Consider the following 72,089-nt stretch of genomic DNA (forward strand, 5'->3'; position numbering starts at 1 on the left):
ATTTTTTGGGGGGAGGGGGTGCTTTCTTAAATTTTTATGGTTTTTTTTTTCATTTTGTTTGCTTTAAAGTCAACAGAGAAGCAATTGAATCCCCCAAGCAGCCTGATCACTAACCTTCTCCCCACACTCTTCAGATATTATATTGTATATTGTAAGCTTTAGAGATGTCAAGTCATACCATCATAGGAGAGAGATAAAGTGGAAAGTGAGGTTCTGAATAATGAAGAGATGTGTTGTTTGTGAAAGGAATGTTCTTCCTTGATGTGCAGTGCTTGTTCGATGTACAAGGCAAGGAGTGCAGTGGGGATAAGACAGCATTGATTTCTTTCTTTTTCAGAAGAACAGTTATATTAGCCTTTCTAAACTTCTGTAGAACAGCCTCTGTAACTTCAGTATTTATATCTTCTTCTCAACTAAATGATATTATTGATATCTATTTTTACTTGAATTATCAATTTTCCTCATTGATTTCTACGGAGACAGCGTGCATCAGTATTTTAGAAACACTTCAGTTGAAACAGTGCGGTCATCTGACATATGAGCAAACGTCCCCAATGCTCTTAGCTTGAGCTGACTTCGTCATTGGATCATGCTCACCGTTTTGCATCCTCTGTTGGCGATGTCATAGGAGTGACTGCATGTATGGAAAGGGATAATGAGGCTCCTGCAAAATTTAATGAAGCTGATAATGCATTTATGCAGATCAGAGCAGCAGCCAGTTTAAAGATCTGGTCAAAGGGGGATGTACTTCGTTTTCTTGTAATGCAGGGGGTTCCTAAGCCCTGTTTCTGAAGATGGGATGTGATTATTTTTATTCACTTGAATTAGACAACTAGCTGTCTGCTGAAAAATTTTCCAAGTCCCATATTTGGGGTTCCTTTGTATTTAAAGCCTGGCATTTCTTTTGGCTACTCTAGCTTTACCTTTCCTGCTTGATGAAAAATCCTGGAGGCAGTTAATTCAGAAACAGGGCCTGATAGACTGTGCAGATATTCCTAGGGACACCGTTTGTAGAACAAATAAAGCTAATATCATGCTATATTGTGTTTTCCTTTCAGCCTCTGATGTTCCCGCTGCTCAAAAATGCTGGGGCAATTGCTCCCACTCCCCTCTGAAGCGATGTCCTTTAACCTCCATTAAAGATTTGGCATGACAGCAATGAGCTGAAATTGAATCCCACTCCTCTCAATGCAGCTAATTCTCCTTGTGTCCAAGGCAGCTGCACAGAATGAAAAACATGTCATTTGTATTCAGCTGCTCTCTCCTGAGACAACTCGCTGACTGTGTCTCTCACAAATCCAGCAGTAGACACAAGTAGCAAGGTATTGGCTTATTGAGTGATTTCTGGTAGAGAGCTGGAAGGCAGGCAGAGCCCACCCCTTTGCCCCATGCTCTGGCTGTCACAATGGCTTGAGGTAGCCCCTAACCTGCTGCAGCTGTCCTGCCCTAGGCTGTTCTGAAAAGATAGCATTACTTCCTTTCCCCACATAGTCTCATTTTTTTTTCAGACAGAAGACTGTTTATTGTTTTTAATTTTCTGTTTATTCACATTTTGCATTAATTCCAAGATAATACTTCAAGAAAAAAAAATCAGTGAAAATAGGAAAATACATTGTAGAAAAAATGAACAATGATCAAGAAATTTAATTATTATTCACAGTCAAAAGACCTTCAGAACAGAAAAAGGGGGAAGTCACAGAAAAAAGTAGAAATAAGGAAAACACCATGACAGACTGAGACTATATGATCCTTTAATTGCTTCATTATTAGGAAAATGCAAGAGTATAACATTGTAAGAATTAGCATCTTAATTATTCCCCTAAGGAAGGCAAATGCCCTGTATATATATCAAGGTTTACATCAACAGCAATCTTGGAAATACTCCAAATGAATTGGGTGAAAAAAAATGTTAACTATTCCGTGAAACTTCACAATATATTTATTTGGAAATCATGCAAGAAATAAAGGGGGTAATGTTAGCCATGGGAAGTCCAGCTAAATTAGCTAGATAAACCGATCCAGCTAACTTCCACTGGATAAGTGGTCCTAAAGTTAGATTTATTTATTTAAAATCTTTTCTATACCCTTGTTCAGTATACTACCGTCACAACGGTTTACATAGAGGCACATATAGTAAATTGTACATTGCACACAAAATTCACAATTTTTCCTTTGATCCCAAAGCACTGTTCACATATGTCTCAGAGCTCACAAAACCCACCTCACCAACTATCCCAGATGATCAAGCACAATCAAGATGCACAGAGCTTGCTCAATTTTTTGAAAACAAAATTCTCAAGCTAATGGCCCCTCTGGCAACCAGTAACACAGTACCTCCTTCTATCATCACTCCTTCACGCAACCAGAACATAAACCTTGATTCATTCGAACCTATCTCCTCACTTGAAATCGAAATGACTCTCAAAAAGATGAAACCCTCCACTCACCCGACAGATTCCATCCCTGCTAAACTCCTACTCACCATCCCGAACATCATAGCGAAGCCCTTAGCAGAGATAATTAATAGCTCGCTAACCCAAGGACTAGTACCAGACATCCTGAAACTAGCCACCCTCAAACCTCTCCTCAAAAAACCCAACTTGGACCCTACAGACCCAGCTAATTTTCGCCCCATAGCTAACCTTCCATTTGTAGCCAAACTTATGGAGAGGATAGTCAACAAACAGTTATCTGAATACCTAGAAGAGCATAAAATACTCACAACAGCCCAATTCGGATTCCGCAAATCCCTTAGTACGGAATCCCTCCTAACCTCTCTAACTGACAGAGTCCTCGTAGGTCTGGAGAAAAAGACCCCATACCTCCTGATTCTCCTCGACCTATCAGCTGCGTTTGATACCGTAAAACACTCTATCCTGATCGACCGGCTCTCAGACATAGGCATCTCAGGATCAGCCCTGGAATGGTTCAGATCCTTCCTACACAATAGGACTTTCAAGGTCAGAATCAGCAACAAGGATTCCCTCCCGGTCAAATCCTCTTTCGGAGTTCCCCAAGGATCCTCTCTCTCCCCCACCCTCTTTAACATCTATCTTCTCCCCCTATGTCATCTACTCTCAAGTCTTAAGGTCACACACTTCATATACGCAGACGATGTTCAGATTCTGCTGCCAATCACTGACTCCATCTCCAGCACCATCAACTTCTGGAACAATTGTCTACAGTCCATAAACTCACTCCTATCTAGCCTTAACCTAGTACTTAATACGTCAAAAACAGAACTTTTGCTTATCACTCCAGATGAGAACCTTCAGCCTACCAACAACCTAACCTCACCACCAATGATCAATTCCACTCAAGTAAGAGACCTGGGGGTCACCTTAGACAAAAGGCTGAACCTCAAAGAATTTGTCAAGAACACAACGAAAGAATGCTATTATAAACTACATATTCTGAAAAAGCTGAAACCTCTCCTGCATTTTCAGGACTTCAGAAAAGTCCTCCAAACAATACTATTTTCCAAGATCGATTACTGCAACTCTCTGCTTATAGACCTTCCAACCATAACCACAAAACCTCTACAAATGTTGCAGAACTCCGCCGCAAGGATTCTTACTAACACCAGCAGAAGTGAACACATAACACCCATACTAAAACACTTACACTGGCTCCCCATCAGATCCAGAATCATCTTCAAAGTGCTAACTATAACACACAAGAACATCCATTCACAAACGTCGCTAGATCTAAGCCTTCCACTTCGCCTACACGAGTCTTCAAGACCAATCAGAAACAGATACTTAGGCACCTTACACGTACCTTCAGCCAAGTCCTCACTCAAGAAACGTGCATTCTCGACTGCCAGCCCCCTTCATTGGAATGCCCTCCCCACGGACATTCGCCTCGAAACGTGTACTCGAACATTCAAAAAGAAACTCAAGACCTGGCTCTTTACAAAAGCCTACACTTAAAGGTCTAGCTCAGAACCACATCCCAGAACTTGAATCATTCTCGCTTTTATAATCATATCAAACAACTCCTAATTTTATCCTTGGTCTCACAATTCCAAATCATTAAATATTTGAGCATGCTACACCAATACCTCTTAATCCAGATGTAACCTCAGTTTTTGAAGTCTTCACTCCTATAGAAATAACCGCCAGTTCTTATTTACTTAACCCTATTCTGTAGACGTAAACTTTTCATGAAGACTGTAATCTGTAAACACCTGTATTTATTATAAGAATTTGTATTTACTATTTATATTTATTATTTAGCCATTTACATTGTTCTGTTACCACTTGGTACTATTTATCTCTTTTACCTCAAACTCTAAGTTCCTACTAAGTTAGCCATGTTATTTATACCCAATTGTTGGATGTAATTGTATATTTGTTTAATTGTTCAATCTGTTTGATGTAATTTTCTGTTCCTTGTTCTGTGTAAACCGAAGTGGTATGCACAAGTGCATGAACTCCGGTATATAAAAGCCTTTAAATAAATAAATAAATAAATAAATAAATAAATAAATAAATAAATGAATGAATGAATGTATATGTTCCTATTATAAGTAGAGGGGGTGCCTTGTAGTCTCGGTAACATAGGTTCATAATAATGGCTAGATGTTCCGTGTTGCTCAGTCTGACCTGTGACTATAATAAAGACTGTTAGTCTCTACATTCAATTAATGTTGTCGTGACAAACCATGACGTACTTACATAAAATGTGCTAGTGCTGTATAAGGATTTTGTGCTAGTGCTGTACAAGGATTTCAGCGTTTCTCTCTATCTCGCTCGCATTGTGAAAAGGCTTCTCTAAAGAGCCATGTCTTTAAGCTCATTTTGAAAGTCTTGAAGTCTCTCTGTAATCTTACCTCTGTGGGCATGGTGTTCCATAGTATCGGCCCAGCCAATGATAGTGCTCTTTCTCTGACTTGTGTTAGTTTTGCAGTTTTGACTGAGGGGATGGTTAGGAGGGCTTTGTTGGCAGATCTCAGGTTTCTGTGTGGGACATGGACGCAGAGCACTGTGTTTAGCCATTCAGCCTTCTCGTCGTGGATTAGCTTATGTATAGTGCAAAGGGTTTTATATTTTACCCTGTATTCAATTGGCAGCCAGTGTAGTTCAGCCAGTGTTTCAGTGATATGATCTGGATAACTTAGCCAGCTAACACGTGTCCAGATAAGGCCGGATAACTGTGCTCCACCCCAGATCGCCCCCAACCCATCCTTGATTTAATTGGCTAAGTTTTAGCTGGCTAACAACTTAGCTGGATAGGTCAGGGGCAATGAAAGGAGTGGCAATTTCAAATCCCTGGAGTTAGTTCAGCTAAGTCGTGACTTAATCAGACAAACCTCTTTTGAATATGGACATCTGTGGCATCGTGTACAGTCAGGATGGCCAGAGAATAGACACAGATTAAGCTTTGGCTGGTTATTCATGAACTTTTATTAATTCAGAACAAAAAAAATAACTCTGCAGCTCTTCGTAGCTTATAAACAAAAGTAGCAGTGTCTCAACTTACAATCTCTCAGTCTGGGCTTCCTAAGGTTCCTCCTGAATCCCTAGGGCCTCCTGTTCCTTCCTAGGTCTGGCTAGATATACACCTTCACAGGATCCTCCTCCCAGACCCAGGATTTCCTGCTGTCACAGGCTTAAGGTAGACTGATCTGATCTCTGGATATTGTACCTTAAGGTATTCTGGGGTTCTCTTTTGATTACCCCTTCACAACCTGATAATGCAGAAACTCAAACATTTCTTTCAATTGACTTGCATGGTTCTGAATACATCTGGGAAAACCTAACCCTTTGACCCCAAATGGCCATGCATAACCTTACCTAAACTTACTTTATTTCTTATAGAAAGCAACACATTCAGGCCAATATTAAGTAGGATGTTTAGTGGACAAGTTGTCCAGCTAAACTTAGGTGGATAACTTGTCCCATTTAATCAGCGGGATAAACATTCCACTGAATATACCTGCTTAAAGTTATGCAGCTACATGTAACCGGCTATCTTTAAAAGGTAATCGGCTGTATTTGAATATAGCTGGTTAGGTTTCCAGGTTACCTGGCTTTGTGTGGCTGGATAACTTTCTACTTAACCAACTATCTTCAAAGATATCCGGTTAAGTAGCGCTTTCATTCCCCCCCCCCCCCCCCAAAAAAAAAAACCCAATGTGCCTGCCATCCGATTGTGAGCCTATCCACATATATATATAATGGTCCCTGTTGGCCCTGTGCCCCTCAGCCATAAAAAAGCCCATAATCGTCTCTTACACCCCCTTACAGCAATCTTTCCCCAGTCTCATGTCAAAGGGACCAATGGTACCCCCACCTCCGCAGACGAAAAAGACCACAGATCACCCCCTGCCCAGACTCCCCCATCCCCCTCCCGATGGCAATATCACATCCCTGCTGGGTCTCACTCACCTGCTTTTGGTGGATCCAGCACTGCTCCAGCAGAGTGAGATGTTGGAAAAGGCCACATAGGACTACTGTGCCTAGGGATTGGGAGACACGCCAGAGAGGGAGCATTGTAGAGAGTCAATTTTTTATTCAATATGGGTCATCAAAACAGAATGGGTGTAGCCTCTGAAAAATCCAAATCCATTTTGACTCATTTTGTTTGGTACCATTAAAGTCAATGGGGGAAACAAACCCAGATAAAGTGGTGCCAGTTAGGGATGCTACAAGGAAGGAGCAGAAGTAATCATGCTTCAGCGCTTTTTTAACCAGCCTATCCCAGCTGGCAGCTGCATGGATTGACTTCATTATTATTATTATTATTATTATTATTATTAATAATATTATTATTAGGTAAAAGTGAAACAGAGTACTTTGAGCAGCCAGTGACCATTTTGTTCTCATTCATTCTTCTGTTAGATCTCATAGAGAGAAGAGATTTTAAAGCTTCAAAGAAAAGATTAGGAAAAAAGCTTTAGATTTGTAGGTGAAAATAAAATGTGTTCTTACAGTCACTGTCTCTGTGTTGCTAGCTGCAAGAGAAATTTTAATCTCTCTGTCAGAGAGTTAGAATATAACTGTTTTTAAGCAGAGTAGAACTGCACTTCTACAGTAGGTAGGTAGTATATGTCAGCATCTGAAAGAAACATGCAGAGAGAGAGAGATTTCTTTTTTCTTGCCAGTGGCCAGTAACTGACTGTGATAGGGGCAGCTTGCTTTTTCTGTGTAAAAGAGTCGGTGATACTGACCCTGTACTGATTCTTCTCTGTGTGACTCCAGCACTAAGTTATTAGGAAACTTTCAAAAGGATTTACATATATAAATATAACTACTATTGTAGTAATTTTCAAAAGCCATCTTACATGGTGAGATCAATATTCAAATCCTGGCTAACTAAGGCCTGGATTTATCAAAATGCACTAAATATTGCATATGAAAAGGGGCATGTTTTAAGGTAATAGGCGGTTTATCACAGTTTGCACTAATACCTATGTGAAGTGCTAAGATAGCACAAATTGTGATAATGTTTTTGTGCTTTGCAGGAGAGAGAGAGAGAGAGAGAGAGAGAGAGAGAGAGAGAGAGCACCTAGCCATAATGCCCTCATCCTAGGTAGGTATTTATATCTCTATAGGAGGCCCACCTAGTAACTCAAAGTGAGGTTTAGGTATTAGTGTAGGGGTTAGGGGCCACTTTGACATTCAAAGTGAGACGTACGAACAGAACAGTGCTCTCTTGTGAAGATTTGATAACCTTCGGAGTGAGGAAACTCACACAAAGATGAGATTTGTGCAATGTTCTCTCTCAACCTAGCTTGATGTTACCCAGGTAGAGAGTCTATGAATATCTGCATATATTTTGCAACTTAGCCAGATAAGTTATATTTATCTAAGTTTAGACCTACTATTGAGCAGGTCTCACTTAGATGGATAACTTATCTAGATAAATATCAATATCGCTACATAGTCAGATAACTTATCTGTCTAAGTAGCACCACCCCATTCTGTCCACTGCCCATCTACAAAGTTGTCTGCCTAATAGTTGGATAAGTGACTTATCTGGCTATCTAGTAGCTGCTGAACATGAATTGATATTCAACAGCTGCTAGATAGCTGGATAAGTCCTATCCGTCATCTGAATATTGGGCCCAATGTAGTGGAGTTAGGTATTAAGGAAAAAATGTTACAGAGGCTCAGGTGGATCCTGCTTAAAATGGATCACAATGAGTCATTGCCAAAGACCATGCTTATATACAATAAAATGTTACTGCTAATTGTTTTATTTAGTGAGAAACAGCAAGATTGAAGAAAGGAAAATGTTTGCATTAGAATTAAGACATTATATTTAGTATTAGATAAATAAAAATGCATTTTATTATCTTAAGATAATATGGAGGCATTTTCCCCGACAGAAAATGCAAGTCTGTCATTATCTTTGCTACCATCTCAGAACTCTTAGACTAGACACATTGGCATTAGAAGCAGATAACCGTGTGATGCCAAGAAGGTACCAAGCTTACAGTAGTGCATCTGCTTCTGTAAAATAAGTCTGTCTCAGGAAGCTTTATCTGTTACTTTAGATTAAGGAAGTAAATCATCCCTGGTTGTATACCCAAAACTGGAATACAGACCAGAACTGCTAAGGATTAAGGAAGTATACCATTCAGATTAGGGAAGTAGATCATCCCTGGCTGAACGCCCAGAATTGATGTTCAGCTCAAAACAGCTAAGCCTGCAGTTGAATACATGCCCAGAAAGACAGGAAGGGACCTTTCTGTAGCTTAAAATATACTGCCTTATAATATGTTCCGTTAAAAGACAGAAACTATTCTGAAATCAGACTTTATACTTAGGGAATGTAATTTTTAAACAGGCATATGGCCCGTACCCAGGGATGTGCCCATTTTATAACATACCCAAGTATATGCGCATATGTTATAAAATAGCCTGACTGCACACACATGTGCACACAATTTTAAGTGGACACATGCCTATGGGGCGGATTTTCAGAGCCCTGCTCGCGTAAATCCGCCCAAAACCGGGCGGATTTACGCGAGCAGGGCCCTGCGCGCCGGTGAGCCTATTTTACATAGGCTCACCGGCGCGCGCAGAACCCCGGGACTCGCGTAAGTCCCGGGGTTTTCGGAGTGGGCGTGTCGGGAGGCGTGTCGGGGGCGGGGCCGGAGCGCGCGGCGTTGCGGGGGCGTGTCGGCAGCGTTTTGGGGGCGGGTATGGGGGCGTGGCTACGGCCCGGGGGCGTGGCCGCGCCCTCCGTACCCGCCCCCAGGTCGCGGCCCGGCGCGCAGGAGGCCCGCTGGCGCGCGGGGATTTACGCCTCCCTCTGGGAGGCGTAAATCCCCCGACAAAGGTAGGATGGGGGTTTAGACAGGGCCGGGCGGGGTGGGTTAGGTAGGGGAAGGGAGGGGAAGGTGAGGGGAGGGCAAAGGAAAGTTCCCTTCTAGGCCGCTCCGATTTCGGAGCGGCCTAGGAGGGAACGGGGGTAGGCAGCGCGGCTCGGCGCGCGCAGGCTATACGAAATCGATAGCCTTGCGCGCGCCGATCCAGGATTTTAGCCGATACGCGCGACTACGCGCGTATCTACTAAAATCCAGCGTACTTTTGTTTGCGCCTGGAGCGCAAACAAAAGTAGGCTGTTTGCGCTCGTCTGAAAATCTACCCCTATATGCGCAAATGCCGCTTCTACCACATAAATGGATTTTAAAAGACATGTGTGCCGACACCATTAACTGCTTTATCAGTTCATTCCCAGTTCACCCAGGTAAGGAATACAGCTTCCAAAACCTCCCTTCTCCCTGTTAGCCTCAACCCTTAAAACCTCACCGATCTATTTGTCTTTATTTATAACTTACATGTCATCTATAGCAGAAGTAAAGTTACACAGCCCCAGCATGCATCAGTGTGCGTAAGCATTTAAGTGCAGATTTCAATGTAAAATGTAGGAACACCCATGCCCCACCCCTTTTTTGGATATTTTCATTTGTGCACATAGCGCCAAGTACGTGCATATGTGGGCGGCTTTTAAAATGTGCTTGGCACGTACCGGCCCAACTTATACATATATCTCTTGGTTTTGATGCACACTGGGCTTTTAAAATTCAACTTAAAATGCATTTATTTATTTAGGTGTTTTATATACCATCATTTCAAAAGAAGATCACAATGGTTTACACATCAATAATCATATCCTTGTTCAGTTTTCACAATCTGGTTATCATTCATATATTGGGCCAACAATACATCTTAAATGGATTCACGGTCATATTCATTCATTCATTTCATAGGTCAACATAATATTTTGTACAATTTTTAATTCTCCTTACATTACACTTTATATAGCTCTATACTATACCTATTGCTCATTATACTAATAATATCTCTGGTCCTAACAATGAATTTATCGGCTTATTGGTGTTTTATGTTAAGTCATAAGCATTTCTAAAAAGCCATGTTCCACAACTTAGGGCCTGCTATGGAAAACATTCGGTCTCTTATTTGTGTTAGATGTGTGTTCCGTGTTGTGGGTACTATTAGCAGTCCTTTATTTTGCGATCTTAGTGCTCTCTTCAGTGTTGTGTTTGTGGCATTGTGGACCCTTGGTCGCAATGGAGATGATTCCGCCCACAGGGAGGAGCCCCGTGGGGAACCACTGCGATAAGCTGAACTCAGATAGCAGACACAGTATGGATAGAGGCTTTATTGTACTACTGTAGATAGATGGTAAAAGCAGGAAGGTAAGGCACTGATCCACAAAGTGCCAGTACGTTCAACAGGCTTAGATGTATAGTCTCACCCAGATGTTCAGATAGGCGGGAGCCCACAGTGCGAGTAATGCCACAATGGGTGGATAGAGCTGGAGCACCGGATCGTAGAGGTACTCACAGGAATGAAGGCATCTTCCTGATGGTAGAATGGTGGAACCAAAGGTCCGTGGGGCAGGATATAATGGCTGGTAGGCCCCCAAGGAGCGAGTACCCGATAGTCCGATATCCTGAAATGTAGAGAAAGAGAAAGACCCCCAAGGAGCGGTTGTCTTAGTTAGTGAGGACCCCAAAGGGTAGTTGGAAGCGAGAGACCCCCGAGGAGCAGGTGTCTAGAGCTTCTACTGGAGCAAGGCCCTTGGAATGAACGCGGCATCTAAGCGTGCAGCTTACAGCGGTCAGAATAGCTAAACCGAAGTCTTTGCTAACTCAAAGTGGTAGCGGAAGCGGAGGCTTGTTATACCCGGAGGTACCTTCGTCATGCGGTGGGGCCGCCCCTGAGGTTCCCGCCAAGACGTGTATTTGAGCGTAAAAGATGTGAGCGCTTGCGCCCTAGGAGGCCACGGGAGTGAGCATGGTGGACTGGGACGCCCATGCTAGTTTGGAAACGCCAAGACCCTCGGCACTGGAGGTAGCCATCTTGCCCAAAGAAAGTGAAAGAGGAGAAAAAGAGGTAAGGCAGAGCGGTCGCAGCCATCTGCGACCAACGGACACAACATTCAGCATGTACAGTTGAAGTGTCACTCCTAATAAGCTTGGATTAATGTTGTTGATGATATTAAAGATTAGAGTTAATACTTTGTAATGAATTCTGGATTGTACCGGAAGCCAGTGCAGTGCTTTTAGTGAAGGGGTGATCAAATTTTCTTGTCCCTAGTAAAAGTCTCGCAGAAGTATTTTGTAATAATTGTAATGGTTTTAGTAATCCTGCAGGAAGTCCTAGTAAAAGTGAGTTGCAGTAATCCAAGTCTGAAAAGATTAGTGTTTGTAATACAGTGCGGAAGTCCTGAATTGTTAGTAGTGGTTTCAGCCAATGTAATATTCTTAGCTTGGAGTATCCTGCTTTCATTAATTTATTTATATGTTTTTTCATTGTGAAGTTCTCATTGATTTGTATTCCTAGGTCTCCAACTTGGTTTGAGAGAGTGATATTAAAAATTCCCAGGTCTATTATTGGCAGTTTGATTATTGTTGTATCTCTTCATAGCCACACAATTTTGGTTTTTTTTTGGGGGGGGGGGGGGGGGGGGGGTTAAGCATTAGTTTCAGCTGAGGCATTTTTGATGCATTGTCTTCATGTTGGTTGACAGGGTTGCCGCTGTTTTTTCTAGTGTTTTGTCAAAAGGGATATAGAATTGTATGTCGTCTGCATAAAGGAAGAAGTTGAGTCCAAGATTTGCTATCAGTGTACATAAGGGTAGCAAATAAATGTTGAATAGTGTGGCTGAGAGTGCGAAACTTTGGGGGACACCTGTATCTATTGTGAAAGTGTCAGAAATGTGATTTCCGATTTTGACTTGGAATGTTCTATCTTCTAGGAAAGAGGAGAATCATTTGTTAATATTTCCATCTATTCCGATTTTTCTCAGTTGATGGCACAGTAGGGTATGATCAACTGTATTGAAAGCTGCTGTTAGATCAATTAGTACCATTATAGAGGATAGATTTTTGCCAAACCCTTGCAGTACAGGGTCTGATAGTGAAATGAATAGGGTTTCTGTTGAGTGATTTTTTTCTGAAACCAAATTGGTTTGGGTATAGTATGTTATTGTCTTCTAGGTTGTTCTCTAATTGTGATAATACTGCTTTTTCTAGGATTTTAGCAATGAAGGGCAGGTTGGATATTGGTCTATAACTGTCCAAATCATTAATTTTACCAGTTTTATTTTTTATGATTGGTTTTATCACGGCTTATATAGCCTTTGCAGGGACCCAGCCTTCTGATAGCGATTGGTTTATTGTTGTTGTTATTGTTGGAGTGATTGCACAGTGTACTGTTTTTAGGGTAATTGCAGGAATTGCATCCAGTGGATGGTTTGCAGGTTGGATATTTGTTATGATTTGGTTTATTTGAAGTTTAGATACTGGATCGAATGTGTTCCATTTTGTTTGTCCAAGTTTTTCTTCAGGTTCTTTTGTTGTTAGACTGGTAGGAAATTGTGTTTTTAATTTTTTGATTTTGTTTAACACAGCAGTGGCATATTCATTGCCAGAGTTCTTTGAGAACTCGTGGTTGTTTGAGGTGAGGGAAGATGGGTGTTGTGCGTCCCAGCCGCGTGGGTGACGCAACCGGGCCTGCTCACCTGGCATTACTGTCCACTAGCGCAGGCTTACCCGCTGCCGTTAATCCCTGGCATCCCTGTCGCTCACTGCGGCCTCCCTCAGCGTCTCCATCGCTACAGGCCTCACAGCGGAGCTCATGTCGGGGCTCTGCGTCCCCGGCTGGCTCGGCCCCGCCCCTAGGCGCACGCGCCGCTGACCTCACCAGTCTTAAAGGGCCCAGCGCGGGAAACCCTCGAGAGGCGCGCCCCAATGACATCATCAGCCTTCTATATATAAGGCAGGGCTCAAATACCTGAACCCTGCCTTGGCAATCGGGTCGACACAGTTTTGTGTAGTGAGTTTGCTTTCGTGTTCCGTGTCTCCTGTTCCAGTGTCTCCTGTTCCAGTGTCTCCTGTTCCTGCGTCTCCTGTTCCAGTGTCTCCTGTTCCAACGTCTCCCGCTTCAGTGTCCTTCTCAGGTAGTACCTATCCGGACTGACTTCTTGGTACTGACCTCTGCCTGCCTGACCATTCTTCAGTCTGCCGCCTGGAACTGACCACTGCCTGCCTGACCATTCTTCTGCCTGCTGCCTAGAACTGACCACTGCCTGCCTGACCATTCTTCTGTCTGCTGCCGGGAACTGACCCTCGCTTGCCACGACTACGCACGGACTGAATCTGGTATTGTCCCCTGTTTTGGCTGACCTCTCTTGGACTGATATTCTGGCATTGACCCTTGTGCTTCACTCGGACACTCTCTTCCGGCCCCCCGGTGACCTTCGGGCCTACGCACTTGGATAACAACCACGGCTTCCGCGTAGCTGGACATGCAGGCGCTGCCTTCCTCTTCCGGAGGACCTCTCTGAACTGTTACCTTCCCGAGGTCTCTGGAGCTTCCGGTTCTGGTCTAGTCCACTCGCTCTGCATCAGCCGCGCACCCTTGCTCGTGGTGGGCACACCTCTCCGATAACTCTCTGGGAGACTACCGGAGGCTCACCTAAGTCCAGGCGATCCGGGTACCCAAGGGCTCAACCTGCAGAAACCCAGGACTGTTATTGGTGAAGCTCCAGCTAGCCTCTGTCTCCTCGTCTACTCCGCCTCCTGGTGGCAGGCGCTCTCTGGGTCCGAACAGAGGGTTGTACCAATCCTGCACCAGGCCAAGGGTCCACCTCCAGTGCAACAATGGGTCCTTGATTAAGTTTTTAATGTTTCAAAGAATAGTTTGCGGTTAAATATTACATCATGAATCTGTTTTGTATAGTAATCCTTTTTTGCTTTATTGATTTGTTCACGGTATTGTTTTAATAGGGATTTGTATTTTTCTAGGGATTCTTAGTTTGCTTTTTCCTCCATTGCTTTTCTGATTTTTTCAGGGTCTTTTTAGAGTATCCTGGATCTTCACTGTACCAAGGTTTCTTTTGTTTAGCATAATTGCCTTCATTCTGGAATGTTTTTTCCTGTATTGGGTATAGGGTATCTGCTATTTCATTGATGATTTTATCCCAGGCATCAAAAGATGAGGAGGCATTATCATAGGCAAAGTCTGTTGTTTTAATCTTAAGTGTTTCTTCAAGTAATTTTGATTCTATATTTTTTCTGTATGTGAAAAATTGATTATTGTGTAAGTTTGTTTGCTAGAGATGTGAATTGGAACCGGAATCGGTTTGGATTCTGGTTCCGATTCACATCGTGTTGTTTTTTCCGTCCGGCCTGATCGCGGTTTTGTTTATCGGCTGCGCCCGAGCGGATAAACAAAAAACCCACCCCGACCCTTTAAAACTAATCCCTTAGCTTCCCCCACCCTCCTGACCCCCCCAAAAACATTTTACAGGTACCTGGTGGTCCAGTGGGGGTCCCGGGAGCGATCTCCCGCTCTTGGGCCGTCGGCTGCCACTATAAAAATGGCGCCGATGGCCTTTGCCCTTACCATGTGACAGGGTATCCATGCCATTGGCCGGCCCCTGTCACATGGAGGGAGCACTGGATGGCCGGCGCCATCTTTAAAAATGTATATAGGCAGAGACCACGTGATGTGGTGAACGGGGCCGGACGCATCTGGCAACGCTCCGGGGATAGGACCCCTCTAATCCCACTTCATCTGTCCTTCTGTACCCCGTTTGACGGATTTACTAGATCCTAATTGTGGCATATGTCGATCACTAACTATATGCACAAGTCGCCGGTGACCATGCCGCCGAAAGCAGCGAATAAAAACAAGGAAAAACCAAGCGGCCTTGGAGCCAAAATGGCGGCGGACACGGGGAAAGCCGGTAGCGGAGAAGGGAACAACAGCGAACAGCAAGCGCACCCTACGACTCTGGAACTGCAGGAGGCAATCCTGCAAGTGCTAGAAAGTAAATTTACCGGGCTTTCCGAACAACTGACATCGGTGCAAACATCTTTATCAGAATTTGCTCCTCGGCTGGATCAGGTAGAAAAGCGTACGGGAGTTTTGGAGGATGACGTACTAGCCCTTACAAATCGGGTACATGTGCTTGAAACAGCACTGACGGAGCAAAAAGATAAAACGGATGATTTAGAAAACAGATCAAGAAGATCCAACTTGCGGCTGATGGGCTTCCCAGAATCCATTCTGGATCAGAATCTTCGATCCACTTTGACGACTTGGATCCCGGAGGCACTTGGGTTAAACGACTTGCACACTCGATTTGAAATTGAGAGGGCGCATCGATTGGGCCCACGCCCTCCGGAGTCGGGGTTGAACCCTCGCCCGCGGATAGTCATCATAAAAATTTTGAATTACCATCACAAGGAACGTGTGCTGCAAGCGGCGCGGAAAATACCGGACTTACAGTTTCAGGGGCATCGCATTCGCATGGCGCCAGATTATTCGGCCCGGGTAACGGCGCAACGGAGAGCCTTTTCAGCGGTGTGCAACTTGCTTTTTGAGAAGCAAATCCGTTTCATGCTGCAATTTCCAGCGAAATTAAAAGTGTTTCGAGAGGGGAGCTGGACAGTGTACACATCCCCTGAGGCCACAAGACAACTGCAGGAGGACTTGAATAAGTGATGTATTCCTAATATAAGGTTCCATGTTACATTATGGTTCAAATTAGATTAATGTTATGGTACAGAGGTGGGGGAGGGGGGGTCCTATACTCCCAACACATCCCTACGTGCTCTCAACTCAGGCTTAGCCTGTGTGGGGTTAGCAGAAACGGAGGGGAAGGGGTTTCGGTTATGTATTTACTTCTATCTTTTGGGTATTGTAATAGGAACTATGTTGGTTGTGATTGTAATGGGGAGTCGGGTTGTGAATGAATGCAGTATCCAGGATGTTCTGATGGCCTGGTTGGTGGGAGGGGGGCTAGGCTGGGGGCCTCCTTCTCCTTTCTTACTCATACCATTCCGGACTGGAGGGTTTCTGGGAGAGGCTGGATAATGGGCTCCACATATAAAGTGGTATCTTGGAATGTAGATGGCCTTGGTAGCCCTATAAAAAGGAAAAAGGTTTTCCAACATCTGGCCCGCCTCAAAACGCATATAGCGTGTCTCCAGGAAACCCATCTTAATGTGATGGAAAGTAAGAAGCTTTGTAGAGAGTGGGTGACTACTTGTCATTTTGCCCCGGCTGTAGGACGTAAACGAGGGGTTGTGATACTAGTGAACAAGAATACTCCTTACATAATCTCTAAGGAGGTGGTAGACCCAGAGGGTAGGTTTATTCTCATCACAGGATCTCTGGAGGGGCAGCCTCTTACCATTTGTAATGTATATGCCCCAAACAACTCAGACAGCTGGTTCTTTGGTCATCTTCTTTCCCAGATATTAGAGCACATTAAGGGCCGTTTGCTTCTGGCAGGCGACTTCAATTGTGTATCGGATGCTACTCTAGATAAATCTAGTATCCCCAGCAGTTATAAAATACCACAAGAATCGGACATAGATTATATCTGCAGGAAATTAGACCTGTTAGATGTCTGGAGGGTTTTGAACCCAACCTCTCGGGAATATACTCATGTCTCCAGAGCACATCATACTATGTCACGCATTGACTATGTGCTCGTAGCCTCATCGCTATTCACCAGTGTAGAGGAGGCGGACGTGGGCTCTATAGTAATATCTGACCATGCCCCTACGTGGGTGTGCTTAAAGTTGTCCCGGGAACCTCGTGTCCCTGGATCTTGGCGATTCCCTGGTCAGTTGGGAAATGACAAACAATTCCACCTATATCTCCGTCAAAAATGGGAGGAATTTGAGAGGAATAATATACAGCACACAGATCAGCCACTACTCTTTTGGGCTACGGGGAAAGCAGTAATACGTGGTGACATAATCGCGTATACTGTTAAGAGACGGAAGCAATTGTTGAGCTCTATTTTACAGTTTGAAAAAGATTTAAAACAGCGGAAGACAATGCTAGCGCAATCCCCGACACCAGCTACTAAAGAAGCTTATTGGGCATGTTTAAGCCAATTAAATTCCCTACTTCATATGAGGGCCCAGAAGGCCTTAAAACATGCGGAGCTTAATTACCATCGTTTTGGGAATAAAGCGGGAAGTTTACTAGCCAGATTAGTAGCCACTAAAAGGAGGAAAAACTTCATTAGTAGTCTTTGTGCAGATAATGGGCAATTGGTCACCAAAACATCTGAGGTATGTAAAGTGATGCGGGAATTTTATGCGCAGTTATATACTGAAGACAGAGCAGGCACGTCTCGGGATGAGGAAGAGTTTTTTAAAAATCTTTCTCTACCGCAATTGACACCCTCTCAATTAGATGCTTTAAACAAACCTATCCTGGAACAAGAGGTTCAGCAGGTAATTAAGCAAGGCAAGCCACATAAAGCTCCGGGTCCAGATGGTTTCTCCTCAGATTTTTATAAAATTTTACAACCTCAACTAACTAAACCACTATGCCGTTTCTTTAGGGAAGCTGAATCTGTGGGGGAATTTCCGAGTGATTTCAATAAAGCTTATATTACTGTTCTCCCAAAACCTGGGAAGGACCCGTTAAAGGCCGCTTCCTATCGCCCAATATCCTTGTTAAATTGCGATTTGAAAATCTATGCACGTATTTTAGCTAATCGCCTGAGCACGGTGCTCCCAGATCTTATTTCTATCCATCAAACTGGATTTGTTAAACATCGTAAACCAAGTGCCACTATTATAAAGTTGATATCGGCAATTGAGGTCACTAGGAAGCAAGGTCACCCATCCATGGCTGTTGGATTCGATTCCGAGAAAGCATTTGATAGGGTAACCTGGGAATACATGTTTTCAGCTTTGCAAAGATTTGGGATAAAGGGGAATATTTACCACAGGATCGTTATGTTATATAAGGATCCCGTTTCCCATCTCATGGTTAATGATTCGCTTTCTGATACTATCTTTATACAACGAGGGGTCAGACAAGGTTGTCCCTTGTCGCCTATTTTATATGTCCTCTCTTTAGATCCCTTGTTAAGGAAATTGGGTAGTTCGGTGGCAATATCTGGGTTTCAAGAAACTTCCCCCCCATTTACCATAGCAGCATTTGCAGATGACATGTTACTCTTCCTTAGTAATCCATTGACGGCCTTATCAGAAGTGCTCCACATCCAGAAGTCCTTTGGTAAATTCGCAGGTTTAAAGGTCAATACAGATAAATCAGAGGCACTGGACATTACAGGGAAATTACAGTCCTTATGGGAAGGAGTGTTCCCTTTGAAATGGGTAACCTCTGAATTAAAGTATCTGGGAGTCAGGATCCCGGCGGACCCCGCACTGTTATATTCTTTAAATGTGGGTCCCTTAAAGAAAAAGCTGATTCGCATCCTAAAGCAGTGGAGAGATCTCCCTTTATCCCTGTCCGGGAAAATTCAATTAGTGAAAATGATGGAGATCTCTCGTTGGATATACTTATTTCAAATGCTGCCCATCTGGTTGACCCGCACTGATATTCTTGAGATTAACAGAGAGCTCCGCTTGTTTATATGGAGCGGTAAGCGTGCTCGTATATCTCTACCAACGTTAATGCAGTCAAAACAGCGGGGAGGTCTTAATTGTCCTGATTTATCTTTATATAACTGTGCCTGTTTACTCCGTCATATTAGAGACTGGCTCTTTGATACTGATTATATTACACCTTTGCAATTTTATAAGGATTGGGTGGCACCCTGGTCTTTGAGTTCAATCCTGCATATGTCGGCTGATATGTTACCCCCTCACTTATTCCATAGTACTATGATCAGCCCTATGAGGTTAGCCTGGAAGTTTATCTGTAAACAATTAGGATTAGGGCCGGGCAACACAGCTTGTCTCCATATCACGGGTTGCCCCCTGTTTCCCCCAGGGATGGTACGCTCTCTTTTCACTACGTGGAAAGACAAAGGACTGATTTGGATCTCGCAACTATTTAGTTCGGGATCAGACCCGAATCACCTATTAAGCTTCCAAGACTTGAAGACTAAGTTTTCCCTTGCTAATCAAGACCACTATGGGTTTCTTCAACTGAGACATTTCATCCAGGAGCAATGTGGCCTGAATTCCAGGTTTCCAGTCTTTTCGTCCTTACATAATCTGTTGTTAGGAATGGACAATAAACGTTTGAAATGTGCCCAGTATTATAAGGGTTTATTGGACCTGAAATCTCAAGCTCATATTCAAGCTCTATTGGCGACTTGGAACTCCGGATTAGGCACTTCAATCTCCAGTGACTCCTTTCTCAAGTGTTTTGTGAACATTTCTAAAATGGTGGATAATGTGAACTTCAGAGACAAGCAATATAAATTGTTACATCTGGCCTATTACTCACAGAGACATGCGTATCATATGGGTCTATTACCCCAGGCCAGTTGTTTGCGATGTTCCCATCCAAAGCCAGACTTACTGCACTGCTTCTGGTTTTGCCCTTATATACAGAAATTTTGGGCCGTGATCGCCGGGAGAGTGCATGGATTGTGGAATGCTGCCATACCGCTGGTCCCTGAACTTTGGTTGCTTGGCTTATATGACTCTCATATTAATTGGTTGTCTGAACCACAAAGGCTGTTGCTTGACAAAATGGCTTTGATGGCGAAGTCTGCAATCCTAGCTTCCTGGACAGTACATTTACCTGATTTACTCGCCATATGGACGCAGAAACTTCATCACCTACTACATGTGGAACATTTACTAGCCTACTCGCTAGCCACAAGGAGTAGGCTCCTCTTCCAAGAGATATGGGATCCTTACTTAATTCAGCTACCAGACACACTTCAACACCAACTAGCGCCGAAGAAATTCTCTCTGCCGAATCAATCATTACCTGAGTGATCTATGGGGTGCCGATTTTCTGAGTCATTACAGTGATAGGGGACTTGGGACTCGAGCTTCAATTTTAGTGTACTGTGTGGACCAGCTCCGATTCCTGACGAAGTTTGAAAATGGTAGTCTTATATAACAAGTCTCTATGAACATTTTATTGCTAAACATCTGACTCTAAATTGTATTTCCAATTTAATTTCTAATTTAAATTACTTTAAATTCATTTAATTTTTAGTTCCTACATGTTATCTGTATTTCTACATGTTTACCCAGAAAAGTGGTTATTCTGTTGCCAGGGAGGGAGAAAGAAGGTCCGGCGGTGATGCTCTGGCCTTCATTTAAAATAATAAGGTGTTCAATTTTGATCTCAAGTTCAATCTCAGTTCACATGAAGCCATATCTGTTTATGTTGATAGGTTGGAAGCCTGAAGAAGAATGTTATATATCTTTATGGGATTCATGGTTGTATATTTAACTCTCGTTGTTGTGATGCATAATCCTATTGTGTTCAATTGGACTGTTTCATGTAATTGTTTGTCACCTGAATAAACATTACTATACAAAAAAAAAAAAAAAGTATATAAGAGGGTGGTCTGTCAGCAGTTCTTTGCAATGAGTGAACAATCAACCTGAAACCATCCATGGCCACACACAGTGCTCGGTGCACTGCTATCTCCCTCACTGAGACCCTTCTTTGTAAACTTTGCTGAGTATGAATTGAGGGAATCATCACTCAGGAATGTGCCTACTCTAAATATTCTTTTAGACCAATCTTGTTGTGATTCCTGTCTGCGGAGTTTCTCCCGTGAGCAGGCCTCTTACCTTCTGCGCTGCCTTCTCCTATGCAGCTGAGGCCATCGACTTCCGCAGCATGGAGCTGCCCTTGGAGGCCTCGCCCACGCGGCCGAGTTCTAACCAGAACTGTACTCAACCAACCACAAACACTGAACTCACGTAAGATTCTAGGTACCCCAAGCTAGGGACTGGAAGAACACTTACCAGTAATCCCTTGGGACCCAGAACTCCATAGGAGGACTATTGAGGCAGCTGAGGGCAGGAAGCTGAGTCCTTCTGTCTACACTAAGTTACCTGAAATTACAGCAGCTGAGGGCAGGAAGCTGAGTCCTTCTGTCTACACTAAGTTACCTGAAATTATCAGGTAAGTAATTTCTCCATTTCCTTGTGTGTATACAGATGGACTCAGGACCAGTGGGATGTACCAAAGCTATTCCCCAAAAGGGTAGGAAGCTGCCCGCGGTTCAATCAACACTGCATGTGCAAAGGCTATATCCTCCAGGGCCTGCACATCCAGATGATAAAACCTGGAAAAAGTGTGTAAGAAGGACCACGTCACAGCTCGGCAGATATCAACGGGAGACAACAGACCAACCTCCGCCCATGACACTGCCTGAGCCCTAGTGGAATGAGCCCTAAACTGAGTAAGCAATGGCTTTCCAGCATCCACATACATGGCCTTGACCACCTCTTTAATCCAACAAGCTATGGTAGTCCATGAAGCTGGAGCACCCTGCCTACTCCCACCATGGAGAACAAACAGGTGATCATCCTTCGAAAATACTCACAGACTTCCAGATGCTGCATGACAAGATGCTTAACATCTAAGGAGCACAAAAGGTAAAACTCCTCCACATCCCTGACCTTATCTAGGTATGGCAAGGAGATAGACTGATTCAAATGAAATTCCGAGACTACCTTAGGGGGTAATTTTCAAAAGGAGTTACATGCGTAAATGTAGCTACAATTGTAGCAATTTTCAAAAGCCATTTACTCAAGTAAAGTGCACTTATGTGAGTAAATCCTATAGACAAGTCAATGGCATATATTGTAGCAATTTTCAAAAACCCACTTACTCAAGTAAAGTGAATTTACTCCAGTAAACCTGGTTTTTACTCGAGTAAATGCTTTTTAAAATCAGGCCCTTAGGGAAGAAGGATGGAACAGTATGCAGCTGTATTGCCCCCCGGATTCACCTGAAGGAACTGCTCCCAGCAAGACAAGGCCTGCAGCTCAGAAATTTGACGCCCAGAACATATAACCACCAGAAACACAGTCTTCAAGGTCAACAACCATAAGGAAAAGCTACGTAGTGGTCAGAACATAGGGCCCGCCAAAAAGTCCAGCACCAAATTAAGATTCCACAATGGAACTGGTAACCCCAAGGGAAGCCTAAGATGCTTCACTCCCTTCAAAAAATGAGCCATATCAGGATGAGATGACAAAGAAACCTCCACCAGGAGTTGTCACAAGTCCGTATACCATGGATGCCTAGGCCAGTCTGGTGCCACCAGGAGTACTAGTCCCCTATGGCCTTCGATCTTGCAAATTATCCTGCCCAGCAAGGGCCATGGAGGAAAGGCATAAAGCAATCTATCTTCCAGACTGTATGAGAGCATCTATTCCCAGGGACTATGGATGTCTCCTGCGATTATAGATTCGAGGAACCTTTACATTTTGAGAAGTCGCCAGCAGGTCTAGGAATGGAAGGCCTCCAGAATCATCTGAAACGTCTTGGCTGACAACATCCATTCTCCTGGGTCCAGACTTTCCCTGCTGAGAAAGTCCGCTGTTACGTTGTCTTTTCATGCAATGTGAGAGACCAAGATCATCTGCAGATGATCTTCCACCCATTCCATCAGCTAGTCTATTTCTGGTGACACTTGCTGGCTCTTGGTTCCTCCCTGGTGATTGATATAGGCCACCAACATCGGGTTGTACAACATCACATGAACTGCTTGATTCCACAGCCTGTGGCTGAACTGCAAACATGCCAATTGTACCACCCGGGCCTCCAGGCGACTGATGTTCCAGAGGGACTCTTCGGTATTCCAGTGCCCCATGGCTGCTAACTCCAGACAGTGAGCCCCTCAACTGTGGAAGACTCACAATTGTCATGAGTACCAACCAGGCAGGAAAGGATAAGGAACTTCCTTTCTCAGATGATCCTCCTGCAACCACCACTAGAGGTGGGAGCAGATTTCCATCGGCAAATGGAACCGAACCGCATAATCCTGAGACTGTGGGTTCCAACGAGACAGCAGAGAGCGCCGAAGAGGATGCATATGTGCCTTTGCCCATGGCACCATTTCCAGGGTAGCTGCCATCAAGCTGAGCACCTGTAGGTAGGGCCACACCATCAGGTGAATGGTGTTCATCAACTGACACACTTGAGACATCAATCTCTGGATCCAAACTTCCGGTAGGAAAACTGTCCTGTCCCATGTCAAACCGGACCCCCAGATACTCCAATGACTGGGATGGTTGAAGATTGCTCTTGGTCAGGTTCACCACCCACCTGAGCTCCTATAATAAGGAGATCACCTTGTGTGTCACCAGGCAGTCTTTTCCTGAGACTTGGCTCGAATTAACCAGTCATCCAAATACGAGTGCACCAGGATTCCTTATTTCGCAAGGCTGCCGCCGCTACTACCGCCATAATCTTGGAAAATGTTCTGGGAGTGGTGGCTAGACCAAAAGGCAGCGCCCAAAATTGGCACCCCAACACCGCAAAGTGTAGAAAATGTTGGTGTTCCATTTGGATGGGAATATGAAGTTAAGCCTCTGACAGATCCAAGGAGGTCAAAAATTTTCCCGACTGCACCACCATTATCACAGAGCATAATATTTCCATTCCAAAAATGAGTCACCTTCAAGTGACAGTTGACCCTCTTGAGATCCAGGATGGGTTGAAAGGAGCCCTCCTTCTTGGGCACAACAAAATAAATGGAATATTGCCCCATACTTTCTTGAGATGTGGGCATCGGAACCACAGCCTTCACTCTGAGGAGCCTTTGAAGTGTGAACTCCATGGCCTGCTTCTTCTGCGGGGAGCTGCAATGGGACACCATGAACATGCCCCAAGGAATACTGCTAAATTCTAGTGCATACCCTTCACATATCACCTTCTGGGTCCCACTGGTCCAATGTGATATGTGAAGAAATAAAAGCGACAGAGACATCCCCCTATTTCCTGTTCTGGAAGGTGGGTCGGCAAACCTTCATTGGGAAGCTTGGGAAGGTCCACCACCCTAGCCCACTCCTCTCTTGGGCTGTCGGGGACGAAAGGACTGAGATCTACCAAAAGGCCGAGCCGCTGAAAGGTCGTCCCTCTATAGGAATGAAAACGCCTGGAACCCCAGAAACGACCCCTCATACCTAAGGGGCACTGCAACTGTTTCTTATCCTCCAGCAATCAAGGCACTGGAGACTCACCCACTTACTGGCCAGTTTCTCCAACTAGCTCCCAAACAAGAGCAAGCCTTTAAAGGGCATCTTGATAAGATTGGCTATGGAAGCTGCTTCAGCTGACCAATTTCGCAACCAGAGTTAACACCTCGCTGCTATCACTGAAGCCACTCCTCTGGCCAAGGTCTGAACCAAATCACAGCTTGCATCTGCTAAAAAGGTGACAGCAGGCTCCATAACTGCTCTGGAATTCCCTCCAGACTCATCAACCTCCTGAGAGAGAAGCAGACAAGATCTCTGTTAATTCATCGCCACTGCCTCAAAGGCTTGCTTAACAATAGCCTCAATCCTGCTATCATGTACATCCTTCAAGGCTGCTCCTCCTTCTATGGGGATAGTTGTCTGCTTAGAAATGGCACAGACCAGAGCATCCTCATTGTGAACATGCAAACGCTCTCTCTCAGCTGGATCCAGGGGATACAGGCCTTCCAATGTCAGACACCCTTTAAAATTTGCCTCTGATGCATCCCATTCCAGATCAATCAGTTCTGAATGGCATCCATCACAGGGAAAAAACAATAGGTTTTACAAAAGGAAACCAAAATGGGATTCTTCCTCGGCTCTGACATAGCATTTGAACCAGGGACACCCAGCTGTTTAAAGGTCTGGGAAATCAGAGCCGGCAGTTCATCTCTATGAAAGAACCGCAACATGGTTCGATACGGTTCCAGCCCTGGAGGAATTTCCACATCTTCCACGGAATCAGGATCAACCTCATTATCAGTGCCATCTGGATTCCTATCAGGAACACCCGCAGGGAGCCGAGGCGAGCCCCAGTGCTTAAGCATAGGTCTGGAAGAGGGAGGAGCCACCAGCTGAGGGTCCAACCAGACAAATAGGGGAAATGAAGGACTGCACCTAAAGAAAGGCTTGTACGTCTTGCAAAAATTCCACCCAAGGAAAAGCAACCAGGTCCAGACCAAGCCCAGAAGGAATTGGAGCTGGTCCCACAGAACTGCCCTCCCCAGTGGAGGAGACAGTCAAGGGAGAACCAAGATCTGGCGTTCCCCCATTCAAGGCCATGACCAACCCATCAGAATGGGAAAAGCCAGACTTTGCAAAATCTGAGGAAGTCAACTGTCCTTGAGCATCTGAGTAACACTGATACAAGTCAGAAGCCAGGTCAGGCTGAGAAGCCCTAATATGACAGGCAACACAAATAGGAAGAGGCTTCTTGCTTACTGGCGCTATGGCTGTGGTAAAAGTGCATCAGAACAGCTTGCATTCAAAAATGAAATGCATCCAAAAACTTAAGTGCTGCAAGGTGCATGCACAACCTGTGTGCTGAGTTAAGCATGTAAAAAAGTTTGGGGGTCATTTTCAAAGGAGTTACGCATGTAAATGTGACATACTATCGTAGCAATTTTCAAAAGCTATTTACTCGAGTAAAGTGCACTTACTTGAGTAAATCCAATGGACAATTCAATGGCATATATTGTAGCAATTTTGAAAAGCCCACTTACTTGAGTAAAGTGTATTAACTCGAGCAAAAACCAGTTTTGCTCGAGTAAATGCTTTTTAAAATCTACCCCTTTGTGCACATAAAAAGTGCACCCCAAAACAGAGCACACAATGTCTATCGAGAGCAGCAGAACATGCACGAGTGTGTGAAAACGGTCACTGCAGCCTACCACATGGTGTGCAAGAAAAAAGCCTAAGTTCAGGGCCTAGCCTACCGGGGAACTGCTCAACCTGCCAGGCTGCCCAGTTCCCCAACCCCAACCCTAACGGGAGTGGGAACGAAAGTCAGTACCAAGCACCAAGAACGGAGACTGGAGGAAGTCCTGAAACCCTTCTATCTGTCTCTGATTCAGAGTAAAATTTTCTTTTTTTTTTTTTTTTTAAACCTTACCAGCTGAGTACAGAGCTGATTTCCAGCTGCGGGGGAAGAGGGCATCTGCCGTCACCACTGTGCTCGGCTTCCTGCACCCATTGCCTTTCAGCTGAACTAGAAGCTAAGTCCACACCGGGAAACCCAGCTACCAGGCCAAGCACACCTCTGAGGGATCAAGGAAATGGCCTCAGGAATTCTCAACTGGGGGGAAGATCTTTTAGGCATCACCGCAGGAGAGCAGGGCTTTCTTTTCTTGAATTTAGAATTTCAAATTTCTCCTTCCAAAAGCTTGAAGCAGTCCCTATAGGGAGATGCACAGCCATCATCTGCTGGAGATGGAGAGTGCTAGCAGGCTGAGAACACTGTAGGGCTATGTATATACTGTGACGTCACCATGCTCAGTCTCCATCTGCTGGCAGGGGAGCATAAACCCACTGGTCCTGAGTCCATCTGTCACTAGGAAATACCAGATTCCCTTTTAAATTGAGGAAAATAGTATACTTTAGCAATAGGAGGGACTTACATGCCATCCATAGCAGAAGTAAAGTTACCAATGTAGCAGCAAAGCTACATTGTTCTGGGATTTTTAATATTTCCAGAATATATTTTTTCACCATATCCTTCAGTGGAATCATAGGACTTTTGTGAAAGTTTATAAATCTCAAATTTTTCCCTCCTATAATATTTTCCAGGTTTTCCAACTTGTAAGTTAATGCTTGATTATCCTTAATGATAGATTGTTGCAAAGATTTTATAGACTCAACTTCCAGGTTCGTAACTTCTATCTGAGTATCAGAGTTAGTTTTAGAAGATTACAAAGATAAGACCCGAGCCTCCATATTTCTACATTTAGTGACCAGAGGATTGAGCTGGGCTGTTATTGATAAGCCCAAACCTTCAATGGCCTCCTAGATAGCCGCCAATGTAAACTGAGAGAGTCTTACCAGGGAAAACCTCGATGAAAAAATAGGAAGTTCCAAAGAAGGTTGGGAGGTAGAAAAATGTCTTCCTCATCCGTCCGAGAACTACTAGTGGCAGGAATCCTCCTTCACCTCTGGAGATTACCAATCTAGGAGATGCAGCAACTGTGAACAAACCTCAGGCCTCCGGACCAGCCCCCGGGTCGGAAGACGGTGCGCCAGCAGTCCGCTGGCGCGCGTAGATTTCCATCTGCTTCTCGCAGGCGTAAATCTAGGGACAAAGGTAAGGGGGGGGTTTAGATAGGGCCGGGGGGGGGGGGGGGTGGGTTAGGTAGGGGAAGGGAGAGGAAGGTGAGGGGAGGGCGAAAGGAAGTTCCCTCCGAGGCCCAAAATCGGCAGCCTTGCGCGCGCCGATCCAGGATTTTAGAGGATACGCGCGGCTATGCGCGTATCTTATAAAATCCAGCATACATTTGTTTGCACCTGCTGCGCAAACAAAAGTACGCGATCGCGCTTTTTTTAAAAATCTACCCCTAGGGATTTGATTCATTTTTCTAACGAATTGAAATATTGTACGATATTTCTAAATTCATTAAAAATCGGTTAAAAGAAGGAAACGATCGATTTTACCCCCACTTTTTCATAAAAATCGAACGATTTTTCACTAAAAAAAAAAAACGGGGAAACGTGGGAAAACGATTTTTTCTCATGGCCAGACGATCCCGATAGCGGGAACAATTGGGCACCCGATTCACATCCCTAATACGCACGAATGTTATAATATGGCTGCGTCCTTTGCTGTGAACAGGCATACACGCGTACATGTGTGCCCACAAGGCTGTTTCAAAGTTACCGGCCCTGTGTACATTGTCAGCAAGCATTAGTATTTCACTATGCTATGCTTACGACAAATGTGACTGTTTAGTCTGCTCTCAGTGTCTGTGTCCATACTAGGGTGTACACTGATTGTAACTCTAAAAACTTGTACATTAATTTATGCCTTGTGCTCACTGCCAAACTCCTCACTCTATGCTTCCTGCCTAGCCAGGATGGAGAGACAGATAGTGAAATGCTAACAGAAATTAGGAAAGCTAACACATTAGGAAACACAATAATAATGGGAGTATTCAATTACCCCAGTATTGATTGGGTAAAGGTCTCATTGGGACTCGCTAGGAAGATTAAGTTTCCAGATGTTACATAGGACTGCTTCATGGAGCAGCTCGTTCTGGAACTGATGAGAGGAGGGAATACCCTAGATCTAATCCTTATTATGATGCAGGATCGGGTGCAAAAGGTAACGGTGATGGGGCTGCTTGGCAATAGTGATCATAACCTAATCAAATTTAACTCTGAAGGGAGTACATTAGGTAAAACTGCTGCAGCAGCATTTAACTTTAAACAAGGAGACAATAATAATAATAAAATGAAGAAAGAAACTAAAAAAGTGGCAGTTGCAAAGTTAGAAAGAAACTAAAAGTGACAGTTGCAAAGTTTAAACATTTGCATGAATCATAGAATCCCAGACAAGATGTATTCCATGCATTAGAAAAGGTAGAAAGAAGATCAAATGAAAAATATAGATAAAAGCATAAGCACTCGCAAGTTAGATGTAAAGCATTAATAAAGGCAGGCCAAAAAAGAATTTGAAGAGAAGCTTCCCAGAGAGACAAAATGCCCAAATGCAACATTTTTCAAGTATCTTCAAAGCAAGAAGCATGTGAGGGAATCGGTTGGACTACTAGGTGATCTAGAAGTGAAAGGGGTGCTTAGTGAAGAAAGGCCATAGAAGAAATAATATATGAATTTGCTATTGACCAGTTCTTTGTGATCCTACTGGGTATTTATGGCCTGGATTGGTCACTGTCTGAGACAGGATGCTGGGCTTGATGGACTTTTGGTCTGACCCAGTATTGCATTTCTTATGTTCATATTACTGGATTTTTTCACCATGTAAAAGTACTGATCTCATTTTGCTCTTCTGCGTAGAGATCTCCATTTGTTTTACCCCAAATGAATAAATTGTAACAAATAACTTGAACGAACAGAATGAACCAAAACTTGACTCATTCTGAAAAATCAGAACATTTTTCAGGTCTTTTTTTTCTTGGCAAATTGCAATTTGTGCACCTAAGTTGTCTGAAATGACCAACCTGAACAATTAAAAAAAAAATAAAAATTTGGAACAAAATGTGCTCAAAATGAGAGAAAGGAACTGAACAGAAAAAAAACAAAACCCCAGCTACACATTCCTATTGCTTGGTTTTCTAGAGCTCTTTAATACTTTCTTAACTCTTTAGTCCACATATGTATTTTGGGGGAAGTTTGTGAAGATTTGAGGCTGGGCACTGAAATTAGCTTTGATATATTGATTCACAAAATCATTTAGCTGTGGACTGATAGGGAAGATTGGGTTTTGACAGTAAGATCTTTTTTTTTTTTAATGTATTAGAGACCAATGTACAAACCTATGGAGAGGTCTCCAGAATAGGCCACTAATGCAAGATATTGTTCTCATTATATTGGGTATTTGCATGATATGGAAATCACGGGGGGGGGGGGGGGGGGGGGGGGGGGGAGGCTTGCACTAGTTTATGCAAAATAACAGACACTAATGCAAAAAAACTTTACACGTTCCTGAGATTTAGCTAAGTTTTGTGCAAAAATAGGTAATGAGTTAACATGATTGAATTTTCAATACCTATTTTGCATATATGTTGTGTTTGCATTTGCAAATAAAAAATAACACACATAGGGCCTCACAGTCTGTTTCAGGTGGAGAGAGAGAGAGAGAGAGAGAGAGAGAGAGAGAGAGAGAGAGAGAGAGAGAGAGAGAGAGAGAGAGAGAGAGAGAGACTTACTATAGTGCCTGTGCCCTAGACAGGTATTTTAATCCCTATGGGAGGGCCACCTACTAACTCGGGGTGGGGATTAGGTATCAGCGTCGGGGGTTGGGGGCCACTTTCGCATTCCACATGAGACCTACGGAAAGAACAGTGGTCTCTAGTGAAGATTTGCTGGCCGTCGGAGTGAGGAAACTCACTCCAAGAGGAGATTTGGGCAACATTCTCTCCACCTAGCTTGCTGGACACTCTACCTGGGCAACAACAAGCTAGGTGGAGAGAACGCTGCCCAAATCTCCTCTTGGAGTGAGTTTCCTCACTCCGACGGCCAGCAAATCTTCACTAGAGACCACTGTTCTTTCCGTAGGTCTCATGTGGAATGCGAAAGTGGCCCCCAACCCCCGACGCTGATACCTAATCCCCACCCCGAGTTAGTAGGTGGCCCTCCCATAGGGATTAAAATACCTGTCTAGGGCACAGGCACTATAGTAAGTCTCTCTCTCTCTCTCTCTCCCTCCCTCCCTCCCTCCCTCCCTCCCTCCGCCTATCGTGGATGGCGATAATCCTTTTCTGGCCCGTAGCGCAGTCCATAACGCAAATTTGAGGGTTGTAGTTAGCAGCCGCGCCCGCTTTACATATACTCCGCCCCCTGATACCAAATAACTGATTTGCGAATTTATCGCATGCGGTAAAGTGCTTGGAAAATGAGGCCCATAGGGAGGATAACTTTAAAATAATCGCAAGTTTTTCTTAATTATTGCTCCAAGTTAACTTAGTTTACATGTTCTCTAATTCCTTTTGATTTCTTATGCAATGGATATTATGATAATTTTATTTGGAGTAATTTTGAATTGCGTTTGTAGATATATATGATTATAAATATCCACGTTTTCTGTATCTTTAACATTGAAATGCAATAAAAATAAAATTAAAAAAATAATAATAATCGCAAGCACATATGCAGATGGATGCGCGCACGCTCATATATTTTATATCATGCGCTCAATTGTGCACGGATAATATAAAATACGGTAAATCTACCCATCAACATATTCGCATATCTAAAAAAAAAAAAAAAGAGAGCTGCCCATATTCAGCTCCTATCCAGCTGAACAAGTTACAGCTCTGAATAAACATATCTGGCTAACCTGGCTGGGATATTCAGCAGTGCATCTACATTGCTGCATATGGCCAGCTATCTAAGAGTTAGCCGGGTAAGATTATTCAGCTAACTTTAGACCTGCTTAGTACCAGATCTGACTTATCTGGCTTACAGACAGGCCGATACAGTACAGTGCGCTCCGGCAGAGCTTTACCCCTTATTCAGTAAGGGGTAATAGCGTGTCGAAAACACGCGTCCAACCCCCCTGAACCTAATAGCGCCCGCAACATGCAAATGCATATTGCTGGCCCTATTAGGTATTCCCGCGAGATACAGAAAGTAAAATGTGCAGCCAAGCCACACATTTTACTTTAAGAAATTAGCACTTACCCAAAAGGTAGGCGTTAATTTCTGCCGGCGCCAGGGAAATGCACAGAAAAGCAGTAAAAACTGCTTTTCTGTGCACCCTCCGACTTAATATCATAGCGATATTAAGTTGTAGGTTCCAAAAGTTAAAAAAAAGTTAAAAATTAAAAAAAAAAATTTGAAATGGGCCCGCGGCTCGAAAACCAGACGCTCAATTTTGCCGGCGTCCGGTTTCCGAGCCCGTGGCTGTCAGCGGGCTCAAGAACCGATGCCAGGAAAATTGAGCGTCGGCTGTCAAACCTGCTGACAGCCGCCGCTACTGTCCAAAAAGAGGCGCTAGGGTCGCGCTGGTGTCCCTAGTGCCTCTTTTTGCCGCGGGCCCTAATTTAAATACATTTATGTAGTGAATCGCGCGCACAGGAGAGTGGGCATTCGCCCGCTCTCCCGCGACCTTTACTGTATCGGCCCGTTAGCTGGATAAGGCTGAGTATGAGCACTTATCCAGCGAAGCTAGCCAGCTAAGTAGCTGTAAAGCCTTGACTAGTGAATTTTAAAAGCCCTAGTACATCAATTAGGGGATGTGCAAACAATTCGGGCTTACAAACACCAACCTTAGGGCCTTATTTTCTAAGGCTATCACATGCCAGCGATTTCTCAGTGCTTTAAAGGGTCTGGAGTAACTGGGGGAAGTGTAGATTATCCAACCAGGGGGATCTGGCTGTTAACTGGGTGAACTGGCGGACAAACTGGCTAAACTGGTAATGGCGTGGATGGATGCCCCTTTTAAAATTCCCCAACTTAAGCGGTTGAAGTGGGATTTGTGTGCCCCTGCATGTACCCACTTAGAACGTGGCACACATGTGAGCACAGCCAGGCATATATGTGCACAAGTTATAAAATGTCTGTGTCCCTGAGCATGTGCGCTGATGCACGAGCATCAATATGCGCCCCCCACGCCAGTCTGAAAGTTATAGTCTTGGGCCTAGATTCATCAAATTGCTATATTTATCGTGGCAATATGGCATGTTTGAGGACGTGATAAAAAAAGGGGCGAGGTTAGGCAAATGTTGTCATTCCACATCGCATAGGTAAAAATCATAACCTGCGATAATTTTTTGAGTCGTGGGACGCAGTATCGTGGTATGCAACGCACTAGTGCATTGTGTGTCCAAACCGGGAGACAAGCTGGGCCAGTACGTGCAGAATAGGCTATCAAAGCCGTCTGAGTACACGCATATCTCCCGCTATGTGAACGTGAAAAATATCAAAACTGGGTGAAGCGTAGGCGTGTGGGGGAGGCCAATAGATGTGCGAGTATATACTTACACCCAGGTGCGTGCCGGGGTTCCCTGCCTCTTAAATTTACTACTGCTATGGATGGCATGTAAGACATAAAATAAAAAATCTAGGCTAGTCAGTGGGCTATTATAGGTTGAGGCTAACAGGGAGAAAGGAAGACAAATAAACTAGGGGGATTTGGAAGTCGTATCCCTAGCCTGGGCAAACTGGGAACAAACTGGTGAAACCAGCAATGGCGTCAGCACATATCCCTTTTAATGTAAAACATTTTATTAACCAAAGTTACCAAACACACATTCAGGGGAAGGGCGGACCGGGGGGGGGGGGGGGGGGGCAGTCCGGGTCAGCGCCATTCCTCGTGCGCACATATTTTTTAAAAATCTAGCCCTAGGTGCGTATATGCGCACATAGTATTACATTGGCGGAAAGCGCATACATGTGCACCCTATTTGAAATGTATGTGCACATGCGGGTGCAAATCTCGTTTCCATCACGTAAGTGGACCAGTGAAGCAGCCAGTATCTCACTACTAGTAAACTTCCCACTCTCATAGAAGATTTAGGAAGACAGGGTCAGTAAGAAAAATGGTTTTTTTTTGGCCCAGAACGGCAGTGTAGGTGTTTGTAAGAAAAGCCCTCATTTTCTTGAAATAATAGCCACCATAATAGCTGCAACCCTCGAAAATGGTGGCTATCCCATGATAAAAACTTGTATTCCATTCTACCGCATTAAAAAAAGTGTTGTTATTTCTGATGTCAAATCCCGTGTTAGTGGGCATTACATTTTTGCAATATGTGGTGGGATTCCCTTATTTGCATAGAAAGCTAGCTTTTGCATACTCATCATATTTGCATACAAACGCACAATGGGATAAGCATCGCATACTTAGGGGCAGATTTTCAAAGGGATACGCGCGTACCCCCCGAAAACCTGCCCCAAGCTCCCGCTGCGCGCACCGAGCCTATGTTGAATAGGCTCGGTGGCGCGTGCAAGCCCCGGGACACACGTAAGTCCCGGGGCTTTCCTGGGGGGGGGCGTGTTGGGGGCGTGTCGCGGTGGCGCATCATCTGGGGGCGGGGCTGTGGGTGTGGTTCCGGCCCGGGGGCGTTTCGGGGGCATGGCCGAGGCCTCCGAAACTGCTCCCGGGCCAGGGAATCGCACGCTGGCGACCGGGCAGGCGTAACTTTTCAAACAAAGGTGGGGGGGTTTAGATAGGGCTGGGGGGTGGGGAAGGGAGGGGAAGGTGCGGGGTGGGGGGGGGTGGAAGGAAAGTTCCCTCCGAGGCAGGCTGTGCGGCTCGGCGAGCACAGGCTGCTGATTTTGTGCAGCCTTGCGCGCGCCGACCCCGGATTTTAAAAGATACGCGCATATCTATTAAAATCCGCTGTACTGTTGTTTGCGCCGGTCGGGCGTCTTTTTTTAAATCTGCCCCTCATTGTGCATTAGACCCCTTTTTATTGCAGGGTGAGGCCCTAATGCAATTTGATGAACAATCCTGTTAGTGAGGAGCCTAGGGGCTAAGTGAGAGATTCGCTGCTAGTTCACACCCAGTAGCTAGTTAGTTATTTCTCTCTTTTGTGAAAGGACCAGTAAGTAAAAAGTTAGGTAAAAAACAGAGACAATTTGAGATCAGCACTGCTCAAAGAAATGATATTTAGCACATCGCATGAATGAGGCCGTGGCTTTGTATATCTGTGGGACTCTAAAGCCGTGCTTGCATTATCTGATTCTGAAGTTATGTGTACAGATCTGTGATGGACTGTGTCCATGCTGTGTCCATTCATGTGTGAGGGACTTAAGAGAAACCAAAACTCCTGGAGACAGCAGGCCTCAGGAGCTACCTGTAGAAGAGAAAGGAAAAGAGGGAGAAAAGCAGCGAGAGAGAGAGAGAGACAGACGCTGATGTTTCAGTATACTAACAATGCAAGAAAATTGTGTAATAAGTATTTAATGCTTTACATCCCAATCTATGAGCTATGCTCATGTCTCTGGTTTTGCCATGCTCTCAGACAGATTAATGGAGTTTCTGCTCTCTCCTGATATACTGAAGCAAATTTCCTGACACAGCATTTCCATGCAAAATAGTTCACTCTGTACTTGTTTAAAAGAAAATGTTGAATAAAACATGAGAAGTGGGTTGTTTTTTTTCTGTATGCTGCATGCTGCTTCCTCTGGCTTTTGGCAGTGCTGTCATCACTTAACAGGTCTTGTCAGGGTACAGTATGAGCTCTTGGACAGGACTGGACCGGACTCAGTCAGGAGAAGGCAAGGGGTGTCAGGGAACAGCTGCTAACCAAAAGCACTAAGAATATGTAAAAAAACCAACAACAAAAAACCTTTTCTTTTATATCTTTTATAGAGAACAAAATACTCTAACGGCATTCAAATCCAGCTTTCAAAAGGTATTATTGTTTATGAAAGTGTCTCTCTGTAGGCATGTCTTGTGTACATAGCTGCCCATATTCGTTTACAGTCGTGGGACTAATATCAAACAACATGTGGTATGAGCAGCTCAACCCATTGAACACACTCACAGCCTTCTCGGACAAACTATCGGGCCGATACAGTAAAAAACGCGAGAGAGCGGGCGAGTGGGAGAGCGGGCGAGCGCTCTCCCAGCGCGTGCACAGGACACTCTCCTGTGCACGCGATACAGTAAAAAAATGTATTTAAATTAGGCCCAGCGGTAAAAAGAGGCACTAGGGACATTAGCGCGTCCCTAGTGCCTCTTTTCGGACAGGAGCGGCCAGCAGGTCTGACAGCCGATGCTCAATTTTGCCGGTATCGGTTCTTGAGCCCGCTGACAGCCACGGGTTCGGAAACCGGATGCCGGCAAAATTTAAGCGTCCGGTTTTCAACAAGCGAGCCGCGGGCCTATTTCAAACTTTTTTTTTTTTACTTTTTTTAAACTTTTGGGATCTCCGACTTAATATCGCCATGATATTAAGTCGGAGGGTGTACAGAAAAGCAGTCGGAGCGCACTGTACTGTATCGGCCTGTATGTGTGGCAATTGCAGCTTTTGCACTCAAGCAATCACTGGGGTTGAGTGGTATGATCCCAACAGCCATGTTAAAATTGTTCGCAAACAAACTGTGGATTGCAACTCTGAATTCGTTGTGTATGGCCTGGTATGTCCATGCTCCAAGATTTACATCGGCCGCTCCAAGCGGAAAATTCGTGTTCGCTTAGTTGAACATTGAAGTAGAGTCAAAAACCTAGACCAAAAGGCTCCCATTGTACAACATTGCATAACATTCCAGCACTCATTCGAACAATTTAAATGGCTCATTCTTGAACACGTCCCCCCATCTTGGCGCAGCGGTGATAGACAATCTGTGCTCAACCTTAAAGAAAATCAGTGGATTCACCGGTTTCATTCAGTGGAACCCATGGGCCTAAATGAAAAAGTTGAATGGTTCTCCTTAATTTAGTCCTTCGTTCCCTTTATTTGTTAATCTTAATCTATACAATGCCAGCATTGACGTTTTCATAACATAACGCAAACATTCGTGTTTGTATAATATTTTTTCTTTTTCCTCTTTTGACAGTAAGTAGATCAGCAATGGCGTTAGTGATCATATACTTATTTGTGATTACTATGGTGTCCAAGAAACTACTTGGGGCCATCGAATCCTGACAGCAAGAATCATTCAACATGGCACCCGTGACGCACATGCCCTTATTCGGATAGCTCACAACCTGAGAGATAGTCTGGTGATAGCGCAAACAATTAAAATGGCGCCCCGATGACGTATATGCCCTTATTTGGATAGCCCACAGCTTTGAGAGACGGTCCGATGATAGTGCAAACAACAAAAATGGCGCCCCGATGACATATATACCCTTATTTGGACAGCTCACAGCTTTGAAAGATGGTCCGATGATAGCGCAAACAATAAAAATGGCGCCTCGATGACGTATGTACCCATATATGGTCAGTTTCTCCCATCACTTCCGATCATCAGGTTCAAGAATTTGCCGGGCTCCTGATCTTTAAATGTCAGCGTCTTTCTTTCATCGCTGTCACTGACAGACTTATCACGGCAGGGCAGCAGACAGCCTTTCAGCATCGCGCAAGTGAGTTCTTTGCAATTTAGGTAACGTAAGAAATCTCTCAATTAATATGGCATTTCTCATGGACAACGTATATTTATTGTTACAGCACTTATTGAAACACATGGTCGCAGTGACATAAGAACTTTTTCATGAAGTAAGTGTTCTCCAAGACTGGCGCCATCTTTTTAAAATGTTTTATTGTGAGGGTCAATTTAAACACATTTCTTGTTTCAAATTCACAGTCCTCGTGCCGGCAAGAAAAACCATCCGACTCCCTGAAGAAGGAGGTTTCTTCGAAACACTGCAGTGTCGACATCGTGGGATCACTTCATTTAGCCGGGCTTTTCACTTGCATACGGGACTGTACCTTTGACCACTACCAGCAAAACTTGGACTGGAGGGCATTTTCACATATTCTACAAGATAAGTGTTTTCTATGATAACTTCATTAGTTGAAGTATCTTCTAACACCGTTTAGCTTCCGTTGGGAGCATTTGTCAAAAACTCTCAGTGACCAATGATTAAAAAGGCCTAACACTCCTTAAAGCTTTTTGAGCCTGTAGCTTTCTGGGCATGTTATATGAGGTCGCTTTGAGAAATTACATATCCTTGACCCATATACATATACAGCAGTATCTTATTCTTTGTATTATCAGTGGTTTCCTGACTGCTTTGGATTTTTTTTATTTATTACTTGTATAAAGATGCATGTGTGCGGGTTTCTTTATGTGTGTGTATTGAATAGATCGGTAGTAATAGATAATCAATGAGAGATCTGGGATTAGAATCAAGGTACAAAGACATAAAGGAGGTCCATATTCAAAAGCCACTTAGATAAGTAATAGTTATCAGTCTAGAATAGCTTATCCTGGCTATATTCACTACTTCATCATCTTGTAAGAATTTCATAGACCCTAACTGGAAAAGGCCTCTTTTGAAGGGGTTCTTTTGTTATCTTTTCTCCCATCCTGGAGACTCACCAAGGGACCGATGCAATACAGTGTGCTCAGCCGAGCGCACTGTATAACCCGCAGTTGGACGCGGGTTAAATAGGTGCTAATCCATCCCCTAATGCAATAGGGGGATTAGCGCCTATTTAACGCGCGTCCGACGCGGAGTGAACGAGATAGCGCTCATCACATACAAATGCACGTGAATGAGGCTATTACTCATTCACTCCGCATGCAATAAAATAAATATGCGTCTCAGCAATGAGAGTGGAGGACCCCAGCAGTGTCCCTCAGAGGTGGACAGTTCATCTTCTTTACCCAGAACTTGGGCCACAGTCTCTTCCACGTGCTTTAACTGTGGTCGGAGAGGTCATTTGGCAAGCGACTGCCAATTTGAGGGACCTGCAGTTATGGATGGCAGTTTAGGGGCCCAGCCAATACTAGAAAGTAAAATCCCTGGGGTTAAAGGAAAAACGCCAAAGCAGGAAAGATCCTCACCCCAAAAGACGGTACCTCAGAGGGTTCAAATCAACCCAGGAACAAAACTACTGCTATTTTTTTCTTTCCGTGCCCTCTGTGCGGGGAATGGGCATCAGAAGGACCATTGCCCAATTTGGAAAGGCTGAAAATGAAGAGCCCTTGAGGGAAATGACTAAAGGCAAAAAGGGAACCTAGCCTGTCTTTTGTAAAACAGTGGGTCATACCGACGAGGAGTGCCTGTGGTTAGAAGACAGGGAGTGGGAATGCAAGCTGGTGAAACAGTGCAAGAAAGAGCAGGGGACAGAATGAGAGTGAGAAATGGGAACAGGATTGGGTGAACAAGTTTGCAAAACTTCAAAGCTGCAGCTTAGTGGCTGCTCCTCATCAGTGTCTTAAGGAATTCATGATCCAGGTGGAATTGGACGAAGTTCCCACCCAAGGTTTGGTAGATTCAGGTTCTGGCAAGACTCTTGTTCATGAGGACCTGCTCCAAAAAGAGTAAATCAGTCATGTGAGAAAAGAGACATTTACCTGTGTATATGGGGAATACCCAACCAGTCAGGTCCTGCTGACGACCTGGACAGGTCAAGCTATTATGGAAGTGGGAGTCCTTCCCAAGCTCCCATTCCCGGTTATTCTGGGATGCGATTGCCCCAGTTTGTGGCCCTGTGGGGCCAGCTCACAGGAAGCCAGGGCAGCCCACCCAGGGGTGGGAGATCTGTGAGGAAGAGCTGGAAATTAGCCTGGGCATGGCTGGACACCTGGCCTGACAGGGCCAAGCTGAGGGGAAGGATATGTGAGGGAGTATATAAGAAACTCCCTCAGAACACCTTACAGGACCGGCTCTAGCTATCTGTACTGGTCCTCCTTAAGTGGCAACCCAGCAAGGGATTCTGGGCTAGGGTGGACAGGCCCCAGAGGGATTAGGGAGGCTCCAGGAGAAAGAAGGAAGCCTCCAGAAAGTGAATACAACTGAACTGTAAATTGCAGTGCCACATTTGTTTTGTTGACCTGCATGAAATAGCAAAGTTATTTGGTTTTTTACTTTTCACCAGTAAAAAATATATAAAGATTTTTGCCAAAGTCCAGCCTGAAGTCTGTTCTCTGGCTATTCCTGATCACTTGGTACTACACAGTCAAAAGACATGAAACATATTTCTGTTTTGACCCTTTAACTTTTCATGTATGCTTCTCTCTGCCTTCCATATAGGCAGGTTCTGAGCAGTTTTATGTTTTTCCCATCTCTGCTCCAAACTGGCACAGCTGCTGTAATAAAAGACCACAGGTGGGGGTGCTTATGAAACCGCGGAATTTATCCACTATGTTTTCCACAGGGGTCCAACTCATCAAACACGTCCTCATCTCCTGATCTAATGAGAACCTAGCCATATCACCCGGGTCAACATTTTATTGTATTTATTTTATTGTATTTATTTTAAACATTTACATTCCTCCAATCCACAAATCTTGGCAGAGGACGATATGCACACACATTAGAATAATCAATAAACATTTTTAGATTTAACCACAAAGGCTGCCAGTCCTGGAACATTCAGTCTTGGAACATTCCTTGTTACAACCTTTACCCTGTTTAAAAAGTGCCTAGACGTTCTCATCCTTAAACCACAGTGAATTATAAACATGATCCATCCAGGGTAACTGATCAAATGAAATGGTAGTTAGGGGCACAATATCTGATTGTGAGACAAACATAAGTCAAATAAATGACCACTGCAGTGGGTCGGTGAATGTACTTGCACAAGACCCAAATCTTCTGCAGGGGTTAAAACCCCCCCAGCCATCCCTCCTTCCAGGTATATAGAAATCACCCACTAAAATAATTTCTTCCCTAGCCAAAAATAGTGGTACAGTAAATTAAATGAGTCTCTGAAATGAGGACCCTGAATCTGAAGGAGCTCGATAGACCATGATCATTTTCAGGATCCTCCAACTTCAAAGTTAAGCATTCTGTACCTTCAAATTCTTTCACTGGGCCTTCTTCTGAGTTAATGGAGGGCTGAAAAACTACAGCCACTCCCTGACCAAGGCCTCCTATTCGGGGCTTCCAGTAGAAAGAAGAGTTTACAGCCGTGCTTCTCAACCTTTTTCATGCCAGGGACCAGTCAGCTGACCTTTTAAGAGTCAACCACTTCAATAAATAACTGGTAAAACAACATATTTTCCAGTGCAGATTGAAACATGAGGGCATATAGTGAAACGTTAATAAAGAATTTTGTGCAATAAATTCTTTTTTTAATTTTATTTTGTATGTATTGAAATTGATATAGTTACATCCAAGAAAAGAGTTACTTGTTGAGAGTAGCACTGAAGCTAGGTATAACACTGTCATCCTCTCAGTCCCTTCAGCCTGTAACCTTGGGGGTCATCTTTGACTCCTCCTTCTCTATAAATATCCAAAACACTATTAAAAGGTATTGTTTCTTTCTCTACAGCATCACTAAAATCTGTCTCTTCCTTACTTATCCACTCTTTCATCTCCTCCCACTTAGACTACTGCAAACTGCTCCTCACAGGTCTCGAGTCAAGCATCTCTCTCTCTCCAATCTATCCAAAATTCAGCTGAATGACTTCACTTTCTTTAAAGTTGCCACACTCATATTACCCCTTTTCTCAGGTCACTACATTGGCTCCCTATCTGATTCCACACACAGTTCCAGCTCCTTTTACTCACCTGTGAAAGCCTTCACTACCTCTCCTCTCTCATCTCTCTCTCTCTCTCTACATCCCTCCTTGTGAAATCTGCTCATCAGGAAAGTCACTCCTATCTATGCCCTTCTCCTTTACCACCAGCTACTGATTCCGTTCTTTCCACCTGGCTGCACCATATCCTTGGAATAATCTTCCTGAGTTGGTTGTCATTGTCTTATTCAAATCCGGTACTTAAAAATTCACCATTTTTGAGGCTGCTTTTAAATCGTAACCCCTGATTACATTACTCATTGCCTTTCTGTCTGTAACTCGTTTTCTTAGTAAACGGAGTTCCTAAAGTCTCTTATGCCCTGTATGTTTGTCTTGATTAGATCATAAGCTTGATTTTATTTATTCATTTAGATTTATATCCTGCTTCTATCATCATGGGTGCCTGGAGCGGGTAACAGCTGCAGGCCGGATTTTAAAAGGCCTGCGCGGGTAAAACCCAGGGTTTACGCGCGTGGCCGGACCTTGAGCGTGCCGTACGAATTTTTAAAAGGGGCCCGGCCACGCGCGTAAACCCCGGCACACGCACAAGTGCCGGGCCTCTTCAAAGGGGTGGGCCGGGGCGGGGTCTGGGAGGGGAGGGGCGGGGTGGGGGGATCATGAACACAGTTTAGATCCCCACCCAAAATCACTACTCCACCTCCCCACTGGGAACACCCCGCCACAATATTGGTAAAAAAAAAAAAAAAGAGTGATTATATTGATTTGGTGCATAAGCAGAAATCAAAACAATTTCTTTCCCAAGAAGAGCCCCTTTCACCATGATAATGCACCCTTCTGAGTCCTTGCACGAGTTCAATGGTGTAAATGGTATTTTAGCATCTATTAGTATCGCCACTCCCTTATTCCTAGCTGTCCCAGAAGAGAAAGAAACTTGGGAAAAATACCTCCTACTCAATTACCATGCTCTTTGCAGACATATGCGTTTCCTGAAGAAATATAATTTCCCCCTTAGACCGCTGTATATGAGATAAGACTTTTCCACGCTTAATTGGAGATCCCGGACCAGCTACATTCCAACTCATGTAGTGCAGTTGCTTAGCCATTAACTCTTAGGAGTGATATATTGTAAACGGAGTCACTTGCATAAGAAACATACAGAAACTCCAGAAAAGCCCCAGATGATGAAAAGAAAATGACAGATAAACTGTAATTACAAGTATTATACAGTATACCATTAAGAGTCAAATGATAATGTGAACTGAACATGAAAGGATACAATCCCCTCCCACCCCCCCATCCCCCACCTGTCCTCCCTTCCCTGCCCTCCCACCCCCAAATGTCATACAGCTTACGCTGACGCTCTTCAGTGGAAGAGCCAGAGTCACTTAAGGGTGATCGGGTGTCCTGTCCCAAATAAAATTTACATGTGAAAACTATTGGGCCAGCTTCTGCACCTTGTGAAAAAGCATAATCGATCACTGCAAGGACATAGTCCGGAGCACTATAGAACAAAAAAAATAATAAGTATAAAATAGTAAAAAAATGTCTGCCATCACAATGCTGAAAATAATGCTGCTTAGGACCAGAGACTGCTATGCCGTCCAGACAAAACAGGAGTGTGAACAACATCCTCTGAGCCCCAGAACCGCCAAAAAAACACCAGAAGGTTGTTAGTCCATAGGTGATAGTATAGCAGGTATAAATGAAGTTGCTCCATCTTGTTGTCTGCCGCAAGAAGTGGCAATGGAATCAAACAAAACTTGTACATGATCATTTAGTGTGTCGAGTGAAGCTTCAAGTAGATTCAATTGCTCTGCATATTGTTTTGCTGCTGTATGAGAGTCAAATACATGCACTTTATTATGCCAAACTCTAAGTTTCGCCGGGTACTGCAAAGTGAACCTTACACGTTTATTGGTCAGTAAGGTGCACACAGGGACAAATTCTTTTCTTTTGGCAGCCACTGAAGACGAGAAATCCTGAAATATTTTTATGAGAGTTACAGTAATGGAGATGCTGTATCTTGCGAGAAGCAGACCAGATACTCTGCTTGTGCTCATAGTTTAAAAAACGAGCAATGACTACTCTTGGTCGTTTGTCTTCATGTTTTCGGGCTCAAAGCCTATGCGCACGCTCCACCACTAAGGTAGAAAAAAGAGACGGCATGTTTAGCACCTCCGTGAACTCAGAGCCTTTCCCAACTCTCTATCCTCCATATCTTCAGGGAAGCTCATGAAATGTAGGTTGTTGCGACGCAATCTGTTTTCCAGATTGTCGATTTTTTTCTTCTTGTGCTGTTACCATTTTCCGCAACTGGTCTAATTGTTGCGCATATGTCAAAGTATCGTCCTCCACTGAGGACATACAGCCTTCCAGCACATCTATCCGAGGGCCAAATTCACGTAAGTAACTTTGCGGGTCAGAGATTTGCTCTGAAATTGCATCTAGCTTCATAGTAATTGCCGCAGTGACCGCCTGTGTAATTGAATTCACTATTGATCCATCTAGTGCACCCTGCAAGGCCTTGTCCACAGCCGCAGCCATCTTGGTTTCTCCAAGTTTAGATTTTTCTTTGTCCTTTTTGGCAAGTCTCATCGACCTACCCGACGGCAATTTAGACATGTATGTGTCGATACTCAAGTGCTCTGAAAGGTATTGTAGGAGCTGAGGTGAAAGGAGTTAGTAGTTGGCCAGGATGCCTTAGATTAGGGCACAGACACCCAGAGCCCGCAAGGAACACATCCACACCAGATCATCACATCACATGACTCCGGCAATAGATAGATGTTAAATACAATTGATGACAAAAGAGAGCTCTTAGATGCTCCATAAGACACTATCCAAGAAGCAAAATTCTGTGAACTTAGAACCACCTATTATATTCTGTTAGCCATAAAAGATTCAACCACTTCAAACAGGTTCTTTTGATCCCTATCAATTGAAGTGTTGCTGTACTGAGCAGAGACTGCCACATATGTTTTTGTACAGCGTTGTGTACATTGAATAACACTAACTTTATCTGGGTAACTTAGTTGAGAATATTCAGACTGTGCAGTTATGGACTGAAAATCCAGAACAAATTAGCCAGATAAATTTAACCCTCTTAACTTTCATGCTCATCAGCTTTTGGAATATTGACTAGCATATCTGCAGCTCTTTGTCTTCTTCTCCTGATCGTGACTGATTGTCTGTTGGATAGAAAGTAGCATCAGCAGAAAAGAGGGACTTACCTTCTTCATATAGGATGGTCCAACCAATAGAATAGCAGTAATCCCAGTGTAATGCCTGAGATGGTTGTGCCCATATAGTGGGTACAATGAGCAGCCGCCCAAGAAAGAAATGAAAGTAACTCCTGGCAAAGAACAGCAAATTAGAACATAAGAATATAAGACTTGCCATGCTGGGTCAGACCAAAGATCCATCAAGCCCTGTGTCCTGTTTTCAAAAGTGGCCAATCCAGGTCACAAGTACCTGGCAGCATCCCAAGGGGTAGTTAGATTCCATGCTGCTTATCCCAGGGATAAGAAGTGGATTTCTGCAACTCTACCTTAATAATGGTTGAGTTGTAGAGATGATGACTTACCTGGGAAACAGTGACTTATCTGGAAAAAATAAATGAAAATTTGACTGGGATAAGACTGCACCTCAATAGTTAACATAGGCCAGGATACAAAGTTACCCCAATAGGAAAATACCATTATATCTGGGGTAATTCAGCATCCCGGATTCTATTTGACTCACAGGAAGGAAATGGTTATTGGTAACTCATTTTCCTTTCTGTTGTTTCTTTCACCAGACTGCAGGTGACAATATCCTAAATGGGCAAACTGGCAGGGCCACTAACATTTGAGATGTTACACAAAAATTGCATCTGGCATAAGAGATGAACCTGAAAAGCAGATGATGGCTAAAGTCATTTTCCTGGAACTAAGCACCGATTCAATTCCCTGTGGAAATCCTTCTCCTTGACAAAGGTCTTTGGACATTCTTCTCACTGAAAAAAGGTAACATGGTTTCCCAAGTCTTTCTGCCATTCAGCTGTAAATTTAGGGATTATCTGTAGGATTTTACATTTTGGAGAATTTTGGTTTTGGACATTTTCTGCAACTCTTCCTAACCAGGAGTAGATACAGAGAGAAATCTTTTCCCTGCTGTGGGAGTATTGCGACTTTCAGCCAGAAAGATCCATGTACAGCTAAGATGAGATCGGGAGAAGAAAAGCATTTTACCAGGAGATCACACCCCCCTCCCCGAGAAGTCCCTGCCCCTGAAAAAGGACTGGGAGAACTGGAATGTTGGAGAGCATCAGTGACCTCAGGTTTTGTTTCATTTTCTGGAGGAGAGAACCAATTTTAGATAGGGGGACCCCATTCTAGTCTAGGGGCCTTACATCCATACCATGGAGGACATCTCAGAGTCTGCCATACTGAGGGACAGACACTTAAATTGATTTAATTGCATCTGGATTTGATTCTGGGACATGGATTTAACAGAAAATATGCTTGGAGACTGGTGCCAGCTTGTCACCAATGAAGAAGTATTACTGTAAACTTTATATTGTTGCGCTCCCCGGCCGCGGCACGCTTGCGGCCGGACTCACTCAACCCCAACACTGGGCCTCTGAAGCTGGCTTGACCTCCTTGGCGGCGGTAAGCAGCCGCCTACATGCCCGCATTCCCTCCATGGTCCTAGGACCCTCCTGTGCCGCTGCGGCCTCTTCTGGGGCTGACCGGGCCTCCCCACGTGCACTGTGGGGAGAGGCCACCACTTCCTCTTCCCTGGTCTGTCTGCCTTAGGCGCGTTCCTCTCTGGACTTTAAAGGGGCCACAGCGGGAAAGCTTCCCACAGCCTCAGATGGCGACATCAACCAGCTTTCCTAAATAAGGCAGGCTCAGACGTTCAGAGCCTGCCTTGGCAACAGGTCTCCATGCTTTCCTGTCATGTGATACTCCTGTTCCAGTACCTGCTCCAGTTCCAGCTCCTGTTCCAGTACCTGTTCCAGCTCCAGTTTCTGTTCCTGCTTACTTTCTGATGGATCTCCTTGGTTTCGACCCTCTGCTTGGACCTGACCTTGTCTCTTGCCGTCTGCCTTGACCCTCTGCTTGGACCTGACCTTGTCTCTTGCCATCTGCCTTGACACTCTGCTTGGACCTGACCTTGTCTCTTGCCACCTGCCTCGACTCTCGTCTGGACCCGACCTCAGATCTTGCCGCTTCCTTCAGGGACCCTCCATCTCCGCTGCCACCTGGCACTCTGCCTCTGGACATCTTCTCCGGTATCAACCACGCAGAGGACCGCCTAAGTCCAGCCGGCCCCGGTACCCTAGGACTCAACCTGCGGGGAACGAGGGCTGGTATTGGCGAAGCTCCAGCTGGGCTCCACTTCCTGCTTGGCCTTGCTTCCCGACAGTGGGGACCCATGGGAGCTTCCCTCACGGGTAGCGCCAACACCACCTCATGCCAGGGGTCCATCTCCACAACATATATTTCTGGAACATCTATCCAGAGAGTCCAGTCTGCTTATTTGGCACCTACATCCATGACAAGCACCTTCAGCGAGGACAATAACTAAAAAGGTTTTCACTCTGCACCTTGGGCCCTGGATGTCTATCCTCGCCCCCTATCAGAGAAACCACCTCCGGAGACTTAGCACCAGGACTGCATGTGACCCTTGCCTTCTCAGCACGCACTAGAAGAGGGGCTACATAGTGATTTGCACTTACAAACTAAAGTCTAGAAATCAAACCCTTGGATCTAATGAGCATCTCAACCAACTTCTCAAAGTCTAACACTGTAAGGATAGGAGACCCTTAACTTGAACATATCTGAAAATTGAAAAGTTTCCTAGTTCAAATTTACTTCCGATAGTGTTCAGTTCTAAAGACATTCCTTCAAAGGACCAATTTACACATTCCTAAGTTCTTGCCATGCAGTTATTGCTTTCTCAGAAAACACCAAAGAGAAATCTAGGGTTATCCTGGAATGGGGATAGTGAGGAGGGAAAAGTGGTACGGAGTAAGGACATACCTAGGGGTACATTCCTGATATGTACGACAAATGGGTGAGAAAGTCACTATTTTCCACTGTTTATTAGACCATGATAACGTTGCACCACTCCCTCCACAGACTTCTCCTCTACGTGTACTCCATGTTTATTTCTGTACTCTGACACTGATTCATTAATCACTAATGCTCTAAGCTGAGAACCACAAAAATGTGATCTGAAAGAAGTCAGAGAATGCAAAATCTTCTCTTTTCTAATGAAAACTCTTCTTGCTGCCTTGGGCTTTTGCCCATTCCAGATAACAAAAAACTGATAGTTTCAGTCTCTCCCTGAACACTCTCTCTGAAGGTGTAATAGGTGGTACCTCAATCCACTTTGGGAAGGACATTTATCTGCCCAGCCATGAGATGTTAAATGTCTGCCAGCTTCTCAAATCCTGTTTGATTTTATTTAACAAGGGGGGATAAGCATGTATACTTCGAAGTACTTAATTGCCAGACTACTCCATTTCAAATGAAATTGTTCTTTTAAATTTTTCTGAAGAATATAAGAGATAGTATTTCAGGTTTGGTGGCATTAATTTTATAACCAGACAGGGAGCTTATCTGCTCAATCGCTGCCTTTAGCAATAAAAGCAAATTAAGCAAATCAGGCAAATATTACAAGACATTAGCAACAATAATAATGGCAATTTGTGTTCTGTGCTACCTCCTTTTGAGTTCAAATTGTAATAGCCAAAGGCTCCCTTGCTAAAGTGAACAAAAATGGAAAGTGTTGATAGCCTTGCCTGGTCTTAGGCCCCAATTAAAAAAAAAATCATAACCCATGCCAAAAACAGCACAAAATTTTGGTGCCAATTTTTCATAATGCATGCCTTAAAAACACATGGCACCACTCAATGCAGTAAACTAAAGGTATGCAAATCAAACCAGCGCTAAAAATCCACGGTAATCCCAAAATGCATGCCAAAACCAGCGGTAAAACCAATATTCAGAACACCGCCATAAAACCAGCGGAAAAAATCGGCATTAGTTTGAAAACTGCTGAGTGTTTCCTATTGGTTGATAGAAATGACCTAAGTAGGCCTGTGATGTGATTGTCTATCTGCTTGCTTTGACACTCCTCCTTTCAGGGACATAAAAGGCAGCTTCTTCCAGGGCCATTATGTCAGTGCTGGGTGATGTTGGGCGAGCTCTGGACTAGGAGTTGGAGGTTTTGTAGATGTTGGAGTTAAGGGTTGTTCAGTTGCGATTGCTGAGCAGTGTCTTTTGTGTTGTTTGTGTTGCCCTTGCTGTTTCCCATCCTTTTGTCTTTTATGTGTGTTCTTGAGCAAATCTTTAGAGTGCATCTGATATTTTGTTGGTCTGTGATTGTTTTTTGTCTACTTTTGTGTTTAGATTCCTGAAAGCGTGAGTGAATGTTCATGGCTGTGGAGGGGATGGAGTGTGACAAAGGAAGAGTGAGTAGGGAAGCGGATGTACAGGTGAGTGGTGACAGAGAGGATAGGAGGAGTGTGGTACATGGGTCGGTGTATTGTAACCAGGGAGGGGAGATGGAGTGGAAGGAGAGTGGTGTGCCTGATATTCAGGGTGCAGTTAGAGGGGCGGGGGTAAGAAAAGAAGGCATGTAGAGGAGTCAGAGCAGGGGAAGTGGGAGAGGAGGAGAGCAAGAGATAGGAATGGTGCTCAGGGAGGTAGGGACCCACACTAGTCATCATCATCATCTGGGAGCGATGAGCAGGTGGGAACCAGCAGTCAACACCTGGAGGAAAAACAGCATCATTGTGATGTATACTTCATGGAGGAAGAGAAGGACTTTCCAGTGCGGTGGATTTGCAAGAAGCGAAGGTGCTCTTCGGTAGGAAGACATCTTCAAAGATCACGAGGAAGATCTTGGAAGGTATCACCAAGGATTTCAGCAGCCTGTCTGTGGCAACCAGGATAGTGGATCAGCTGAAGCATCACTAGCAGGATCCAAGGCAACTGTCAAGGCCTAGCTGGCACTCATTGAAAGGTCCAAGAGGATCTGCATTTGACAGTGGTGGAAGATGCATGCATTTATCAGACCAAAACCAATCCCGTCTGCTTTGGTGACTCTAGACAACTTCAGGTCAATCGCATGTCCCTGTGACGGCAACGATACATTCGGATGTCTGCCCTATCAACTTTCAATAGTACTTTCTGTGCCTACCATGGTGTCCACGAGTAACAGGGAATCACGGTTCAATTCCAGAGTGGGATTCTGAGAAACGGCTATCACATCTAAGGAAGGCAGCAGGAGAGCAAATTATCCACTCCCGACTTGGGGGAGGTAGTGACGTAAAATAACAATATGGGAAACTTTACTGAGAGGGGATATCATAGAAATCTACAAAATCATGAAAGGACTTCAACAAGTTAATGTAAATCGGTTATTTACTCTCTCAGATAATAGAAGGACCAGGGGGCACTCCATGAAGTTAGCAAGTAGCTCATTTAAAACAAAGAAAATTCTTTTTCACTCAGCACATAGTTAAGCTCTGGAATTCATTGCCAGAGGATGTGGTTACAGCAGTCAGTGTAACTGGGTTTAAAAAGTATTTGGATAAATTCCTAGAGGATAAATCCATAAACTGCTATGACAATAACTAATAAGCAATAGTAGCTTGTGATCTATCTATTGTTTGGGTACTTGCCAGGTACTTGTGACTTGGACTGTCCACTGTTGGAACAGGATACAAGGCTTGATGGACCCTTGGTCTGACCCAGTATGGCATATCTTATGTTTTTGTGGTGTCCTTACTGGTGGCACTGATATGGATGCTGCAGAAGGACAGGAGAGCATATCAGGGAATATAACTTCGGATTGAAGAAGGCTTGCTGAACAAGTCAGAGAGATGTAATAATTTCTCAGTACTTGGCTCTGATATGTTTTTTTTCCAGGTGAGGATCAGAGGGGCCTGCCACATGAGGCACAGCCAAAGAGAACCAGCCAGAATCTCAGGGATACAGTCTCAAGACCCTTTACTATGGGAACTGCAGAACAACCTACCGACAGTCTGCAGTTGCCAAGTGAGACACTAGTACCCAATACACAAAAAGACAGTCAGACAGTTGATCTCTACTTCACATGGCCAGATATCCAGGATGTACCACCTACATCTGGCACCAGTATGGGTGGCAGTGGAGCTTCAGATCTTGGCATTGTCCTACTAACAGAAACGCCATTCTTTGACATTGACCAATAGCAGACCAGATAGCTGCAGAACTGATTGTGAGGCAGGAACTTGTTGAGACCACTTTGATGGCGGGATGGACGGCCATATAAACCAAGATGGAATGCATGAGAAACAAAATCCTGCACCTGCATACAGAGTCCAGACTGTCTGTGAGGGAGAGCACCATAACAGTCAATGTGTTGGCAGATGAAGTTAGAACTTTTCTGATGACATTGTCGGTTTGCTATGAAACCTTGACTCATCTATACGGGATATGAACAGGACCCTTATCCTTGCAATTTGGCTCATGTTCTCCCAAGAAGCAAGCTCATTATCTAACACTGAAACCATGGGACAGAGCAACCGCCCCCCCCCCAGGCAGAGCCAGAGATGAGAGCCATGGATGGAGGCTGTATCCATGAGGAAAGATCCCACTACGCTGAACCATAAATGAATCTCCTATTTCTGACTTTATCTGTTTGTTTGGACCTAACCCTATGCTGAACCACCAATGATGCCATCTGGACCTATCCTGTCCCCAAGCCAGGCTACCGATGATTATTCCACAGTCAACTGCCATGCTGGAGCACCAATGATTTTCTTTCAGTTCTATTCTCTGACCGATTGATGGCACATAACTGTCTGTCAGCTTTTCTCCTCACAATGTACAGCTGATGCTGGTGTTGGAGCTGAACACTTTGGTATTGCCCACTTTTGTTTTTAGACCCACACTAGACCATCAATGACTATCCTGCAATCAACTGCCAAGTGCAACCACCAATGACAGTCTCTGAACCCCACCTAGTTCACGTCAAACACTAATAACTATCCTGGTCCAGCAGGGGACAATGCCTCAGGAACCACCTCTCATGGGAACAGCAACACAATTTCTGTCAACTGCCATGCTGGATCACCAAAGACAGTTTCTGAACCACACTCAGTTCATGTTGGACCACTAATAACTATCCCAGACTAGCTTGAACCATTTCCCATGGGAACAGCAATACAAATCAACATGTAGATCTTAGTTGACAACTGTGACTAGGACCACCAGTGTGCAAACAACCACTTGAACCAACAAAATCTTCTGCCAATGGCAAACTGGAATGGTGGCGCTGGTGTCCTAGGTGTCTGGTTACAACTGGATGTCAACTGTGGTGTAGTCTGCACAATTACCATTAAGGTTTTCCCCACTGCACTGTCTTAGTGTCTTCTTAGAGCTGCATTGTGGGTGAGACTGTATTTTCCAATGGTGTGGTTCCAGGTAAGCCCCATATATTCCTCAGCTTGGATCATATGAGTAAGTATTAACAATATTTTTTTTCTCTGTCTTCTGTGATGTTCATTAAGTGTTTGCTTAAGTCCCTACACAAAAAGAAAGGTAAAGAATTAGTTTCCTGGTCAGAGTTCTTTAATTTGGACAAGAGTGAGGTTAAGCTAAGACAGCTGCTGCCAAGTCTATATTTCCCAGAAGCCTCCACAAAGCAATTTCTGGGATTCTCAGTAGGGAGTAAATCAGACAGGATGTGGACAGCTTTTAGGTAGAAGCTGGCTGCCAGGTGAAATAAATAAGGCAGGTTTAACAAGAGAGGGACACACATGGGAGAGTGGTGGAGAGAAGGCAGCCAGCCAGCCCACCCACCCAGTCTTCTCCACAGTGGAAGATGATGCAGATGCAGAGCTTGAAGAACTTCCCAACTAGATGCTAAGCTAAGTTTGGTTCCAGTTGCTGTGAAGGGAAACTTTTCCTGTACCTAGTGAAAGCCTGGAGAAACCAAGCAAAGTCGTGAGGGAATGGGAATATTCAAGGGAAGTTTTTGATTGTGGATTAGGCAATGTAAGGTTTAGAGCCCAGATATTGCTGAAAGTGGGTTACTGTGGAAAGGAAAAGAAGAAAAACCTTTGTTCAGAGTGAGTGGTTTAATTTGCATTAGGGGCAGACATTAAAGAAAAAACACAGGACTACTTCCTCAGCCAAGTCCATAAGCAAAGCTCGTCAAGCAAAACTGATTGATGCATGGGTGTAACCTGCACAGTGTGACAGATACTGCCATGGGAAGCTTGCTGGGCAGGCTTCCCAGCGCGCACACATGGATGTGCCAATTTTATAGCACATGTTATAAAATCAGTAGGCCACGTGCACATGCGCACCAGATTTTATAATCCGCGTGCGCATGTGCGGGCGGCACTCACAGGGGGGGGCCTAATTTTAAAAAAGTACATGTGGCCTCTCCCAGTTCCCTCCCAGTCCACTCTAATTCAACCCACCTACCTAACCTCCCTTCCCCTTCCCCTCTCCTCCCCACCCCCCTATCCCTATCCTATATAACCCCCAATTTGTTATTTTACCTTTTGCTCCTCTTCCGGAGCAGTAGTCACTTGCACGTGCTGGCAGGCTGCCGGTGCGCGGTTCCCCGGCACAGTGGCAAATGGCCGCTGTACTTGCCGCCTCCAGCCCTGCCCCTCCCAGCTCCACAGACCGCCCCTTTCTCTGGGCCCGGCCATGTGCATAACCCCATTTTTTTATGCGCATGGCCCAATTAAAATTCACCTGATTTAAGTTATAAGTTTATGCTGAAGCAATTATTAATTAAACTTGTTTAAGGCTTGTGGAAAATTGAAGCAGTTTAACCTAAAAAATGCAATGTTTAAACCCAAAGTATTATGCAACATATATCTGGTGGATACAGTAATGCTGGTGAGAGCAGACCTTTAAAGCCAGTACCTGATTATTAAGGCTGCTTGGCTGTTTTACAGGGAGGAAACCCTGCATTGCATGTTTAATCACTAAAATAAGAGCTCTCCAGCTGAATACTCATAAATTGTTTAAGAAAAACTGGAGCTGTGCTTTTCAAATATTGAAGGCTAAATGTTTGAAGCCATGGGCTTGCAGTGTTAACAGTTAGGTTTAGGATATTCCTTGTAAGTTGTGGAACTGTCTGTCAGGGGGACGCATACTTGTAGGGACACTAATTGGGTTTAAACTCTGATATTATACACCTAGACTTAAGGGCCTAGATTGTTAACCGTGGTTGCTTTAACTTCTATCTGAGGAATCATAAGTTTTAAAACTGCTGGAATTTCTATAAGGAATTAGGTAATAAGATATCTGGGGACTAATGTACTTTTCAGAAACTGTAAAGTAGCCACACTGCTATAGCCTGACTCAGAACTTCTCAATAAAAGTGCATAGATGTTTTATGGTGTATGGATGAAGTTAGTATTCAGGGGCTAAGACGAGTAGGCAAACACATCCCCAGGAGCTATGGGTGGGGGAGGGGGGTGGTGGATGCCAACAAGTACAGCCCCATAAGTGAAGTAAGGGATTCATGATTTACCCCTCAAGCAGTCCATTTCTTCTAAGTATAGTAATGCAGTCCAAAGGGAATGACTGGATTATACTGAGCTGGCTAGAAGTGCTCTGATCTGAGGGATTCCTATCCCCTTGAATTTACAGACAGCACAGACTTGCTCATCAGGACTGCACCACACCCACAAGCTCAGGCCAGGCACCATGACCTAAAATGGGGGTAGCATGAGCAACAATTGGTGAAAGCACTGCTCCAGCCAAAGAGATGAGGAGAAATCTCTTACATATACATCTGTAATATCTTACAGGTCACTGAGACCGCACCTTGAATACTGTGTACAATTCTGGTCACCACATTTCAAAGAAGATATAGTTGCAATGGAGACGGTACAGAGAAGGGCAACCAAAATGATAAAGGGGACGGAACAGCTCCCCTATGAGGAAAGGCTGAAGAGGTTAGAGCTGTTCAGCTTGGAGAAGAGACGACTGAGGGGGGGATATGACAGAGGTCTTTAAGATCATGAGAGGTCTTGAACGAGTAGATGAGAAGCGGTTATTTACACTTTCGGATAATAGAAGGACTAGGGAGCATTCCATGAAGTTAGCAAGTAGCACATTTAAGACTAATCGGAGAAATTTCTTTTTCACTCAATGCACAATTAAGCTCTGGAATTTATTGCCAGAGGATGTGGTTAGTGCAGTTAGTGTAGCTGGGTTCCATTAACTGTTATTAATCGAATTTACTTAGGGAACAGATGTTGTGCGTCCCAAACGCGTGGGTGCCGCGACTGGGCCTGCTCACCTCGCGCTGCCCTCGACCAGCTTCGATCTCGCCGCTGCTGCCCGCTCCTGCCTTCCCCGTCGTTTACCATGGCCTTCTCCGGCTTTCTTCACACCGCAGGCCTCGCAGCAGAGCTCCCATCAGGGTTCCGCGTCTTCAGCCACCTCGGCCCCGCCTCTAGGAGCACGCGCAGCTGATGTCCTCCAATTTAAAGGGCCAAGCGCGGGAACACCGATGGGGGCATGGATTGATGATATCAACTAATGGCCCTATATATAGTGAGGTCCTATCCCCAGGACCTCGCCTTGGCAATCGGGTCAACACCGTGGTGTAGTAAGCTTGTCTAATCCTTGTTCCAGTGTTTCCTTGTTCCAGCGTCTCCTTGTTCCTGTCTCCTACTCAAGTAGTACCTTCTCGGACTGATCTCTGGTACTGACCTCTGCCTGCCTGACCATTCTCTTGTCTGCCGCCTGGAACTGACCACTTCCTGTCTGACCATTCTCTTTGTCTGCTGCCTGGAACTGACCACTGCCTGCCTGACCATTCTCTTGTCTGCTGCCTGGAACTGACCACTGCCTGCCTGACCATTCTCTTTGTCTGCTGCCTAGAACTGACCCTCACTTGCCTTGACTTCGCTCGGACTGACCTTGGTATTGACCCCTGCTTTGGCTGACCACTTCTGGACTGATACTCTGGCTCTGACCCTTGTGCTTCACTCGGACACTCTCTTCTGGCCTACTGTGGCTGCCAGACCAACCTGCTTGGAATCCACCCGCGGCCTTCACCTGACTAGACCCACAGGCGCTGCCTCCCTCGCCCAGAGAACCTTTCTGAACTGTTACCTCCCTGAAACCTCCGGAGCTTCCAGTTCGGGTCTAGTCCATCCTCTCTGCATCAGCCTCGCACCCTTGCTCGTGGTGGGCAGACCCCCTCCGCTACCTCTCCAGGAGACCATCTGAGGCCCACCTAAGTCCAGGTGGTCCAGATACCCAAGGGCTCAATCTGCGGAAACCCTGGACTGTTATTGGTGAAGCTCCAGCTAGCCTCTGTCTCCTCATCTGCTCCGCCTCCTGGTGGCAGGCGCTCTCTGGGTCCAACCAGAGGGCCATACCAATCCTGTACCAGGCCAAGGGTCTACCTCCAACGCAACAATAGCCACTGCTATTAATTGCATCATCAGCATGGGATCTTCTTGGTGTTTGAGTACTTGCCAGGTACTTGTAGCCTGGATTGGCCACTGTTGGAAACAGGATGCTGGGCTTGATGGACCCTTGGTCTGACCTAGCATGGCAAGTTCTTATGTTCTTATGTGATGTTGCTAATTGCTGCTAGTTCCAAATAAATTTTTTTTATGCCTTTACCCTTTCCTTCAGGTTTCTCATGCCTGCTGCCGAGATTGGTGCTTCCACCCCTGTGCTCGCTAAAGCTGATCTTGGTAAGCAGTACTTGTGTATATCTTGCTGGCCATATATCTTGTTGGCTTATCTGTGCTCAATTGGGGCATGCCCCAGTTCAGCCTTTTTATTGCAGATTCCTTTGTTGCTCTTGCTGCTGATTGAGATGTTGGTTCCATTCCTGCAGATGCTTTTTCCACTTGGAAAGCTCATTTGTGCCATTGCTCACCCCTCCACCAACCCTAGTCTCCTCTCCTTCCATAGGTATTTATGCACCACCATTTCTAAACACTATTCTTGCTGGTTCTGTGCTGGACGTTCTGTCTCAATATTCCAATTTGCGTTTCTCACTTTTATTTTTCCAGTTTTTTTTTCAGGTGGTGCATCATCAGCACTCATCACTGCAGTTTGCAAAAATGGTGGTTCCGCTCCTGCTAGCTCATCGGTACTGTTTTGCTGAAATGGTGGATAATCTACAACTCTTCCTTTGGATGATGGAAGAATTATCAACATGGGTCTTCTGAATATTTCTCCAGTTTATGGAACTGTTGATGGAATTTGTGGACTTGTTCCATATTCAGTCTTGCGTTTTATTCAATTGCTTTGAAATCCATTTTAAATTTGTTCTTGTGTAATCACGTTTGAAGTCAATAAACAATCTTAAAATTGTATTTGCGTTTTACGTGTGTTTGTTTGCTTTCTGGTTGCAAGTGGGTCAGAGTCTTTCCTTTCCTTCTTGTGGCCTGAGACTTACAGGACAGCCCGGAAACCTCAGACATGAAGATGGCCAGCCCGTTGTGAGAATCACATCCTCGGGCCAGAGGTTTCCAAACCTGTTTCACTGGTGTCATAAGTCCTACCTTCTTTGCCCAGATGCAGGGCCTGTCACGAGTGTCACAGGTGATTGCCTCCTTGAGGCAGAGCGTGGAAATCTCTGGCCCAAGCGTGACAAGCGTGTGATAAAATGGAGTCTTACCAACGCAGAATGAGACCAGACTGTCATTAAAAATCTCACTTTATTAAATCGAATTTAAAAACATAAAATGCTAAAAAAAAAAAAAAGTATTAAAGCAGGTCCATGGCCACAATCTGTATTTTTCCTGACATTTATCTTCCCTGAGGTTTGTGCTGATCTGAAGAGACAAATGTGGGAGTTAGAACACTATCTCTTCCACACAACCCTCCCCACCCCTGTCAATTCTCCTCTCACTCCCATGTATTGAAATGTACCTGGAAAATGTTCTGCTATGACTCTGCGATGGAGCTTATTTCCCCCTTGCTGTACCTTTTCTGTCTGCGGCAGGTGCACACATATTCGGTTCAGGCCCCAGGTCCGGATCCACGTCTTGAGGAATGCCATGCCAAAGGGCGATATTATGAAACATACAGCACACAAGGATACTGATATCTGAAACTTCTCTGGCAAATACTTAGCACTCGTCCAGAGTGGTCAAAGTAGCAGAACCGGCTTTTCAAAATGCCAAACGTATGCTCTATGACTGCTCTGGTTCTCGTGGATGTTTCATTATACTGGGTTTCTGCTGCTACATGTGGCATAGAATGGGCCATGATCAGCCATGCTTTGCAGCTGTAAACAGAATTTCCTGCAAAAAAATTGGAAGGTGTGTACGATTGCGATTTTGGTACCCACCACAGAAAGCTTACATATGTAGCAGAATTGTTACATGCTTTTGCACCGTACATCAAAAAGCATGCACTGTTCTGCTATTGGTTCCCACCCCACAGAACTTGTGTGTACCCACCTCAGTAGATAACATTTGATTGTATAGCAGCATAGTATGTGCTTTTGGCATTGTGCACCAGAAAGCGTGTGCTAGTCTGCTTTTGGTGTCCACCCCAGAGAGCTTACATTTTAACATTTTAGCTTATGCTTTGGTTTGACTTCTATTTCAAACTTACCAGTCTTCACCATATTTCCCACTGATGAAATTTTGAGCCAGCGTCGACTGCATGGCTGCTTCTGGAAAACTTGGAGACTTCTAGTGCACATTGCACACAACTTGTACATTCAAAAAATGGAAATTCTTCCTGTTATGATTTGCCATTTCTATCTCATGTGGTGGGGGAGGGATGAGAGCAACATGGGTAAAATCAGTTGCCCCCATCACATTTGGCATTCAAGCTATATATAAAAAAAAAAAAAAAAAAGCACGCTTCATCTCCTGCCACTCTGTAAGCAACTGTAGGTATTTGATGTAATTCCTGACCCACTACATGATAGCCCTCAGTACCTGGCTGAAATGCCTTGAAAATGATGACTGCTCCATATCAGCCACTATATTCTGGAAAGAGCCGGTGCCAAGAAAATGCTAGGTACCAAAAAGCTTGACCAAGCCTGGAATGGCATGTCCACAGTCAGAAAGAGGGTCAATATCTCTGATTTCTTCATTGAAAGAATTGCTCTTGGGTCCATGTGTCTGGACTATATCTTTCTCCGGTAACACTGCCTTCTGCGAATGGTTTGAACCAGGACAGCCTGCTCCGCTGAGATCCTCCTTTCTACTTTGGCTGTAAAGTGTCTTCTTTCTCTCTCTTCCCGCTCTCTTCTTTGCTCTAAAGTTTATCCCACTCTAATTCTTTGGCTCACCCACAAAAAAAAAAGAAAAAAGAAAAAAAAAGTACATAGTCCATGTTTGCCACAGAGAAGCACCTATACACAGTAATACTTCATCATGGCTCAACATCACCAACAAGGTTGCAGATCGCGTTTGTCCCTTGACGACAAAGTCTATCAACCCGGACAAAGATAACAGGAAACCTTGGTTCACCACAGAACTAAAGTCTCGTAAACACGAGCTCAGAAGCAAGGAAAACCAATGGCGTAAAAGCCCATCTACAACAACCCTCCTCAACTACAAATCATGCCTCAACACCTACAGAAACGAAATCCACAAAACAAAAAGAGAATTTTACTCCAAAAAGATACACCACTTCTCATTCGACTCAAGAGCACTCTTCTCTTATGTATCAGCCCTCACTAATCCTCCCGGACCAAACATCCCAGATGACCAAGCCCTAAAAAAAGCCAGTGAACTTGCCGATTTTTTTGACAACAAAATAACAGCCCTCGTAGCCCCCCTCAAAGGGCCAACGCCACACGCTAGCCTCACAAGTAACCACAGCCAGCAATCAGATACAACAACCGCTTCTCAACCCAACACTCACACAGCAGTGCTCGAATCTCTCGAACCCACTTCCACCTTAGAAATAGCAAATATCCTTAAGAAGATAAAACCATCTTCTCACCCCTTAGACCATATACCATCAAACCTGCTGAGTTCAATACATGACATCATTGCCAAGCCAGTGGCCGATATCATTAACTGCTCCCTCGCCCAAGGCCAAGTTCCTGAACAACTCAAGTTAACACTTCTCAAACCTCTCCTCAAAAAACCCAACCTTCCCACTACAGATCTGGCTAACTACAGACCTATAGCGAACCTCCCTATACTAGCTAAAATTATGGAGAAAATCGTCAACAGACAACTCTCTGATTTCCTTGACGACAACAATATCCTCACCAACAACCAATATGGATTCCGAAAGAAAAAGAGCACCAAATCCCTATTAGCCACACTAACAGACACCATTATCTTCAATCTCGAAAAAGGCCAACCTTGTCTGCTCGTGCTTCTAGACCTTTCCTCAGCTTTCGACACCGTGAACCACCCTAGCCTACTACAACAACTAACAGTCATCGGCATCACTGGAACAGCTCTCAACTGGTTTAAGTCCTTCCTAGAGAACAGAACATACAAAGTTAAGATAAACAACAAGGAATCTCACCCCATCCAAGTCAAGATGGGGGTACCACAAGGATCATCACTCTCACCCACCCTTTTCAACATTTACCTGCTCCCTCTCTGTCATCTACTTACTAACCTCAAGCTCACCCATTTCTTATACGCGGATGACATTCAAATTCTCATCCCTATCATGGAGACCATACACAAATCCATGTCCTACTGGAAAAAATGCCTCTCATCCATCAACGATCTGCTAACCAGCCTCAACCTGGTGCTAAACACCAAAAAAACGGAAATCTTCATCATAGCACCAGATCTACCTGCCCTGCCAACATCCAACAACTCTCCAGACACCTCAGGATATTCCACCGCACCTCAAGTCAGAGATCTGGGTGTACTACTAGACAACAAACTCAGCCTCAATAAATTCATAAATAACACCACAAAAGAATGCTTCTTTAAATTACAAGTGCTTAAGAAACTTAAACCCCTTCTACTCTATAGGGATTTCCGCACAGTACTCCAAGCCATCATTCTAACTAAATTAGACTACTGTAATGCACTCCTGCAGGGCCTTCCAGCATACACTACCAAGCCACTCCAGATGGTTCTGAATGCCACTGCAAGGATCCTTACCAATGCCAAAAAAAGGGACCATATCACCCCAATCCTACAGCATCTCCACTGGCTCACCATCAAATATAGGATCCAGTTCAAGACCTGCATGATGGTTCACAAGGCACTACATAACATCTCCCCCCTCAACCTAACTTTCCAGCTGCAACTACACTCTTCTAACAAACTAACCAGAAGGGCATACCAAAACAGAATGATCACCCAACCTGCAAAATCTACCCTGAGGAAACGCGCTCTATCCACAGCGGGCCCGTCACTCTGGAACTCACTACCACCGGACCTCCGCCTTGAACCGTGCCACACTACGTTCAAGGTGAAACTCAAGACTTGGCTCTTCCTTCAAGCTTTCCCAGAGAGCTAAAGCAGGAAGAACAAACTTCCAGCCTTGTCATACTACAATAATGTAATGCTCACATTGAGTCAGTTCCAAGTTGTTTTCTAAGTTGATCTTAGTTGTTTCTTAATATATTATACTGTATTATAGTTCATCTGTTCATTATATTATATTTGATATGTTCCATGTAAACCGCCTACCCGGCGATAGTTATCTTTGTTAAATGTGAACCGGAGTGATATGTATTGTATACAGGAACTTCCGGTATATAAAAACCAAAAAATAAATAAATAAATAAATACAATAGACCGAAATAGCCACCAGAAATGTGCCTCAAGTTTTACTCCTAACCTAACCTGGTGTTAAATTTCTTGCAATAAAAAACACGCACTAAAATGTCTCCCTGCTAATTGCCCTGTGGTTTGCATGCACTTGCACTAAGCATACTGCGGGTTCCTTAGCACAAGTTTTTTCAGCACTAAAACCCATATTACATACCTGAATAAGGTTAGTGCCAAAAACCTCACATTAAAATCGGAGGAAAAGCACATGGCAGGCACAGCATGGTTTATTATTATGGCCCCTTAATGTTCTCTTTCATTCTCTTTACCCATTAGATAAAGTTAAGGCCTACGGTGAAAGTCTGTATAGCCACCCACACATAAACCATTCAACTCAGTTGAATATCTTTTCTGCATTCAGGGATAATAAAGCAAGCTCTTAGGACCTTCTCTGGAAGATGAAGGAGCTCTCCAATGATCAGAGTCATTACCTAATGAAACATGACTGATCTCTGGCACTAACCTAGGTAAATATGCTTCCAAGTGCCTAGTAAAGGCTTTGGATAATGGGCCTCATTTTCCAATATTGCATTGGATACCAAAAAGGGGTGTACCTTATGCTATTGTGGTTCACGATGTTTCCAGACAGCTTGTTTCAGGAGAGAGAGAGAGATGAGATTTGTGCAATGTTCTCTCCACCTAGCTTGATGGACACTCTACCTGGGCAACAACAAGCTAGGTGGAGAGAACATTGCACAAATCTCATCTTGGAGTGAGTTTCCTCACTCCGAAGGCCAGCAAATCTTCACAAGAGACCACTGTTCTGTTCGTACGTCTCATGTTGAATGTGAAAGTGGCCCCCAACCCCCTACACTCATAGCTAAACCCCACCTCGAGTTACTAGGTGGGCCTCCCATAGGGATACAAATACCTGTCTAGGGAGGAGGCACTATAGCAAGTCTCTCTCTCTCTCTCTCTCTCACATACTGAAACAGGCTGTCCGGAAACATCATGAACCATGATAAACCTTTACCAGCCTCTAGCACACAACATAATGCAAATGAAAGAGGTGTAGTTATTGGCCGCATTAGGAGCCACGCTAACAATGCGGCTGTTTCGCAGCACACAATAAATCCTCCCTACTTTACATTTACTCTGCCCCCTGAATACAAAATTAAAAATTTGCATTCGCGTTAACGGCCGTTAGCGCGATTTGCGGAATTATCACCCGCGGTAACTCCTTGGAAAATGACCCCCAATGTTTCCTTCTTCATGGAGATTCCAGGGTGCAGGACAGTGTAAAACTGAAAGCACATTAATTAATTACTTGGTTTAGGTTTTATTTATTACTTGCTTGATTGCCATAAGGTGTCCCCATGAGGAACAGCAAAATAAATTTTACATAAATCATGTGCATTTTGAATCGTCAATAAATACAGTTAACAAGTAAACATCTTGGAAAAAAGTACAGAACACAGAACCCAAATGGTCCTAAATAACACTCAGTAATAGGAAAAACAACATATAACCTCAATGGTTAGTTCATGAAACCTACCAAATAAAAATGTGTAGGTCACAATAGGCGCAAATGCTAAAGGTGTTGTGAATTGAAAGTGAGCCACCAGATTAGCTTTAAATTTAGATCAAAATAAACTGAGTCAACTAAGTGGAAATGGAGCGCTTTTAATCAAATGTTGATTTGAACAATAATGGTTTCACTAATTAGCAAAAATTTAAACATCAAATCAAGGCACAAACCTACAAAAGAAAAATACCAAAAGATATATTGTGTGTTTTTGCAGTATCTTTTGCAGAAACATGTCACCTGTTCTATCTATACACTATCTTCCAGGAACCGGTTGCCTGCTAAAACTAATGGCTAATTAATAATGCTAACTTTAATTTCTTTTGCTAATGAAAATGGTCAAATTAGACTTTAGTAAAGGCAGTATATAAAGATAAGAAAACCTGAATCAGGGAAGACAGAAAGTTTCAAAGTTCTAAAAATCTTTTTCACTGAAAAGGCTGAGTTCATTTCAAAGCACGGAGCATTGAATTTGGGATTATAGAAGATTTGGAAGCAGGAGTTAAAAAATAAAGGATTACACAGATTTTTTTAAACTGTGCCTTTTTTCTAGTATAAATCATTGTAAAAGTAGTTGGAGAATGCAGGAAAAATCACATGCTACTTGCAGGCAATTTTCTGGATACAATTATCTGCCAGAAAGATGTAAGATAACTGTAACTGTGAGCCTACTCCTTCCTATCACTCCTCGCCCCATATCCTCTACTAGGGATGTGCATTTCTTTGAAACGAATGGGTAAAACATAACAAATGTGCCCATTTTCATTTCATTTTTGGTCCCCCGAAATGAATGGAGGGGTACCATGAATGAAGCAAATAATCTTTGCTCCATTTGTTTATGTTTCCCAATCATTTCTATAGCCGATTGAAGTCCATGGCTGTGTACTGCTGACAAAAAAAAGCAACTGGTATCTATAACAAAGAGCTCTTGCCGGTGTGACCTCACTGTCTTGCAGAGCTAGACAGTGAGGTCACTGGATAAGTTGGCAATGAAACTAGCTAGAGGACAAATCATGGTGCAGCTTCTTTTTAATTAGCTTATACCAGCTATCTGGATCAAGTGACCCTGACACACTCCCTGTTGTGGTGCCTGGCCGCAGCAGCCCCTGGCCAAGCCCCCCTACCTCTCCTGTCCGCCCAGCGCAGCGACCCTCCCTCCACGGTAGGCCAAGTACGCTCGGCCATGCGACTCGGGCAGTGTCCTCCCAGTCAGTGTCAGGCCCCACCTCTTAAAGGGGCCGTGGCAGGAGAATCAGCCTGGCCCTGGAAGATGACACCTGTAGGAGGGGTATTTAAACCCCACGGCTGCATACCTACATTGCCTTTGCAACAGCTCTTCTCTGTTGCAGATTGGCTGTCCTTCATGCCTTGCCTCTGAGTTCCTGCCTTGCCTCAGAGTTCTTGCCTTGCCTCGCCTAAGAGTTCCTGCCTTGCCTTGCCTCCGAGTTCCTATCCTGATCCAGTGCCTGCCTCCATTCCTGTATCCAGCCCTCGGCTTGATCTCCAGGTTTGACCTCTGCTTGTCTTCTTGTCTCTGATCATCTGCTGCCCATCCTGACCCTTGGCCTGTGACTCTGTTCCGCTTCTTTGCTGCCTGCCCCGGATCTTCTGCCTGGACTCCCTTCTGCTTCTCCGTGGAGCTTCGGTTCCTGTCACACTGGGTGAATGCTCTGAGTACCCGCTCCTCGGGGGCTCTCCCGCGTTCATAGGCTATATGCTCCTTGGAGGGCCATCCCGCCTGATCTCTTGGAAACATTCAGTGTGAGTGCTTTTCTTTCAATACATATGAAAGAAATCGGCATAACGTGACTTAACAACCATCAAACACTTTATTATCCCTACTTAGTACTAACTAGGAGATATAACAGCAATCATCCTACAATTTATAAATGATTTAAGCTGTTCAGGAAAATAGAAAATAAAACATTCTTTCTGTAATTTCACAATGCATTTGCATGGATATCTTAGCACAAATGAATAACCCATTGATATTACTTGTGCTCTATAAGTCAAAAATTCCCTTCTTCTCTGCTGTGTTACTCGGGCAAAGTCCGGATAGATTCTTACTGACACCCCATAAAATAGGGTTGTCATATTCCTAAAGTAATTTTTTATTACAATGCCCATATCTTGTTCAGAGGCAAATGTTACAAGAAGAGTTGCTCTTTCACAAAGCTCCTCAGAGGAATCTTCCAGGTATTGAGTCAGATTTTCCAACATCTCAACCTGATTTTCTGCCTGTTGTCTATCCTTAAATGAGACTGGTAAGAAAAACAGCTTGATAATACAAGGAACCTTAATATCCACAAGCTTCAAATTCTCTAGGAAATATTTTCTCAAAGTAATTTCCGCCGCTTGTCCCACTATTTTTGGAAAGTTCAGAAATCTAAGGTTAAGATGTCGAGAATAATTTTCTAAGTTCTCAATCCTGCGTGAGGCACTTGTTATATCCTTAATTAACTTTACATTGGTCTCATAGTTAGCTTTCAATGTAGCCTCCATCGCATCAATCCTGGGTTGCACATCTTTTATTTTAACTTCCAAATTTTCCACTTTTGTGATAAGAGTCTCCACCTTTGCATTGAAATCCTGGAATGAACTGCCTAAACCAGCTACTAAGTTTCATAGCGCATCTAGAGTCACAATGGCTGGTTCAGATAGTAATGAAAGTGGCCAGACTCACCCACTTTCTTCTCCAGCCTTTCTTCCACCGATGCTACCGGGATTTCCTTATTCTCCTTTCGTCCTTAAGAACATAAGAACATAAGAAATTGCTATACTGGGTCAGACCAAGGGTCCATCAAGCCCAGCATCCTGTTTCCAACAGTGGCCAATTCAGGCCATAAGAACCTGGCAAGTACGCCAAGTCTATTGCATGTTACTGTTGCTAGTAATAGCAGTGGCTATTTTCTTTTCTTTTTTTTTTAATTTTGCCATTTCAGATATTTTACAATCATTCCATCCAAAGCATAGAGATTCCAGGAAATATAGTTTTCAAATGCATATACTAAACATACAATATATATTTTCACATCTCTAATTTATAGAAAGGAAATATTGGGAGGCAAGATGTGGAATCAAAGAAAAACAATGGAGCTCCTACAATTACACAAATTAAGGAATAAATCTCCGTCATGAGATACCATCCCCCTAATATTATTTAATGGACCCACATTACCCTTTTCCATCCAGGAAACACCTCAGCTGTTCCAGCTCAAAGAATACATACTTTTCATTTTGGAATTTTAATAAACATTTACAAGGGTATCTTAATACCATACTGGCCCCCCGTGACAAAACTTCAGGTCTCATTTGTAGAAAATATTTTCTACGCTCCTGTGTAGGCCAGACTATGAACGGGTACACCCAAACTTGTTGATCATAGTATTGGAGCAATCTATTTCTAAAGAAGTATTTTAAGACCAAATTTCGATACTACTCGAAAGCAAATGAAACCAATAGGGTACCCCTCGATTGAATTTCAGACCGGAGCGACATTTCTAGCATCTCAGTGATATTCCTTCTGTTTTTGTATTTCTCCCTCAGTTAAGGGCAAAGCTTTCTTGGAAACAAAGAAAGCTTTAGTCACTACAGGTAATATTTCTTTAAGTATTTTAATACAATCTTTCATGTATTCTTTAAACATATCAAGAAGGGACATTTTATTTACCACAGGAAAATTTACCACTCGCAGATTTAAACAGCACAATGTATTTTCAACATTTTCAAATTTCCTATCCACTGAACTCACTGATTTTACTAAGTGATTCTGAACATTCTCCATTCTCGATGATTTTACTTCTAAAAGTTCAATTCTTTTATTCTGTGAAGCAACGGTTTTTCATTATTTAATCCTCTTTTAGTAGTCTCTAGTTCCATCTTTATTAAGGATGATATAGCTGATCCTATGAAGACTAATGCATTCCACAGTGATTCTAACGTTATAGTTGGTGGTTTTTGAAGTAAGAAAAGAGTCTCAGACAATGGAATTACCAGCTCTTGTAATGTGGATCTTCCTTTGATGTCCTGTGCCGAAGCCTTGTGGGGTCTAGGAGTCGAGGTCCCTCTGTCGCACCTTCTCCAATTCCTCCGTGAGGACACAGGATCGGTGGCTCTTTCCCCTTCACTAAACTTGGCCGTGTTGTTTACTTGACTTCTGTCTGCGTCTGTCCTCGGGGCAGGGTTGGCATCTCAGGAGCCCCTGGGCTTAGCGAGATCATCTCGGCCATCGCGAGAGAGCCAAGCTCCTAACTCTCTCCCAGTGCGGCCCTCGCTTCCGGCGTTCTCAGGGTGATTTTGAAAAAGTTCTCAATTTTCGATTGCAGATTCCCTTCTTCTTTTTCATGTAAAGCATTCTTCTACTTAGCTTTACGTTTAGTATGAGGCATTTTAGGGTAAATCCAGCAAAAAGTAAAAATAAAAGGAACTTGGTAACAAGATTCAGAGAGCTCTTTCAGCGTGTCTCATGCAGTGGCCATCTTGCCCTACACTTCTCAGCAGTGGCTATTTTCTAAGTCAACTTAATTAATAGCAGGTAATGGACTTCTCCAAGAACTTATCTGATCCTTTTTTAAACACAGCTATACTAACTGCACTAACTGCACAAACCACATCCTCTGGCAACAAATTCCAGAGTTTAATTGTGCGTTGAGTGAAAAAGGATTTTCCCCGATTAGTTTTAAATGTGCCACATGAGAACTTCATGGAGTGCCCCCTAGTCTTTCTATTATCCGAAAGAGTAAATAACCGATTCACATCTACCCATTCTAGACCTCTCATGATTTTAAACATCTCTATAATATCCCCCCTCAGCCGTCTCTTCTCCAAGCTGAAAAGTCCTAACCTCTTTAGTCTTTCCTCATAGGGGAGCTGTTCCATTCCCCTTATCATTTTGGTCACCCTTCTCTGTACCTTCTGCATCGCAATTATATCTTTTTTGAGATGCAGCGACCAAAACTGTACACAGTATTCAAGGTGCGGTCTCACCATGGACCGATACAGAGGCATTATGACATTTTCCGTTTTATTCACCATTCCCTTTCTAATAATTCCCAACATTCTGTTTGCTTTTTTGACTGCCGCAGCACACTGAACCGACGATTTCAATGTGTTATCCACTATGATGCCTAGATCTCTTTCTTGGGTGGTAGCATGCCTAGATCTTTTCTTGGATGGAACCTAACATTGTGTAACTATAGCATGGGTTATTTTTCCCTATATGCACTTATCCACATTAAATTTAATCTGCCATTTCGATGCCCAATTCTCCAGTCTCACAAGGTCTTCCTGCAATTTATCACAGTCTGCTTGTGATTTAACTATTCTGAACAATTTGGTATCATCTGCAAATTTGATTACCTCACTCGTCGTAATTCTTTTCAGATCCTCTATAAATATATTGAAAAGTACGGGTCGCAATACAGATCCCTGAGACACTCCACTGCCCATTCCCTTCCACTGAGAAAATTGTCCATTTAATCCTACTCCCTGTTGGGGAGGCGGAGCAAGATGGCCGCTGCACACTAGATCGGCGAGGAACGCTGAGGGAAGGCTGACTGTTTCTTCTCTTAAAAATTGCCTAAAACATGCCGCACACAAAAAGAAAAGGGAGATTGAGGGGGGTGGACGACAGCTTACCCCCCCTTGAGCCCTCACAGCCTCGAATTGACGGATTCTTCGCCGGATCCACAGCCTCAACGCCGGTGAGAGCAGTCGCTGGAACGGAGTCGCTGGAGCAAGCGACCTCACCCTTGACCCTGGACATCTCTTTGAGCCCCGGCGAGTCGAAGCGGCCTGCCCCTGCAATTGACAACGGCGGTGAGCCGAGCAGTCCGGTCGCGGTAGAGGCTCCCCAGAAGGTAAATCTGGGTGGAGCATGTGGCGCGACTCGAGGTAGTGAGGCCATCGGAACGAGAGAGGAGAAGGCCAGCCCGGGAAAAACTACAGAGGCGGCCGTCCCCAGTCTGGTGGAAGAGCGACATCAGGGGGAACAATTCTCCTTACTGCAAGGAACCGCCAGGAGCGAGCAAGGTAATATGGAGGAGGGAGAAAACCGACTAAAGGCAATGACTGCTGGTTTTGGGATATCCACAACAACTAATATAACATTAGAAGGAATCTGGGCTGCTCTGAAATCTATAGAAACATCTATTAAAACTCTCTCTCAAATAACTTTGGATACAAGAGAGCAAACTATAACTAATAATAAATTGATAAGAACATTCAATGAAAAAATGGATGGTGTGGAAAAGAGAGTGGATTCTATAGAGAAAGTTCAACAGAAGTTAATAACTTCTGAGAAAATTGCTAATAAAAGATTAGAGGGAATAGAGAACTCTTTAAGAGCTCACAATCTGAGAGTTCTTAATTTTCCTGTACAACCCTTGACATCCCCTCTAGATATGTTTAAGATCTATATGAATCAAATATTAAAGATTCCAGAAGCAGCTACCCCTGTCATCGTTACGGCTTATTACCTACAGCAAAGGGAAACTACAGAGCAAGCCGGAGCTGGGCCTCTAATGGAAAATTTGGACTTAACAAATTTCTTGGAAACTTCATTGGACTCTGAGATCAAAATAAGGAAGCCTTTACTTATTTCATTTGCTTTCCTGTCTGAAAGAAATTACGTTTTAAAATTATTTCTAAGAAATAGGCAGGTATCCTTTTTTGGTTGCCCTATTTGGATTTACCCTGATGTTATTAAAGTAACTCAGGTGAGACGTAAGGAATTCTTACAAATGAGATCAGAGGTATTACAACTTGGAGCGAGCTTTGTGTTAAAATATCCAGCAAAATGTTGTATAAGATATAGGAATGTACAATATGTTTATTTAGAACCAGACCAGCTCAGAGCCTTTATACGGTCATTATCCCAGGAGAATCCAGTTACTGCTTCAGCTATATAAAAAAGGGTGTGTACTAGTGTGCAGCGACCTCATTTTGTAACACAGTATTTGCTTATATAATGCTCATTATTACCTTCCTCCGACCCCCTCCATTTCTTATAATTTTGTTGCTGGTCATTATATATCTAATTCTTATTTTTTATCTTGCATTATAATACTTGTAATGACAACAACTTCTTTTCTGTACAAGTTTGATGTCTTGGGTATATTTTCAATTTGAAAAATAAAGAATTATAATAAAAAAAATCCTACTCCCTGTTTACTGTCTTTTAGCCAGTTTGCAATCCACGAAAGGACATCGCCACCTATCCCATGACTTTTTACTTTTCCTAGAAGCCTCTCATGAAGAACTTTGTCAAACGCCTTCTGAAAATCCAAGTATACTACATCTACTGGTTCACCTTTATCCACATGTTTATTAACTAAAATGTGAAGCAGATTTGTGAGGCAAGACTTGCCTTGGGTAAAGCCATGCTAACTTTGTTCCATTAAACCATGTCTTTCTATATGTTCTGTGATTTAATGTTTAGAACACTTTCCACTATTTTTCCTGGCACTGAAGTCAGGCTAACCGGTCTGTAGTTTCCCGGATCGCCCCTGGAGCCCTTTTTAAATATTGGGGTTACATTAGCTATCCTCCAGTCTTCAGGTACAATGGATGATTTTAATCTACCTTCTTCTGGGGTAGATGTTCGCAGCAATCCCTCCAAGTCTCCTTCCCCCATCTCAGGGACTCCTTCAGGAGATAGGGGCAGCCCGTAGAATCCTCCTTTCTGTTCCTCTCCTGCCGGTAACGCAACCATTACTTCGCCAGACTGCTTCTCGGCAGCAGCTAAGAGGTCGGTGGATAACGTCATCAATGAGCACCGGGATTCAGGAGGGCTAAGGGTCACTTCCCCCTGAGACACTGAGGCTCCCTCCTCAGACGCCAAATCAGGGGCATTCACCTCCTTTCCAGTTGTCAGTCCGGGTGAGTATGCTGTTATTAATTGCTGTCCCGATATGGGGGTCGGGTTGGAGGGGTATACCCGAATTTTCCCCTTTCCTTTCGGTGGCATCTTAAGAAATTTTCAAGAAAATTCAGAGACAGCGTTTTCCTCACCACCTTCACGCCGCCATCTTGCCCCTCGATTTCTTTAAAGAAATGTTTAGTAGAAAGTCTAAGTAAAATGCTATGTTGCACCAGTTGACAATACAGGCCTTTCTTTAAACAATGATTATAAAATACATTCATGAAAGATTTATATTTAATAACAGTTTAGATAGCTATCTTTGAAAATAGTTAAATTAAAGCATAACATATCATTAAACAATATAAATGAATCTATATGACATCATAATTATACTTTAAAAATCATATGAAGCACCAATTATTTTCTTTTGTTACTTCTAGTTATATGCAAACTGGAGGAATTAATAATAATAATGATTATTATTGTTCATATCAAAAACTGCATAATATCAAAATCAATTAGCAAGTTATGAATAAGATCTTTTGATGTTTAATCTTCATGAAGGTGCATGTAAAAAGTGGTTATGAATACTACAAGAACATAAAAATGACATTAATACATAAAGAAATTAATTCAAAAATGATGCATCAGTTCTTCATGGGCTATGAGTGAATTTAGTCAAAATTTAGCAGATAAATATATCTTAACTATTAATATTGCTATAGTACTCTATCAACAAATTCAATAATTTTCTCTGTGGCATTCAATGTGCATAGAACACAGACTTTTTCTATCAATAATCACCTTTGTCATATTCTGGCCCACAAAATGTTCTTTGGCATATTTATTCCCATAAAACCTCTTTCACAGCTCCTATCTCACTCCTTTACTGAGCTTTCTTTTTTCTGTAACTAACTCCAGCAATTATTATTTATTTAATGTCTTCTCTGCACTGCTGTTATCTCAAAGTCAATGGCAAAGCAAAACACACAGGTTTTTGTTTTTTTTTTCCTTGAATCTGAAGTGGCTGCCCTGTTAACAATTGTTGCAAATCATTTCTTTTGCTGAATAATCGAAACTTAAAACTGTCAGTTTTGGTCGATAGAAATCCACAAATAAACAATTGTGTACTTCAAAAAATTCACAAATAAACAATTAAACTAGTCCAAAAATACATGACAGAAGACATGCATTAAAAAAATGAAAAATTAATCAGAGCCAGCAAATATAGGGCTGGATTTTCTAATGTCGCGCACCTCTCTGAATCCTGCGGTAACGGGGGGGCGGGCCTGTGAAAGCCGGCAGCAATCGCACCACCGCGGTGTTATCGCTGCCGGCTTTCACACCCAATAGCGCCACCGTGAAAGGTGGTGCTATTGGGCGCGCTACTGGTGGCGATAAGGGGGTCTTACCTTTTCGCCGCCAGCGAAGTTTCTACCGCGTCTGCCCTGATGACGCCCCGACTCCTCCTCTTCCGGTGCAGACTCTGCCCTGGCTCCACCCCTGTCTAGCTATAGTCCCTTTTCGCATGCGATAGGGATAGAAAATGACCCCCTTAGCTCTTCAAAAATGCAAAATGTCTGTACACTGTAAATTGTGCAAAGAATTCTTTGGATTAAAAAATAATAAAATCCAGTAAAAAAAAACCATAATTAATTTTAATACAGATCTATTAGAAAAGTTTTCAAAATAGTTGATGCAAGTTTTATCTTCATAGGAAATATATAAGGAACTAGCTGGAAAATATAGCTCAGATTAATTCATTTATATAAATAAAACAATCCATAGGAATGAAACAGTTTCAGCTATTTGCAAAACAATTTTTTCTTCCTTGCAAGTTCTGTAAAAATAGGGGCAAGAGAATTCATTTGTATAATAGTGACAATTTATCTCTGAAAAATAAAAGCAAATTCAATTTACAGTCATTTTTTTCACATTCATAGCTGTTCATCTA

The sequence above is a fragment of the Rhinatrema bivittatum genome, chromosome 8, assembly GCF_901001135.1.
Source record: "Rhinatrema bivittatum chromosome 8, aRhiBiv1.1, whole genome shotgun sequence".
NCBI classification, from domain to species: domain Eukaryota; kingdom Metazoa; phylum Chordata; class Amphibia; order Gymnophiona; family Rhinatrematidae; genus Rhinatrema; species Rhinatrema bivittatum.